This window comes from Vipera berus (genome assembly GCF_964194415.1).
Source record: "Vipera berus genome assembly, chromosome: 9".
Classification (NCBI taxonomy): domain Eukaryota; kingdom Metazoa; phylum Chordata; class Lepidosauria; order Squamata; family Viperidae; genus Vipera; species Vipera berus.
The window spans coordinates 8,086,388-8,148,718 of NC_138212.1; the positions used below are offsets into that span (position 1 = coordinate 8,086,388).

General features: G+C 45.0%; 2 protein-coding genes across 9 annotated transcripts; one reads left to right on the forward strand and one right to left on the reverse strand.

Moving 5' to 3' along the window:
* Positions 1-22,837: 22,837 nt before the first annotated feature.
* Positions 22,838-40,245, forward strand: FXYD3 (FXYD domain containing ion transport regulator 3). Of its 8 annotated transcripts, none has more exons than XM_081334471.1 (9): positions 22,991-23,121; positions 30,464-30,562; positions 35,284-35,344; positions 35,714-35,734; positions 36,965-36,988; positions 37,467-37,541; positions 39,506-39,542; positions 39,905-39,942; positions 40,071-40,245. In XM_081334471.1, exons 3-9 carry the CDS (start codon positions 35,302-35,304, stop codon positions 40,085-40,087), a joined length of 255 nt encoding a protein of 84 aa, XP_081190597.1. In that variant the 5' UTR covers positions 22,991-23,121; positions 30,464-30,562; positions 35,284-35,301; the 3' UTR covers positions 40,088-40,245. The 8 variants fall into 8 exon arrangements, with proteins under 8 accessions (XP_081190599.1, XP_081190595.1, XP_081190597.1 ...); XM_081334470.1 differs by having other exon boundaries at positions 30,464-30,558; positions 35,283-35,344; XM_081334469.1 differs by lacking the exon at positions 30,464-30,562 and having other exon boundaries at positions 22,875-23,121.
* Positions 40,245-57,324, reverse strand: LGI4 (leucine rich repeat LGI family member 4). Its single transcript, XM_081334462.1, has 10 exons — positions 57,023-57,324; positions 55,551-55,622; positions 50,721-50,792; positions 49,498-49,569; positions 48,920-48,991; positions 47,551-47,720; positions 46,320-46,484; positions 45,350-45,855; positions 41,437-43,461; positions 40,245-41,062 (listed from the first exon to the last, which is right to left on the reverse strand). Exons 1-9 carry the CDS (start codon positions 57,232-57,234, stop codon positions 43,156-43,158), a joined length of 1,647 nt encoding a protein of 548 aa, XP_081190588.1. The 5' UTR covers positions 57,235-57,324; the 3' UTR covers positions 40,245-41,062; positions 41,437-43,155.
* Between the last annotated feature and the right edge of the window lie 5,007 nt (positions 57,325-62,331).

Below are 62,331 nucleotides of genomic sequence, written 5' to 3' on the forward strand. Positions count from 1 at the left end.
ACCGTTTGCTAGGTGCTACTGGCATGTGGATCCCTCCCCATTTTATTTGGCCTGCCTGTATGATTTATGCCACTACGGGAGGAATCACAACATGCTGTGCATCAGCCTTGCAGCGTATGAGCAAATGTGCCTCCTTGAGGGGATTCAGACCCCAGACTGGAGGGCTTCCGTTCAGTGCCGTGAGTATCTATGTTTTTATTGTCCAACAAATTTTGGAGGATCTCTTTTTAATATATATATATATATTATTATTTTGGAGGATCTCTTATATATATATATATGTGTGTGTGTGTGTGTGTGTGTGTGTGTGTATGTATATATGTATATATACTTCTATTTCTTTTACTTCCTTGCTCTATAGTAGAGTTTGTGTGTGTGTGTACACACACACACACACATACATACACACACACACACACACACATACATACATACACACACATACACATATACACACATACATACATACTTACATACACATACATACATACATACATATGACAGCCATGACCTAGATGACTGGAAATCTCTACAGACAAGACATAGAAGAGAAAGCTAAAAGAAGGGGGGAAAGGGGGGGGAAACACTAAGCACAAAGAGAAACAAGATATGTTTAGGGCAGGCAATGATTCAGTGTCCACTCTGTAAATCCACTTCCAGTCCCCCCCAAGAGGCCACGTCTTTATTGGCTGCTGCTTTAGGCTGACAAATCTGATTCCTACTGAAACTTCTGCAGATCCGTAACGAATAACCTTGAGATTGCCGAGATGCTCTGAATCACGTCTTGCCCGTCCTTGCTTAATCAAAGAAAGGGCAGAGGAATATCACCAGGACCAAGCCGGTTGCTAGTAAACCTCTTGGGGTTGTGGGGTTTTTTTTGGTGTTGATTATTTTTTTTTGCAGCCGCCGCTGACCCCTGCCTTGACTTGGCTTGTGGAGAGGACGAGTGGTGTGGGGAACGGGGAGGAAAATGGGGCTGCTTCTGCCACAAATCTTATAGCCCCACCAAAAGGGCCGACTATGGTAAGCCAAAGCCTGTGTGCTGATTTCAGTCCCCCAACCCACCCACCCCCCTTGTACTGTTTGCCTTTGAATACAAAGTTGGTCCGTGTTCAGAATCGCTGCCGCAGAAGAGTCTGCAGGGGCCAATGTACAAAAGTCAAGATGGCCCTGATGGTGTTACCTAGTTTGGTAATGAGACGTCTGCAAGGAAACAAGCAAGCTCAGAGAGCAGCAAGGACCCCTCGTTTCAACCCTGAGCTACAAATATTCTCCTTTATTGGTAACTGTGACCAGGGGATGGAAGTCCCGCCCCGTTTTTTACAAGCTTCACGGGTGGAAAAGGGGAAGGGCTTTGATCCTCTGGTTGCAGCTGCATGAAGACTTTTTTTAAAAAAATAAAATAAAATAAAAAATAAAACCTTAATCCAGACTTCTGTTTTCGGCGTCCACATGACAACCCTCGAGTTGTTCTTCCTTGAAATTGGCATCCAGTGAGGAAAAATGTATTTATGCATGAACCGACTCGCAGCCTTTCATTGCCGGCCTCTCTGCTCTTTAATCTCACTCTATCTGGGTTCATAGGCTCCAGCTGGGCCTTTCATTCAAGGTCACAACTCTGTTCCACGGTTTCCTGAAAAGTCTCCTCCCTCCCTCCCTCCCTTCCAGCTTCTGCTTCTCTATCTCATTCTTAATTGTTGCACTATGGCCAAGATTTCCACTGCAATCGTGTTTCCGTAACACACAGTAACTATCTCCATCGCTTCAGAGTCTGCCTGCTCCTTCCTGCTTCCTGAAGAATTCCTTTGTGATGGCTTCACTTGGGGATCCAGGTGGTCCTCGACTTACGACTGTAATTGAGCCCAGAATTATGGTCATAAGCTGTGGTCATTAAGCAGGTGACAATATGCCGTGCCCAATTTTATGACTTTTTTTTGCCTTGGTCGTTAAGCAAACCTACTGGTCATTAAATGAATCCAAACTGGCCCAAACTGCCAAAAAATGTGGCCACTTGATTGTGGGATGTTAAAAACATTCATAAATGCAAGCTGGTTGCCAATGTGCAAAGTGCAATCATGTGACCGGGGAGGGGAAGGGCTGTGACCATTGGAACTCTGGAGCCTGGTTGTAAAGTACCTTGGGGGGGGGGAATTGTAATTTTGAACTGTCGCTAAGAGACTGATCATTAAACAAGGACTATCTATACTCAGAAACAAGAGAAGCCAGCTTGAAAGGATTATTGCAATATCGCATCTACCCTTTTGTTATCTCAGAACCAAACAGCAAGATCCCCACCTCCTATTCTTGGGCATTTTCTTTTGAAAATAAAAATTAAACAAAAGGACAATTCTTCTCCACCCCATGGGAGAAAACGGGTTTTAAAATGCAGAAGAATTGTCAACAGAATGTCAGATTTTATTTATTTTTTTTAGACCAAGAGATTTTCAAGGGGCATATAAATCATCCTGATCCATTTTCAAAAGTGTCCCGTTTCATTCCAAGCATCAAAACATTTCCCTCTGAAATGCAAAGTTAATTGTTCTATTTGGGCAAGTTCAGTTCAACCTATTGGTTCGATTTAGGAAAAGAAATCAACCTGATCCTGTTTGTCACCATTTAGTTCAACGAAGTGACTCATCATCGGTAAGCGGAATCTCTGACTGAAGAACGGTTGAAGGAATTGGGTATGTCTAGTATAGGGATAGGCAACCTTGGCTCTTTTATGACTCGTGGACTTCAACTCCCAGAATTCCTGAGCCAGTGTGGGGGAACTATGGCTCCTTCATGACTCGTGGACTTCAACTCCCAGAATTCCTGAGCCAGCGTGGGGGAACTATGGCTCCTTCATGACTTGTGGACTTCAACTCCCAGAATTCCTGAGCCAGCATAGCTCAGCTTGGAAACCTCTCCCTTTCCCCTCAGCATGGCTGGCTCAGGAATTCTGGGAGTTGAAGTCCACCAGTCATAAAAGAGCCAAGGTTGCCTACCCCTGGTCTAGTCTAATGAAGAGAAGAACTAGGGGGTGACATGATAGCAGTGTTCCAATATCTCAGGGGCTGCCACAAAGAAGAGGCAGTCAAGCTATCCTCCAAAGCACCTGAAGGCAGGACAAGAAAGTAAAGGATGGAAACTAACCAAAGAGAGAATCAACTTAGGAGAAATTTCCTGACAGTGAAAACAATCAGTGGAGCAACTTGCCTACAGAAGTTGTGAGTGCTCCAACACTGGAAGTTTTTTTAAGAAGAGACTGGACAACCACTTGTCTGAAATGGTATAGGGACTCTTGCTTGAGCTGGGGGTTAAGACTAGAAGACCTCCAAGGTCCCTTCCAACTCTGTCATTCCGTTAAGCCAAATATCACTTACGGGTGATCTTCCTTATTTTTCAGATTACCAGCTGCTCTGCACGAGCAGCAGAAGTACGGTCTCTCTCTCCCGTTGCCTCCTTTTCACCGATGGATTCTCTGCGGAAAGACTCCACCTGGCTGACCCCAGTTGCACAGGCTCCTTAGTTGGGGACAGACTCGTCTTCTACTTTGACACGACGCAGAAAACCTGTGGGACCCAAATGGAGGTAGGCAGAAGCAAGAAGCACCTGAGATGAGCCAACGTAGTCATTCCTTTAGTTGGAAGACCTGCTGTCAAAAGAATCAGGTGAAGGGCAGTTAAGGAGACTTCTAGACAAGCCTTTCCCAAAACTGAAACCAGATTAATAAGAAACAGGTAGTCCTCAGTTTAGGACCATTTGTTTAATGTTCAAAGTTACAATGGTGCTAAAGAAAGTGACTTATGACTTAACCTTGCATTCACAAGCACTATCACAAAGGATAATAATAATAATAATAATAATAATAATAATAATAATAATAATAATAATAATAATAATAATAATAATAATAATAATAATAATAATAATAAAGTTGGAAGGGACCTTGGAGGTCATCTAGTCCAACCCCCTGCTCAGGCAAGAAACCTGACAAATGGCTGTCCAGTCTCTTCTTAAAAACTTCCAGTGTTGGAGCATTCACCGCTTCTGGAGGCAGGCTGTTCCACTGGTTAATTGTTCTAACTGTCAGGAAGTTTCTTCTCAGTTCTAGATTGCTTCTCTCCTTGACTAGTTTCCATCCGTAGCTTCTTGTCCAGCCTTCAGGTGCTTTGGAGAATAGCTTGACTCCCTCTTCTTTGGGGCAGCCCCTTTTTCAAGAGGCAGCTGGACTTTCTTGTTTTTCTTTGAAGACGTTTCACTTCTTCATCCAAGAAGCTTCTACAGCTCTGACTGGATGGTGTGGAATGGAAGGATTTATATTTATTTATATTTATATTCCTTGCAGACAGCTGGTCATTTGCATTCTTTTAGTGGCTTCAACGACTCTCTAAAAGAAGCAAATGACCGGCTGTCTGCAAGGAATATAAATCCTTCCCTTCCCCACCAGCCAGTCAGAACTGAAGAAGCTTCTTGGATGAGAAGCAAAACATTTTCAAAGAAAAACAAAGTCCAGTTGCCTCCTGAAAAAGCACCTTTGGGACAACCATGACTGAGAATCTCCATGGACATTCACAAGCAATGCAGCCTCTCCACAGTCATGGAATTAGAATTTGGGTGCTCGGCAACTAGCATGAATTTTATGACAGTTGCACTGTCCGAGGGTCATGGGATCACCATTAATGATCTTCTAAAGCAGGGGTCTTCAAACTTGGCCCTTTTATGACTTTTATTCCTCAGCGTGCCTGGCTGAGGAATTCAATTCCATTCCTTTTATTCCTCAGCGTGCCTGGCTGAGGAATTCAAGGAGTTGAAGGCCACAAGTCATAAAAGGGCCAAGTTTGAAGACCCCTGTTCTAAGGGGACGTCTGACAAGCAAGACCAATGGGGGAAGCCAGATTTGCTTAACAGCCATGACAAAAAAGGGTAGTAAAATCAGGCACAACAACAAAATCACTTAGCAATAGAGGTTCCAGTCCTAATTGGTGGTCCGTTGAGGACTGCCTTTAAATCAGTTGTGTATTCTTTGATTAACCTATTCCTAGATAACAATGTTGCGAGAAGAAGAAATTGTCCTCTTCTTCCATATCTGCGCTTTTTTTCCCCTCCCACTTTTTCTAGGCAAATACAACCCATGCTATCTACACCAACGTAGTGCAGGGTCATCTGGAGAACACCTACGGTGGGATGATCAGCCGAGATCGGTTTCTTTTCCTGCGCTTCTCCTGTGCTTTCCCACTAAACATCAACCTCTCCGTAGCATCCGTCATCTACCCCATTCATGAGTGAGTTCAGTTGGGCAAATTTCCCAGGGCGGCCATTATGCTTGCATTCTTCCCCCTTATTCAAATCCCGCACGTTAGCACGCTGTTTACTTTTGTGTCCTTTTGTTCAATTTTCCTGCTCTCTTCCACATGTCAAGGCTTCGCTGCTTCCTTATTTGCTGTTTCCCCTCTCCTTTTCCCCTTTATACGCACCTCACTCTCTAAAACCCTGAGTGGTACGTGGACGGCATGTTCCTGTCTGGTTTTTATTCTGTAGCACCCTGCTTCAGATCGCTGAACTGGCGGGGGGGGGGCAAAAAAGGACAGCAGTGAGATCACTAGGGAACGAGCCAACATGTGAATCAGTGGTGGGATTCAAATAGGTAAACAACTGGTTCTCTGTGTGGATGCCTCTTCTGGCCTGGGCAACAAAAAATTAGCTACCAGTTTGGCCGAAGTGGTGCGAACTGGCTGAATCCCGCCACTGATGTGAATGTTGAGAAGATAACATCTTTGGATCAGTCCATAATATGGTTAGAATTTCCTTCTCTACCACTGGGTGGCATTGCTTCCTCAAAAATCCTAAATAGCCCAGTCCTTTCTTTTTGAAATCTGGGTTTCAAAAATAGACCACTCATTACTTAGAATTATTTACTATATTGATATACTGCCCCTGAGGCATTGCATCTCCAGGTGGTACATTGGATTAGAAACCGTTGCACTGTGATGCCGTGTCTTATAATGCATTACCATGATGTAAAAATACATTTCTGGAGTTCACGGATCCTGCTTTCTTGGTTACTACTTGGGGTTTACTCAACAGATTGAATCATAATCTAATCAAACCATCTGAGTTACACTGAACCACAAGAAGTTGAACCCAGAGCTTCTCAACCTTGACAACTTTAAGATGTGTGGGCTTGGACTGGTTGAGGAATTCTAGGAGCTGAGTCCACACATTTTAAAGTTGCCAAGTTGAGTAACACTGCTCTAACCCCAGTGAAGCCTTAGTGTGTTATGCAAATGCACCTACGATGTTTATAACTGACCTGGCTAAGATTGTTGTTTGGAGTGTCTGTTTCACTACGACCATAAAATGTTCAGTGTACTCTGGTATTTTCAGCATACTCCTGGTGTGTAACAAACACAGGCCATTCTTTCTTTTTAGAGGGAAGGATTTGTCCCTTACCAAAGTTGCTTAATTTAATCAAAGTTAGTGTTTTGAAACCCTGCCCAGACATTTAGCTTAGCCGTACTGTAAGCATATATTAAAGAAGACTCAGAATTTGATCCAGGATCTCCTTATTCCTATATAACAACTTAATTTATATGTGGAAAGATTTCTTTAGAATGCTTACATAGTTGTTAAACCAACCCTACAGGATCTTCTAAATAAAGGTGAGACAGAGTCTCACCAAGGCTTCCATTCTGCTGTTCCCTTAACTATTTTCTTCTTATCTCTCTCCCATCACCCCCATTCCTACAACACAATTATCTCTGAGAACTTGTGACGTTTCCTTCACACTTCCTCCATAATTTTGACAAAAAACATGATAACTCTCTTCTCTTGTATTCCTTTGATAGCATCATTAACATGACCATCTCCTCTGGCCAAGGGAACTACCAGGCTATCATGACCTTGTACCAAGATCCCCAGTACAGCAAACCGTTTGCCCAGAGCCCTATTTTTCTCACGGTCAACCACAAGGCCTACGTGGGCATCAAGATTTTGGGAGCTGACCCCAGCCGCTTTGTGGTCACCTTGTCTTCGTGCTGGGCCACGCCAGATAGAGATCCTTCCTCCAGCATTCGGTGGGATCTCATCACCAACCAGTAAGCTGTTTGTGGGAAAGGAAAGGAAACAAGAGTCTAGGTACTTTGGGGTGGAGAGGACTTCTTGTCCCCATTAGCAACTCCAGTAGTGAGGGATGTGAGGTCAGTTAGGAACCTCTGAAAGGTGTTGAAAATTACATTTAACACAGTGCAGTACCTGAGCAATATGACTCGGCTGAGATCGGCATATGTGAGACTGATTGGGGTAGATTGTAGGGGGGATAGTGAAAGATAATTTTATCATACTTATCTGTCTACATCTTAAATTGTTGTATTTGATTCTAATTTCATTTTAAAAAATGCATTTTATCCCAATTTCATTTTAAATTGTATTTTATTTCTATTTTATCCTGAATTATGTTTTAACTAATTCCATTCTAAATTGTTTTTACTGCATTTTAGTATAACATGTGTTTGGAATTCTGCATCTTGATATGGCCCACGGGCTAATCAATAAAGATTATTATAAAACTTTTATTCATTAAACATGAACCTCAGTCAACTGAATACTCAAACTGACTGGCACTAATGGTTGACACAGGTTGCTGCCAGCATCCTAGGTATCAACCAGGTATCTCCTTAAAATGTAAGATGTTCTGAGTAGCGCAGTTTTTGTAGCATTATTATTATTATTATCATCATCATCATCTTCATCATCATTATCATCATTATCATTGTTATTATTATTATCTGAAAGAGCAGGTGTTTCTCATCTGTCTTCTTAGTGGGATCTGCCATTCAAAGTCACCCCAAAGTCTTAGATCTTGGGGGAAGAGGAAATACAGAGAATTGGTCACCTTTGAGATAGTAATAATAAGATTCCTAATGGCTGCCATCAGAACCTAATTGGCAAGCAAAGTTGCAGTACTAAGAATAAGCTGCTTTTAGCCTGATTTGTCTGTGTGTATGTATGTATGTATGTAGGGACGCGGTGGCTCAGTGGGTTAGGACGCTGAGCTTGTCGATCAGAAGGTCGGCAGTTTGGCAGGTCAAATCCCAAGTGCCGCGTAACAGAGTGAGCGCCTGTTACTCGCCCCAGCTTCTGCCAACCTAGCAGTTCGAAAGCACATCAAAATGCAAGTAGAAAAATAGGGACCACTACGGTGGGAAGGTAACAGCGTTCCGTGCGCCTTTGGCATCTAGTCATGCCGGCCACATGACCACGGAGACGTCCTCGGACAAGCGCTGGCTCTTCGGCTTTGAAACGGAGATGAGCACCGGCCCCTAGAGTTGGAAACGACTAGCACACATGTGCGAGGGAACCTTTACCTTTACCTGTATGTATGTATGTATGTGTGTGTGTGTGTGTGTATATATATATATATATATATGGGACGCGGTGGCTCAGTGGGTTAGGATGCTGAGCTTGTCGATCAGAAGGTCGGCAGTTTGGCGGGTCGAATCCCGAGTGCCGCGTAGCAGAGTGAGCGCCTGTTACTCATCCCAGCTTCTGCCAACCTAGCAGTTCGAAAGCATGTAAAAATGCAAGTAGAAAAATAGGGAGCGTTCCGTGCGCCTTTGGCGTCTAGTCATGCTGGCCACATGACCACGGAGACGTCCTCGGACAAGCGCTGGCTCTTCGGCTTTGAAACGGAGATGAGCACCGGCCCCTAGAGTCGGAAACGACTAGCACGCACGTGCGGGGGAACCTTTACCTTTACCTTTTTATATATATATATATATATATATATATATATATATATATATATATATATATATATATTGCTCGACTTACGACACAGTTGAGCCCAAAATGTCTGTTGCTAAGCAAAACACTTGTTAAGTGAGTTTTGCCTCACTGCATGACTTTTCTTGAAAGAGTTGTTACTTGCTTAACATCTGCAGCGATTCACTTAATAATTGCGGCAAGCGAGGTCACAAAATGGGGCAAAACTCACTTAACCAATGTCTCACTTAACCACAGAAATTTGGAGCTCAACTAGGGTCATAAGCTGAGGGCTACCTGTATAAATGATAAGTGAGTGACAGGTACATATGAAGTGATCTTTGACCTCATCATCCCTTCTAACATCTGTCACTCCTCTCTCTGATCTTACCTTTCCCTCTGCAGGTGTCCCAGTCCTCAAGACAGCACAGTGCAAGTTGAGGAGGACGGAGTATCTCTGTTGGGGCGCTTCTCCTTCAGTGTTTTCACATTCATCGCAGATTCTGAAGAAGTGTATCTACACTGTCGCATCCGCCTCTGCAACTTCTGGGTGGCCAAATGCACAGTGGTGAGAGAGGGAGGAGAAACTGTAGATCAGGTCTTCTCTTTGACATTGCAGGAGAAAGTCTGTAACAGCAAAAATAAGAAGGAATCTAATACAGGATCTAATCTTGGTCGGTCACCAGGACCAGAGATTTTGTCTTCCGAGCTTTTGGACTTGTGCTGGAGACCATCCTCAGGGAACTTCTCTCTAGCAGAGTGTGTGCTTTTCTGTGTGTGGTATTTATGCATTGTAACAAATGCTTGGAGTTGGGAGATACTCCCAATGTAATCTACTGGATTCCCTGCATGGATTGCCCCTGTGACTACGTAGAACAGATAGGAAGGAAGCTAACCACCGGATTGCAAGAACACATGTGGTCAGATGAGGAGATCTGAACTCATTGGTAGCCTCACACTGCCACGAACAAGGACACAGATTCAGTTTTGCAACTACCAATATTGTTGGACGAGCAGATACAAAAACAGCTGGGAAAATGATTGAAGCCTGGGAAATGGGCCCTTTCTCAGTTAACAGGAGTGATTTATCAAGTAGTTAGAAGGCCAGGGCTGGGCAGCACCAGAAAAAGGCAGCTAATGACTTAAAAGCCAGCCATCAACACACCTCAATCAACATCTAAAAAGCCACTTACAACAGATACTATAAATACCACACACACAACAGCATACTAGAGATATGTTTCCTGAGGATGGGCTCCAGCATGAGTCTAAAAGCTCAGAAGACTAAACCTCTGGTCCCAGTGACCGACCCAGGTTGGATCCTGCAACATTACGCTGGGACATGTATATTCGCCTTCTTTCGTGAATCTAGTACAGATAGTCCTTGACATATGACTATTTCTTTGGTGATCATTCAGAGTTTTGACAGCACAGAAAAAGTGGCTTACAGCCAGTCCATTTATGACCACTGAAACATCCCCATGATTGCTTGGCAACTGGCAAGTATTTACGTTATTTGCAGTGTCCCAGCACCATGCACCATTTCCAAAACCTTCCCAGCCAGCTTCTGGCAAGCAAAGTCAATGCGGGAAGATGGGTTCACTTAACAACTGCTTGATTCATTTAACAGGTGCAGTGATTCACTTAACAACCATGATGAAGAGTTGTAAAATTGAGCGTAATATTGCCTTGTTAATATCACAGATCTCAGCTGCGGTAATACATTGAGGACTGCCTGTAATATATTTTATTAAAATACTTATTTTATTAAAAGGCGTCAGCTTTCATCAGAGGCCTAGATGATTAGGCCGAGGGAGGGGAGGATAAGTTTGGTTGTGCAGATTACATTAAAAAAAATCTATTGTGTTTATTGAGACCTTCTGAGATTGCCCTAGAGATTGTATTTGAGTTCAGCAATTTCTTCCTTGTTGCAACTGTTAAAAGTCTTGCTTCTTCAAAACAGTCAGTTTGAGGTCTGCCATAGAGTCACTTTGGGTTTTGGGGTGTCTTTGTCTTTCCAAACCAGAGATTTTGAGGTCTCCCAGGAAACCAATTTGAGAAAACAGCTTAGCCAAGCTCCTCCTTGGTTTACATGACCATAAAGTGCAAGATTCAGTTACAATAAAAAAATATGGTATTCCTGACCTACATAACACTGGTTTCTTAGTCTGGCCTGTTGGGCTGACAGTTGTCTTGAACCAGATAACGACATTTTATTTTCCCCGTTTCAGAACTGCCATTCACCAGGCTCTGTGATTATGGGAAGGAAACCTCCATCAGCCATCATCTCAGCTGGCCCTTTCTTGAAATACAGTAGCAGTTTGCTAGATCACGGTAGGTTGCTTTCTGCCTCAGTGCTCGTTCTCTTCAAAATGCCCCCAATCGCTGGCTCTATACATTCTCTTTTTTCTTCTTGAGATCTTTAAGAAGTCCCCGTCCAGCCCATCTCCCCCTCCCCCTCCCCCGTCTCCCAGGAAGCCCACTTGAAACCAGCTCCCTGCAACAACGGATCAGCCGTTTGCAAGTAAGGTTACAGGGAAAAGGGGCTTTTCATTCAACCTCACTGGGAGTGACTGGCATGAATGGGATTTGCCCACGTTTCTGTATGAGTGGTGGGAATAAATCCCAGCTACCCATTCCCAATCCAACCATCACTTTGCAACCTTCAAATAAAAAAAAAAGTTACCCAAGTCTGCATGAGATGAATTCCAAATACAATCTGTTTCCTGGTGAGGGCCATTTCAAACCATCCGCAGGCTTTCGTGGGGGAATCTGATGCTTCCATGTCTTTTTCTGCAGTGGGGACAGTAGAAATTCTACCTTTCATCTTCCTATTTCTGTTCCTCAGCACTTTAGTGTCCCGATGGACTCCCTGCTAACCTCTTTTCCTGGGAACATGGATGGATGGATGGATGGACGGACATGGCAGACAATGAGGCTTATCATTCACACAGAGATTTTCAGGCTGATACAGTCTTTGGTTGAATCAATGATGGACAGAGAACATTGTAACTCAGGATGTGAAGGAAAAAAACAAAACTCTGGGTCATGCCAGGAGTCACAGTTAGACACAGTCTTGATTATTCAACGGCTGAATGTGTGTACAATTAAAGTTGTGAAGTACACAAATTTTTATTCCCTCTGTCCTTCAATACCTTTCCATGCTTTTCACAAGTTTTAATGTGATAAAATTGCTGATGTGTTGGAGCAAAAATGCAGTAGCTTGAACTGCAGTCTACCAGCCACGAATAGTTGCTCACTTTAAGCTCAGGACCATGGTAGCTACAAGAATAAAACCCAATTTGCTTCTGCCAGCTAGTCTCAAGTAGGTTTTCCTAAAAAAGCCATTTGGAGAAAGAAAAGGATAATCCTTAAAACGAGGAAGAAAACTTTTGTTTGCTGGGTGATCATTTTGAGCTGTGAATTTGGGCCTTCAAATAGCCAGGATACAAATTTGGCTAAGCTGCTGGTAATAATAAAAAAAAGTAATCTGGCTGAATGTGGTTTGGGTAAAGCCTCTTTTGTGTCAAGTAGGTCTACTGGTGGCTTTATAGACAAGTCCATGGGTTCTAATAGCCATATAGAAGTGGTTTGCCAGTGTGTTTCTTCAAGATGTTTTTCTGGCTAGGGAATTCGGGGAGTTGAAGTCCACACCTGTTAAAATTACCAGGTTTGAGGGGCTTTTTCAAAAAAGATAGCTATGAATGAGTCCTGGCTGGGGAAATTCTGAGATTTGAAGCCCATACACCTTAAAATGGTCACTTTTGAAAACGTGAAGTTAAAGAAATCTCTACGGAGAGTCTCAATCATCCAAGTCATGGTTGTCCCAAAGGTGCTTTTCCAAAAGGTAACTGGGCTTTCTTTTTTCCTTGAAAAAAGTTTCGCTTCTCATCCAAGAAGCTTCTTCAGTTCTAAATAACAATAAACAAATCAACAGACCACATTAAGCAAATATTTTCCTTTATTGGTCACTATAAAAATAGTAGAAAAATAGGGACCACTACAGTGGGAAGGTAACAGCGTTCCGTGCACCTTTGGCGTCTGGTCATGCCGGCCACATGACCACGGAGACGTTCTCGGACAAGCGCTGGCTCTTCGGCTTTGAAACGGAGATGAGCACCGGCCCCTCGAGTTGGAAACGACTAGCACGCACGTGCGGGGGAACCTTTACCTTTACCTTTACCTTATAAAGCTGCCAAAACGCGGCGACCGCTAGATGGCAGCAAGGAGTCCGTTTTCTGTATCTCATCAGTCCGTAGCGAAGAGGGGTGCCGGCTGTGCAAGTCCCGAGCGTCACTTGGGGTCTCTCCGGGGGCGCAGCGCTGCCGCAATCAAGTGGCGCCGGGGAGTGTGTTTGTGTGTGTTAAATTTTAAGACCGAAGGCGGACAATCGAGCCTCCTGGGTCTATAGAGCCCGCGATGGAGCCGGAGTCTGCGGGTTTGTGTCGCGCTGCGCTGCGCTGCGCTCGGCATCCGCGAAAAGGTACCCGAAGGATTCTTCAGCCAGCTTTGCGCACCGAGCCACGCGGCCGCGATCCGCTAGAGGGCAGCGCGCCGCCGCCGATGCCTTCTTGGCTACCTGATCCGCGGCCAGCGGGGACTTCCGCGCACAATGGTTGGCGCTGGGTTTTCTCAGCCGGGCAGAAGCCGGGGCCAGCCCACGGGGGATTCCTCTCCCGCGAGAGAAGGCGTCGAGCGTCTTAATTCGTGGCGACGGGCCCGAGGCCCGGAGTGGGGTGCGGGGGAACGAGGAGGCGACGACCTCCTGCGCGTTCCCGGTGCCAAAAGCTTGGAAAGTCTTTTATTCCTCTTCCTAAGACGGGAGCGGGAGAGAAGCCAGATCGTGGTCTTGGGGGCACGTGTGAAGGGGGCTTGTTTAGTCTGCTCTGCTGGCCTTTCCTAATACAGGTAGTTCTCGACTTACAGCAGTTTGCTTAGTGACCATCCAAAGTTGCAACGGTGCCGGAAAAAGGGGACTCTTTTTCACGCTTACGACACTCGCAGCATCCCCGTGGCTGGGTGATTTGCATTGGGATGCTTGAGAACCGGTTCATATTTGTGACGGCTACAGTGCCCGCCCCCCCCCCCAGGGTCACGCAATCTCCTGACAAGCAGAGTCGGTGGGGGAGCCAGGCTGACTTAACAACCGGGCTCCTAACTTCACTTGCAGGGATTCGCTGAACCAAGGTGGCAAGAAAAGCTGTAAAATGGGTCAAAACTCATTGAACTTAGCAACATAAAGTTTGGGCTCAATCGTGGTCGTAAGTCAAGGACTGCCTTTACTGGCTGCTGCAAGGTGCTTCTCTCCTGGCGTGTTCTGGGGAGATCCTAAGGACACAAGCCTTGCCCGGCTGGATCAGACGCCCGGCCCATCTAGTCCAGCAGCCTGCGGCCGACTAACTGCACAAGGAGGCCCAGGAATGTCTCCACTGATGGCCTTCAGAGCTAAGAGCTCTTCTAGCCGTTAAGGCTAAGAGCTCTTGATCTCCAGGACTTCAAAGGAAGGGATCAAAGGAAGGGACTCCATCCGTCCATCAGCTTGTCCAGGCAGACGGTGGGTCCTCTCCTGGTTTCACGTGGCTTCTCAGATCCCCTGGATGATTTCAGGATTGACTGTATTTTTAGATCAGCTGTTGCTCACTGTTTGGGCAAAGAGAGGGTGTAGGCAACCTGCTAGTTGGTGCCCTCTGAAAGAGGGACTGAGCACGCTTCCCACTTTCATGCCTTGCAGGAGATCGTCTGGAGTGGCTTCCCCCCCAAAAGAGGAATCTGGTATGGTCTGACATTAATCCCTTCGTGGTGCAAGAGGGGGTGCAAGATGAAAGCAGTGAAAAAGAGAAGTCTGAGATGGGGGGAAAAACACACAACTGTTTCGTTTTATTTGTTATACTTCACATACGGCCAACTATTGACATATTTTAACCGTTGCAGCATAAGAGCCAAAATTAGAGGTAGGGATGTTACAGATTTCAGAGCAACAATGATTAGAAGCCTCTCAGCAGGGAAGCTCTGGAAAGAATGAACGGGCAGGGCTGGAGAAAGAGTTGGCCTCCAATCCCCACAAGTTAAACCGGGAGCAAACGTAGGTGAATCACCACGAATGAACTCGAGACGTTGGGGCAGGGATGCTCATGTGGAGAGAAAAGTTCTCTGTAATCATTTGTAAGTCATAGACAGCTGGCAGGATGATAAACAGCACTTGGTATTTCACTGGAAACAAATTGACAACCAGAGAAACATTAGATGACCTACATGGACGTGTCCATGGAGTTCTCTGGACCATAGTACAGAAGTATCAGCTGTTGGTTTAGGGCAGGGGTAGGCAACCTTGGCTCTTTTATGACTCGTGGACTTCAACTCCCAGAATTCCTGAGCCAGCATGGCTCAGCTTGGAAAGCTCTCCCTTTCCTCCCCCCCCAGCATGGTTGGCTCAGGAATTCTGGGATTTGAAGTCCATGAGTTATAAAGCAGCCTAGGCCTAATGTTTCTTAATCTTGGCAACTTTAAGATGTGTGGGCAATTCTCAGCCAACATTTTAAAGTTGCTAATGTTGAGAAATGCTTCCTTCCTTCCTTCCTTTCTCCCTCCCTCCCTTCTTTCCTTCCTTCCGCAGTCCACCTTACAGTTTAGGGTCTCCTGGTGATCTCCCACTCAAGAACCAACCAGCTCCCACCCGGCTGTTTTTAGCAGAAATGCAACATGACCTTTGAGTTCTTTCAAAGACCAAACAGATTGCTTTGTTCCTTCCTCACTCCGTTCATCCCACTGAGCCAGCGAAGGAGGCACTGGCAAATTCTTCTCTCTTTCTAGTTCCCCCCCCCCCACACTTTTCTGCCTTCTCCTTGTCTCTTTTCTCAGCTCTGAGCCTTAGGAAATAGAGTTTGCTTCCTGGAGCGTGTCACCCTGTTGACCTCTCCCTGACATCTCCGCAGAGGCGCCTCTTTTGGCTTGGCTGGTGGCCAGGGGTGCCCTCAGAGCCCCTTCTGCTTTTGCTCACCCGGCTACAGCTGCAGTCGCTTCAGAAAAGGCAGCGTGAATCATCCTATTCTCCAGGGCTGGCCTTCACAAAACCATAAAATGAAATGCTCTCTTACTCCCAATCCTGCAGGGCTGCCAAGCTACCATGGCTCCCGCTGTCTTGTCTCTTAAGTTAGGAGGAGCAGGCCTCACATCAGGGAAAAAAAAATAATCTTTCTCTCTCTGGGCCCCCATTGGGTCTATGGATCTCTCTCTGTCTCTCTGCCCCCCCGCCCCTTTTTTCTCTCTCACTTCGGTGCCACCTAGACAAAGTGGCTCTCGATGGCATCCCCAAGCCAAAACACACCCAAGCGAGGTGGGAAGAAGTACCCTAGGAAGACTTAGTGCCGCCCCCATGTTGTTTCTGGATTTTGTCATTGGCTCTTGGTGCCTCTTCGGGAGCTGGAACAAAAGGCCAAGCCTCTCGCCCGCCTTGCGATGCTGATGCCGCTGTTCTCACACCGCTCAAAGGATCCCTTGTTTGTCATCCAGCTCGCCAAACAATGTGCCCTCTGTCCTAGGACGGCCCTGCAAGAGCCCTGGGTGTTTTCAAAAGTGGAGAGGTCACGGGTGGATTTTAAGGCAGCGGAAATGACTGAGGAAATGGAAGCTTCTGGGGGTAATTAAGGAGACAACACACACACACACACACACACACACCAATATCCTAGGTTGATGCATTGCCCCGGGCCCACACAACCTGAAGCTTGTTGGAAAAGATTGGTGGAAATAGCTCTTCCTTCTTGGTGTATTCAAGCTCCTCCAAGCTATAATTCGAGCTGACTCTTCTCTGGGGTTGATACTATACCCAAGCACAGCCGGACAATCTGCCTGCTCTCTAGGGCCATGCTAGTTGCTGTCACGGAAGCCACATGTATAATCTATGTGCTCCTATTCGTATTCCTATTCGTGGTGGCTCAGTGGGTTAGGACGCTGAGCTTGTTGTCGATCAGAAGGTTGGCAGTTTGGTTGTGCGGTTGGCATGTGCGGGGGAACCTTTACCTTTACCTTAATCGGGCACCATCCCATCCCATCCCATGGCATAGTATGACTTGTGCACCACTCTAGCTTTTTTCACTCTTGAACGTCTGCAACGACCCCGACTGATTAATGGATAACTCTGGCTTCTAATATTGGGAGGACACTTCCTCCCCTTTCATCTTCCTCCTGCTTTCTCCAAGGTGGTGAAGAAGAAAAGCAAGAAAGAGGAGTTGTAATTGTCCATCAGCTTGGTCTTTTCCTTCTGGTTGGGTTAGACAGAGGTAAGGCTCCCCCCCCCCAAAAAAAACGGCTTGCAAAGGAATGTGGAGATAACCCTGCTGAAGGAATGAATGCAGGATAGGCAAAAGGGGGGGAAATGGTGGTCCTGGGAAAAGGGAAAGCAATAGGAAGAAACTCAAAGTAACCCCACCTAGGTTCTGTTTGGTATACAATAGAGTAGAAGAGTAGTGAGAAACTCTGGCCAGCTTTCGGGATTCTGTTATACCCTCTAAAAACAAAGGAGAATTTCTATCATCTCTGTCTGCTTCATGACTTGGCCTATCCTAGAGGCTAGGGCCTGGAAGGCACCTTAGCAGTTCCCTACAGTGACATAAGGGACGTGGTGGCTCAGTGGGTTAGGATGCTGAGCTTGTCGATCAGATGGTCAGCAGTTTGGCGGGTCGAATCCCGAGTGCCGCGTAGCAGAGTGAGTGCCTGTTACTTGTCCCAGCTCCTGCCAACCTAGCAGTTCCAAAGCACGTAAAAATGCAAGTAGAAAAATAGGGACCACTACGGTGGGAAGGTAACAGCGTTCCGTGCGCCTTTGGTGCCTAGTCATGCCGGCCACATGACCATGGAGACATCCTCGGACAAGCGCTGGCTCTTCGGCTTTGAAACGGAGATGAGCACCGACCCCTAGAGTCGGAAATGACTAGCACGCATGTGCGGGGGAACCTTTACTTTTACCTTTTTACAGTGACATATTGCATCTTCTTCAAAGGAGAAGTTAGATTCCATTTGTTTAGGCCGGAAAGATTATCAGCTTTCAGCTTTGAGGATGATGCAGCATTGGTAGCTACACTGTCTCCAGAGGGTTCTGAGTTGGGTGGGCTGTAGCAGGAAGACCAGTCCCTCTGCTACTACTAAGAGAAAGCAGCCTTTTAAGCCAGTGTACCTAGAGGGCATGCATTAGGTAACTGGGGCTCTCCCAGCCCTGGGACGTGTGGAAAGATCGGGCTTGTTTTTGGGCCATGCAACCAGCAAACACCACCGATCCTTTCCTGCAGATCCCCAGGGATCTGAGAGCTGCTGCTTCTAAGCATTTATTCTCTCCACCCACGCAGCCCTGGGGTTTCATTTGTATGCATATCAGTGCAGCATATTCTGGGCTTCCTCCATCGTTGCTCCTAAAATGCTGACTTATGAGCACAACAGAGAGTCATAAGAAGGTGCTGCAAAAAAAAAAAAAAGAAGCCATTCCTCAGAAAAGAAGACGGGGACCGAGACGTTACTGCAGCGTTTGCTTTGCAAAAAGGAGCCGTGCACCCACTCTGCAACTGAGGAATGTGGTTTGCATCCAGTTGATGCCTGCTTCTGGTCCATTTATTCATCTCCCGTGGTTCTGTATTGACGAGAGTTCTGGATGCTTACAGACAGAAACTCATGATGAAAAAAACAGGTGGCTGGCTATCTTTTTCGGGCAGACCTGGTGCCTTCAAGTTGGTGTTGACGCCTGGTGGCTGCCTGGGAAAGTCCACACAGTTTTATTGGCAAGGTTACTCAGAGGTGGTTCGGCCATTGCTTCTTCCTTCCTAGCGGGACTGACCGAAAGCGATCCTCGTATTCTGCTTTATGTTCTACATCACAAGGGGCCTCCAAGGTCCCTTCCAACTCTATAATTAAGTATTCTTTTTTTAAAAAAATAAATAAATAATAATCAGGTATTATTTTATCATAAAAAAATAAAACTACAAAACAGCAAAACAAACAAACAGAATGAAACAAAACAAAAGCATCCACTGAACCTTAACAACAAAAAGAAAAACAATAATGTGCAAAAAGAGAGGGAAAAGTGATCCATTAAATCCAACATTTAACATGTAGGATCCACCCTGGCTGGGTGCTGAAAGAAAAGAAAAAGTAGTAAATTCTCCTACATACACATATACATATATATATATATATACACACACACATACACATATACATATATACACATGCATACACACACAGACACACACAAACATAATATGCACACATACACACACACACAAATATATATAAAAGAAGAAAAAGGCAGTTGAGCTAAACGTTACCCTAATCTTCAAATCCCTCTGTTAACCATCTGTAGAAAGTCCACAAATGTTTCCCAGTCTTTTATAAAGCTGTCTAGTAGTTCATTATGTCCAATCAAAGCAGTTAATTTCGTCGTCTCTGCTAATTCAGTCAATTTCAAAATCCATTCCTCAACCGTTGGCATCCTTTTTTCTTTCCAGTGTTTGGCAAGTACAATCCGCGCAGCTGTCACCCTCTGAAGGAATAACGCCCCAAACTGTTTTTCCGATTGGCTTGTCAGTCACACCTAAAAGAAAAACTTCAGGTTTCATTACTATTTGCATCTTAAATATTTTTGCATTGTCGTTCGTTATGTTTATCCAGCATCTCTTCACATATTTGGAAGACCACCACCTATGATAAAATGAACCTGGATTTTTGACCACATTTCCAGCATGTATTAAAAATCCCTTTATACATTTTCACTAGTCTATCTGGGGTCAAGTACCAATGATACATCGTTTTATAAAAAAACTCTTACTGTTTTCAGCACTGAAGATATATTCTGAGAATTCTCTTTCTCTGAACCAAACTAAGTTTCCCTGTCTCTTTGCCCTCTCGGAATGCACCCCCTCCCTCCTGGGAATTCAGGCTACATTCCATCACAGTTACTGTGTTATCTATTAGTTGGGTTGTAAACGGTCATTGCTTTTCTAATGGATGCAATTAAGCTTTATTCTGAACTTTCCCCAGAGTGGTCCTTTCCTAACTATATGCCTACATCTTTAATTGCAGCATTCATGCTGTTATTTTCAGTGGGAATAACAATGGCAAAACTAGCATATATTTTCCATCAAGGCTGAACTCAAATTAATTTGCACTTAGTTATTTTTTTACTGAAATTATCAAATATATATATGTATATATTAATGCTATTGTCATTTGACTCGGCTTTTACACTTTTGAAAATTAAAGATAATCTATGCATATATAACTATATGCATGACATGAAAAGGTTGTTATATCCCCCCAAAAAAACTCTACGCTCTTTAAGGTACCATGACTCTCTGGCTGAATTTACACGATAGGCTCCCTAGATGAAAATTGGTCCAGGAGGTTAGTAGTTCAATGTGTTGTGAGAATCCAACCATTATCTGGGGGCAGGGGTGTTGTGTGAACTAGTCATCTGTTAAGCTGTGGTTTCTCTTTTGGGGCACAGCATGTGATGGAAACACAAACATTGCATTTTCTTGACCTGCATAAAATGTTCCACCTATTGCAAGAATCCATTGTACACTTAATTTTGTTGGAAAAGATTTGAGTCCTCCACCCTTCTAACAAGTTTGGAATATCTTTGGATATTCTCTTCCTTTCCTCTGTTTTCTGGCAGGTGAAACTCACCTGTGCAAAACTAGGGCTCCAAGATCACGTTGGCATATGAACCGGTGTTCTGCACTGGCCATTCCTGAAGCTTTGCAAAGTGGCTTCAACCACATCCAATCATTGCTAAGATCAGGAGTGGTTTGTTAAATAAATCACAGTTGGCTCTGGTTTGCACAAGATACCAATCTTGGCAGCAGTCAAGAAAAATATGGCTTAGTGGGATGTATGATTGCAGCCCAGTTGCTACTTCTTGCACCGATGGATGCCAGAGCTGAGAACTGTCATGACAGCCTTGTTGCCTTTTCTCGGTTCTTCCAAGATAATTGCATTTGGAAATATCCATTATATGCAGTGAACTGTACTCTCGCTGGAAGCTACGTTTCAACCCTGCATAGCCACATGCAAACTGCCTTGTGCTGGCAGAGATTGCACCACCCTAGTTCCTTTCTTTTAACAATTTCAGGCATCCCTCAAACAAGTCCTCTCCAGCCTGGTCTGGATTTTTGAAAGGACAGAACAGTCCTCAATTACCTCTTTGGTAATCACTGAGAACAGCCTGTAACAGAATCTGGTTTCCACTTGGGAATGTTTTATGACTTGAAGCAGCCAAAATGCCCGACTCTCCATAGACAGGCCATATTCTAATTACAGAAGGCAGAACTTTCATCTGTTTTTTTGCAGAGGTTATCAGCTGCTAGGTATTCAAATCCTATGATCTGCCTATACCAGGGGTAGGCAACCTCGGCTCTTTTATGACTCATGGACTTCAACTCCCAGAATTCCTGAGTCAGCTGACTCAGGAATTCTGGGAGTTGAAGTCCATGAGTCATAAAAGAGCCGAGGTTGCCTACCCCTGGCCTATACCTACAAAGATCAGAGGAATGCAAGCAATGGTATTCCCTGTGATCTTTATAGAAGCAAAAGTTGGACGGTGAAGGAACAGGAGGAAAAAAATATTGATGCTTTTGAAAATTTGGTCTTGGGAGAAGATTCCTGAGAATATCATGGATAGCCAAAGAAACAAACCAATGGATCATTGTTATTATCTTAGCTGCTACACCTTGGGAAGTAAAAGCCATTTTTTCCCTTGTAGTATGCATTTGAATCATACCATCTTAGCAACCATAACCCCCCCCTTCTTTGCACATTCATCTTATCCTAAGCAAACATCTGAATCATCTAATACAAGTCCATTTTCCCCCCTCTTTAATTAGGCAAAGAGCCAAGGTGTGCAACTTTCATCAAGTTCCCACCCCTTTGCTTACATCACAAGGCCACTCTCGGTCAGAAGACTTTATCCTAGATGGGTGGACAAAATACTACATGCTTTTGACTATTGATCAGCAAATCAGGGTCCTTCAAATTTTATCCATCCCTTCCCCTCCCTCTCCCTTCTTGGGGGGTGGGGGTGGAAATTTATCATCCCTTTGGAGTTTGATAAACTTCACTGGGGGTATATATCTGGACTGCAAAACCCCAGAAGACTATAATATGGCAGTGTCCATAAAATAACTCTGCTCCCCATCTCTGTTAGTGGTCCTGAATTTTTGCAGTTCAGAAATGAGAATCCTATTGGGATTAAAAATCCCTTTATGGCACTCCAGCAAGAGCCATGCGACTCTAAAGACCACTAGAGAGCAAAGACGGTACGAGGGGAAAAAATAATAATAATCTGGATTAGTACATCACAATAATCCATAAAGTAATTGTTTACAGTAAGTCACTGTGTTGTTCGTAAAGGAGTTATTTGTGAAAGGGGCTTGAAATGTTGCACCAGAGCCCAGCCACGATCATCTGCAAAGAACGGGTCCTGCTTTTTTGGGGGGGGCGGGCTGCCGGAGAAGCTGCACCATTGCTCCTTAACCCATGAGGTCAACATTCTCAACAGCGAAAACAAAACTAGAGAGTTTTGTAAAACAACCCATTCAGCTCATCCCATCTTGGGGGTGGGGGGTGGGAAACCATAGGGCCCACCCTGCCATCCTTTAACAACTGGGACATCTGCCTCTCCCATAGTCCCCAACCTCCACGGCCACTCTACCTGTGAATGATGGGGGAACTGTCCTCTACGGCCATTCTGAGACTGCCCGATGGGGGAAGGGGGCAATTTTTTTTGAAGGTGGGGACCTCTGTGCAACGTCCTCCCTTCTTTCTCCCAGGGCTAAAGAAGCAGGCGCCCCCTTATTTTATTTTTTATTTATTTTAATTCCATTTATATCCCGCCCTTCTCCGAAGACTCAGGGCGGCTTACAAGCTTAGCAGTAGCCTTCATTCTATGTCTATGCCTGCTTATTAGGGCTTTCACACACACCCCCAAGCGGCATTATTACAAAGTCAGCTTAATTGCCCCCAACAATCTGGGTCCTCATTTTACCGACCTCGGAAGGATGGAAGGCTGAGTCACAACCTTGAGCCTGGTGGGATGCGAACCTGCACTAATTGCAGGCAGCTGGTGTTACTTAAGGAGGCATCAGCCCACTGCTCCACCAAGGCTCTTCCTCACCCCTTCCCTAAAGCAAGGAGGCCCGGCCGCCTTGGCGCCCCCACCCCCACCCGGGCAGCGAAACCTGTTCCTCCGTACCTGCCCGCGCAGGTTTGGGTGTGGTCTGCCCTACTAGGTTCTACTTAGCCAGGCCGACAGGAGGGGCGCCCCCGCCCGCCGCTGGGTTTCCGGGTCGTTTGGACTTATTGCCTTGCTCGTCCCGAGTTCTCCCGGCTGGGGTAAGTGGCAGGGGTCGACAGGGGGCTGGATCGGGGCGTTTTTCCTGGAGAGGGGGGGGCCCTCGGGTCTTTTCTGGGCCAGCGAACGTGGGGTGTGTGTGTGTGGGTTGGGGGGAAAGAGCTCGTTTCCCTGCGGGCTGGCCTGGTTCTCGGCTGGGAGAGACGCCGAAAGCCCTCCGGACTTGGCTTTGCCCTCCTTAGTTGCGCTTTGCTTTCGAAGCAGGCTCGAAAGGAGCAGCGCCTCTGGCCGGCGATGCCTTTCTTTGGCTGCCGGGGAGGGCCGGGCGAAGCGGGGCTGCCCAGTGGGCTGATCTGGGCCTCTCTCCCACCCGAGGGGAAAACAAAAAACAAAAAAACACGCACTTTCTTCGCAACTCCTGTAATTTCCCGAGGGCAGCGGACGCGGCTTGAATCGTGATTCCCACTTTCCCGCCCCCCCCCCCACAAACACGGCCAGCTTGCAACACAAAACAAGCAAACACAAACTAGACGCACCCGGGTGGCACTTCGATAATCATGGCGGGCACTTAAAAACCAGCAAAACACGCACACGCATCCTTGCTGGCGGTCGTGTGGGCTCTCCCAACTTGCGCATATGCGGCTTTGTTGAATCGGGAAACCCGCCCCCCCCCCCAGTTCTGGGTGTTTGCCCTTTCTTCAGAAAGGATCGTGCAGAAAATGGGTTTGACTTATTTAGAGGCCGGGCGTAGAAGTGCGAGCTTTCCCCGGTTCAGATTTTAGAGGGGTGCATAGTTTTGCGTTTTTATGGGTGAAGGGGTGGACTTGCGGGGAGGAGGTGGGGGGACTTCCTGGGGAACTTCCCATCCCGGTTTCAGTCCCATGAGGTCATATTGTGGCTTGTTTATGCTTAGTGTATAGGGCATGGGATGAGCCCATAGTGATGTGTTCAATTAAAAATGCCTTTAACAAGCCACGTCTTTGTGGGATGTTTCTAGGTCAATTGCCAATGCCAACTTCGAGGGACCAAACTATGCGACAGTTAGGGCTGTTTGATTTGTTTTCACAGAATAATCGATGCCTTTCAGATATATTTTTCTTGTTGTTGTTAGTTGCGAAGTCGTGTCCGACCCATTGCGAGCCCATGGACAACGTTCCTCCAGGCCTTACTGTCCTCTACCATCTTCTGGAGTCCCTTTAGGCTCACACCTCCTGCTTCAGTGACTCCATCCAGCCAGCTCATTCTCTGTCGTCCCCTTCTTCTCTTGCCCTCAACCTTTCCCAGCATTAGGCTCTTCTCCAGTGAGTCCTTCCTTCTCATTAGGTGGCCAAAGGATTTGACTTTCATCAGATACATTACATTTGTCAATTCCCGTTGTGTGTGCTGTGAACTGTAGACCAACTTATTTAGAGGTCACCAAGGAAACCACTAATGTCCAAAAAAATGAAATGTGGAAGTGCAGGATGGATGGTCTGAAGTAAGCTTGATATTAATGGTTAACTTTTAGATTTCGATCCCCCTTTTCCAGCAGCAGTTCAAAGCAACATTCTCAACACTTCCTCTAGCCATGGATTATTTGTGGAGGGGTACCAAACCTTTTTGCAGGAAGAAATATTTTGGGCCTGAAGGATAACCTGGATGATGTGAGGGTGTTGCTTTGGAGAGATAGGCGAGATCCGTATTCATATGACATTTGAAGGGACAACATCAAATTCAACTGAGGGGTGTGTGTGTGTCAAGCTATCCTCCAAAGCATCTGAGAGCAGGACAAGAAGTCATAGATGGAAATTTATCAAGGAAAGAAGCAAAACTAGAACTAAGGAGAAATTTCCTGACAGTGAGAATCAGTGGAACGGCTTGCCTTCAGAAGTTGTGGGTGCTCCATCGCTGGAGGGTGTAAGAAAAGATTGGACAGCCATTTGTCTGGAATGGTCAAGGCCAGGGGTAGGCAACCTCGGCTCTTTTATGATTCATGGACTTCAACTCCCGGACTTCAACTCCCAGAATTCCTGAGTCAGGAATTCTTGGAGTTGAAGTCCATGAGTCATAAAAGAGCCGAGGTTGCCTACCCCTGGTCTAGGCGGTCTCCTGCTTGAGCAGGGGGCTGGACTAGAAGATCTCCAAGGTCCCTTCCAACCCTAGTATTCTGTTTTGGTGACTTGGAAAACAAGGCGGAGTCTCCTGTTTCGCATGCATATCAGAAAACCCGGAACCTTTTGTCAAACAATTGCATCACCTCTAGCTATTGTTGGTGGAGTTGGAGGAAATTTTTCAGTCTCACCTGAGCAGGGAAAAAAAAAAATCCGAGTAACTCTCGGGCAGGATTAAATACAAAGGTGTTCTCTGCCAGCAGATTTAATAGCTTTCAGGTAATAAAAAGGATTGTTCTTCCCTTGCTGGTATTCAGAGATTAAGTCTGCCATTCTGCAGAAGGGAAGCTGGACTTTTGTCCTGGACAAAGTTTTATCTAATGATAGGATTGTGTGCCTTCCTCCATCTTTGTCTTGCTGGGAGACATTGTTTCCTTTGTGCGGGGGGGGGGGGGCAGGGGAAAAGAAAATCAGCAAAGGAACCAGATCAGAAGACCAGTTTCTTGACAGAGGTTTACACGGGGGGGGGGGGGGAAAGAAAAGGGCTTTTAAGAACATGGTTAAAGAGAATCAGATCTCTAGGTGTTCATTGTTTTTCAATTCTTATAGTGCCGTGTTACTTAAGAAGATAAGCCTTGGCAAGACTTTTAAGATATGTGGACTTCAACTCCCAGAATTCCCTAGCCTGCATACTTTGCCACCATATGTATGCAAATTATGTACCTTCTGATCTTTTGTTCTGTAAAATTTGAAAGAAATTTCCTTTGGGCAACATTTCTTTCTCAGGAGTGGAAAAAGCTGTTTCAATGGCTGTTGCGCAAAAGCTACAGGAAGATAATATCTTGATTAGGTTCTGCCCAAAGCGGTGGTACAAAAGTGATCAATTTGTTTTCACATTTTCCAGCATTTTGAACGGTTAAATCAAGCTGGAAGGAAGAGAGCAGGCAAGAAGTAGAGACATTTATTTCAAAAAAAGAAAACCAAAAGGAACCAAAAGCCTTTTCTCTCTCTCTCTCTCTCTCTCTCTCTCTCTCTGCTTTCCTTTTTCTCTTCCTTTCTACTTCGGTATTCTAATCCTTGTTAAAAATTTGCTTTGTCCTTTTTTTAAAAAAAAATAACATGCACAAACCATATTAAGTCACAGCAGAAGGGAGACCTTAATATTAAGTAAAATATTAAAACTGAAACTTTTAGGTAAAGGTAAAGGTTCCCCCGCACATGCGTGCTAGTCGTTTCCGACTCTAGGGGCCGGTGCTCATCTCCGTTTCAAAGCCGAAGAGCCAGCGCTTGTCTGAAGACATCTCCGTGGTCATGTGGCCGGCATGACTAGACGCCAAAGGCGCACGGAACGCTGTTACCTTCCCACCGTAGTGGTCCCTATTTTTCTACTTGCATTTTTACGTGCTTTCGAACTGCTAGGTTGGCAGAAGCTGGGATGAGTAACAGGCGCTCACTCTGCTACACGGCACTCGGGATTCGACCCGCCAAACTGCCGTCCTTCTGATCGACAAGCTCAGCATTCTAACCCACTGAGCCACTGCGTCCCTACAACTTTTATTGGACTGCAATTACTTTGACGCAACCTGGAGTGGCTTTTAATGATATATTTAATTCTGGGTGAAAGAGCTGAATAAACTTACACTCTTTAATATTTTACAGCTTAAGTGATAATTGAGATCAAGAAATCCATCACCAAGCAATAAAGTTATAAACAATGTAGAGCATGATTTCACCTGACCATGACACTTAGCGATAGCAATTTCAGCCATCCCTTTTGCATCAGTTGCTGTGGTTAAACAAGGACCTCACATGAATGTGACTTTTGATTTCCTGTCAGCTTCCCCAGTGACTTTGCTTGTGGGAAGCCAGCAGGAAATCTCAAAAACTGTGATCATGTGAGTGCAAGGATCTGTGAGAGCCATAACCACAGGGACCCACTGTGAATACTTTTTGTTCAATGAGATTGCAGCTTTGAACATCGCTGACCAAACAGTTGTAACCTGAGGACTCCCTATAAATCATATTAGTACTGATATAATATTTTGTTTCCTCTTTTTCTCTTCAATGAATTTCAGCGTTCATTAATAACCTTAGTTAATACCGTACAAAGACCACTGTATTAAGGAAATGCAATATGTAAGTTTTGCAAAAAACATAATGAAAATTATTACTATTTTAAAAACCCTTCTAAATTGCTTTGTTGTTGCCAATGGTGCTGCTTGACACATTTTAATCAGCGGAAAACTTTTGAAAAGATTTTGAAGGGACGTTTTTAAAAGAAGGGGCATACACAAAGTTCCCTGGGATGTAAAGTAGCTGGGTGTTACAGGTAGTCCTCGAAGCACAACCACAACTGAGCCCAAAATTTATGTTGCTAAGTGAGACATTTGATAAGTGAGTTTTGCCCCCTTCTACTTTTCTTATCGCATTTGTTAACTGAATCCCTGCAGTTGTTAAATTAGTAACACGGCTGTTAAATGAATCTGGTTTCCCCCTTGACTTTGCTTGTCAGAAGGTTGCAAAAGGGGATCACGTGACCCTGGGACACTTGCAACCGTCATAAACCTGATTTGTCAAGCATACAAATAGAAATTACGTGACCCTGGGGATGCTGCAATGGTGTAAAAAATGGTCAAAAGTCACTTTTTTCAGGGCTGTTGTAACTTTGAACAGTCACTGCATGAGTTGTTATAATTCGAGGACGACCTGTCCTGATTTTAGAAATAATCACCATTGTTCTGAGATAGGAGGCTTCTAGCTACGGAGCAATGTGAAACTTCTAGGAAACAATCCCTTAGAATAAAAACAGTTGCTTTCTCACAGTGATCCAGCCTCATGTTGATACAATGCCTAAGGATGTGGATAAATAATATAATAACTTCCCTATTCTGTTGACACTTTTCAAGAATTCTCATTAGAGGAGGCCATTCAAAGCTATTTTTATTCCCTATGAGTGTATACATTTATCGAAGTGGAAACCTGCTTTTACATTATTTTATTTCCTGGTGTGAACTTTGCTACAGGGCGGGTAATAGACACAGCTGAGAAGCTGATCATGCATTTTGCCTGCAGCAACTTGAAAATATCGTCCGCAACTCTCCCGGCTAGATTGGAGGGGAGGCTGTAAATTAGAGTTCTACGCAACAGGGATAATCAGCCTGTGCTTTCTGTACAGATAGTCCTCGACTTACGACCAGAAATGAGACTATAAAATGGTCGTTAAGTGGTGGGGTTAAGTGAGGCATCCCACAACCACACCCAATTTTATCACCTTTTTGCATCAGTCATGAAGGGAGACATTACATGAGTGCGACTTGTCATCTTTCCCACAGGCTTCCCCAATAACTCTGCTTATCAGAAGCTGAGAAAGCCACTAATGGGGATTGTGTGACTGCAGGATGCGGCAACTGTCATAAGCGCGAGCCAGTTGCCCACCCTCTAGATTGTGATCATCTGTTGGGATGCTGTGACGGTTGTAAGTGCGAGGACTGGTCGTAAGTTGCTTTTTTCAGCACTCTTGCAACTTCGAACAGTCGCTAAACCAATGGTTGTAAACCGAGGACTACCTGGATGTTTGGACTACAAGTCTCATAGCTGTTGACAGTTGTATTAGTTATGACTCGTGGACCTTTGGAACACGTCAGGTTATCTACTTACTGCTCTAGAAAATACTGATCCACATCTGGCCAGTGGTTTCACTTTCTGGAAGGAACTTTCCTCAATTCCTTCATTACAAATCAAGACTATATGGTGGAAGGATGAGCTTCAGATGCTGCGGGCAATTGTGTGGCTAAATCATAGTTTGTAGTAACTATTTTGCTTGACAAGTCATTATAAAGTCATTTCACTGTGCGATAATATGTGTTGGGTTTTTTTTAATTTGGTATGTAATGGATATCTACTGATTGTAGATCACAGTTTTTGACTTGGAGTGTTTTTCAAATGTAGCCAATCCTGCTTTTGTCAACAAACCATGCTTTAAACAAACCATACTTAGATATAATCCTCAGACCAGTTAGAATATGCAAGGGATTACTGGCAGAGAATTGAACCTGTGTTTCTTAGAAGCGATTTATGAAAGAAAAGCTAATTACTTTCCTACTTGTACAGACATGCATGCACACACACACACACACACTGCATTCACTGTTGTAAATCCTTCCACTTTATTCTAAAATCCATGGTTGACTTGTCCTGGTTTTGTCTTTTTTTTTTAAAAAAACAAACCTGTCTGAAATGATAATTATTGTCATAAGTTATAATACAGTTTCATAACGCAACTTTTTGGCACTTCCAGAATCTCTTTTTAAACTTGGCACTTGTGAATACCGGGCCCCCTCTTCATTTGCAGAAAAAAATTAAAAATGCTTTACATTTTGGGATTAAAGCTGCTATAATCAGAGCTGGCTTAGAACCAAAGAAGCTTCCTGGGCTTGTAGTAACTTGTTTCTCTTTCACAATAACGCTGTCATAATGAGCTAGAAACTGGAGTTTTCCAAAGAGATCATTGTTCTCTGTTTTGCCAATCAGATTATTGCCTTGGCACCCGGTGCCTTTGGACACAAAACCCGTAACACTTTCCAACATTCTTTGCAGCACTGCTCTCTATCCCAAATCTTGCATGCAGGCACTATCCAGTTTTCCGTGCTGATTATAATACCGGTAGTCTTCAATTTACGGCTACAATGGAGCCCAAAATTTATGTTGCTAAGTGAGACACGTTTAAGTGAGTTTTGCCCCATTTTACGACCTTTCTGGCCACAGTTGTTAAGTTTAATCACCGCAGTTGTTAAGTTGGTAACCTGGTTGTTAAATGAATCTGGCTTCCCCACTGACTTTGCTTGTCAGAAGGTTGCAAAAGGGGATCACATGACCCCGGGAGGCTGCAACCGTCATAAAAACGAGTCAGTTGCCAAGCGTCTGAAATTGGATCACATGACCATGGAGTGCTCCTACGGTTGTGTGAAAAATGGTCACAAGTCCCTATTTTCACTGCTGTTGTAACTTTGAGCAGTCAGTCAATGAACTGTTGTAAGTTGAGGACTACCTGTAATGTTTCCCCCCACCCATCAACCCTACTACTTCACAGGCCACTATCTAGCCCCGAGATCCCCAATGTTTTGGGTACCAGGGACTGGTTACGTGGAGAGAGCTTTTTCCACGGATCGGAGAGTGAGTGGTTTTGCATGGGGCTTTGCTTGTTTGCCTGGCCCGGTTGCTGGCATGCCACGGACTGGGGGGGGGGGTTGGAGACCCCTGATCTAGCTTACTTGGTTCTTCTCTCTTCCTTCAGGAAGGGGTCCTCTCCCACCTGGGAGTTAAGTTCTCTTCTACTTCCTGAAGTGGATCCTGATCTCCAAAAGCAGGGCTTTTCAAGCTGGGCAACTTGAAGGTGTGTATGTCAAGTTTCCGACGTTTGGGCTTTTCAAGTGACTTAGAGGCATTGTTTACCTTAAAAGTCCTTTATTAGCCTAATACACCGGCCAATGCTTGCTCGAAGGAAGTTGGAATCTGAAATCTCCGCCCCTTGCACAATGTATTAAAACACAATTCTCCACCTTTCTAATTTTGACAGTGTAGGCTTCAACACAGGTAGTCGACTTACGACGTTTCGTTTAGTGACCATTCAAAGTTACAGCAGCCCTGAAAAATGTGACTTACGGCTGTTTTTCACAGTTACGACCTTTGCGGCACACCCCCCCCCTCGGTCATGTGATCAAAATCCAGATGTTGGGCGACTGGTTCATATTTATGACCGTTGCTGTGTACCTGTGAGATCCCCTTTTGAGACCTTCTGACAGGTAAAGTAAAATGGGGAAGCCAGGTCCACTTAACAACTGGGTTACTAACTTAACAGCTGCAATGGTTCAAGGACTACTTGTATCCAGAATTACGGTTGGGGAATTGAGGGAGTTGAAGGCCGCTCCGCCAGCTTTCTTCCCCCAGCGTGAGACTTCCATCTGAGAATTACGTTCTGATTTCTGATGTGGAAGCAGGGTGTTTCCATCTGGGGCTGGCTGGAGAACCTCTGGCTTGCTGGGGAATTCAGGGATTTGAAATCCACTCGTCTTCAAGTTTCCCAGGTTGAGAAATACGGCTCTAGAAAATGATCCGAGGGCGTAAAGAGGAAGGGCCTGTGTCACTGACGTTTGCCTGGGCAGGTTTTCCTCTTTCTATGGATTTTCCTTCTTGTGTTTAAGCAGCCTGAAGCCCATCTTAGCCTTTGTATTTGGAGAAGAATCTACAAAGGGCTGCCGATCTGGGCTGTAGAAAAGCAGATGATCACTAGGTATGTAAGCAGAGAGGTGCAGAAATTTCTTAGTTTTATCGGCATCTAGCGGGCATCTGGATTTTTGCAGCAGATGTGGTAGCTTGTCTCAGGGACCACCAAAAGGAGTTGCCTTCTGTTGTCTTCTGCACCTCCAGCTTTTGACCCAGTATTGCTCTGAGATTTTAAGGGCCAAGAAATTTTCTCTGGAACCGACTTGTAGCCTTGCTTTCTACACTGGTAAACTATATTACCTTTCAACATGTTGTGACTGCTCCTTTAACTGCAGGGAGTAGATTACACGCTTGGGTCTTATGCAACCTACTGTGCTTAATATTAGCAAAAAAAAGAATCCACTACACACAAGCTGGTTCTTACCGATTGCATTTGGCGTTTTGTCACACGTTTGCCTTTATGGATTCTCAACAATTCCTGCCTGCTCTTCTTCTTTTTTCTATGATTTAGCTTTGATCGATCCTTTGGAGCTAGTAATTTCAAATATAAAAGTTCCTCAGGATTAGCCCTGGTCAGATCAAATATTTTCTCTTTCTGTTACTTTCATGGTTCCTTTTTTCTTAAGTGACAGACTTCAAAAGACCCAGCCGATGCATCAAATGAGTTCCCAGAATTCCCCAGCTGGCATGGCCATTCTGGGGGATTCTGGGAATAGAAGACCACACATTTGGAGTAGTCAAAATGGAGTTGAGCTGTTCCAAAGCAATTCATCATTCAAAAATGCTTTCTGTTCACCGGACCGTTAACAGGTGGTTCCTATGGGCATCCTAAAGGATTAGAACACAGATAAGGCAGTCGTTCTGTTTGGAATATTCTGTCATCGTGCCACCTTTGTTAGGCACTCGTGGATTCTACTTGGTTACAGGCATACATAGCCATATCTTGTGACTCGTTCTCTTTTACTCCTTCCATATTTGCCCATATTTATCTTCTAAAATGTTCTGATCATCACACAAGGCTCTACGTTTGACTCCTTCTGAGATTGTCACAAAGGTGGCATCTACTTTGTCAAAATGCATTTTCAAGGCTATTTCTCAATAAGGATTTTTGTGTGTGTGAAAAAATTCTGCTTGCTATGTGATTTTAGAGGTGGTTCCAGAAATATTGTATTCTCTTGGCAACACTCTGGTGATTCTTACCTGTGACACCATCACAATACATTTATTTAAGGGCAGAAGAAAAGTGAATTTGTAGCATAATTTTGAGATTATTAAGGAAAGGACAGTCTGAAAGGATCTCAGGTGACTTTCACAGCATGAGCTTAAGCCAGTATGTGGCGTTGTATGAATTCAGTCATTGTAATTTGTAAACAGTGTTTCATGGTTTAATGTATTAATGGTGGCTTAATGGTTTAATATTAAATCAAGATACGACTGAATGCAGTGTCAGAACTTATCCTGTTATTCTGTATTAACTTGTGTATTCAAAGAAGGCTTTCAGCTAAGCAACAGTCATTTTATTGGTGAGATGGGCAGCAAATAAATGTAATAAAATTTAACAAAAATAAAACTTTACTTCCCCCCCCCTGCCAAGTATGTAAAAAAAAATCTTTTCAGAAATGCTATGAAATGCTGCGTGGGCTACTTGGTGGAATTTTTTAGTTGCTGTACTTATTTTTTTAATATTTTATTTTAGTTCTAGTTTTGCATTGGGGAACTAATTATTGTCAGCTTCTTCAATTTTCATTTTCTAAGCTTTAAAACAGAATTTTAAACTAGTGGCTGAGGCTTCCTGAGGAAGCTTCCTGTGACCCCAGACAGTTAAAAAAAAGACTATTTTGCAATGTCTGGCTGAGGCTTCCCCTCCCCCAATCCCCCAATTCTTCAGATATGCTGGACTACAATTCCCATTCTTCTTAATTACCATGGCAGTTTGCCAAACCAGCTTGGCAACAAGGAAGATATAATCTTAGGGAGGCATCAGGTTAGATAAGATGGTCTGTGCAAGAATAATGAAAAAGTCACCTTCCGGTTGTAGCTGATGACACCCAACCATCAGCATTCTCTTACTATGAGGGATGTGGGCAGTTATAGTCCGGTTTTAGATGCAAGATCAGGAAACCCCCACCCCACACCGGCCCCACCGCTGAGTAAGAGTCTTGTTTCTGGTGTTGGGTGCCTTGAGTGCAAGCATGACATCTACCCATTTGTCCTGTCGCAATTCTGCATAAATGCACAGCCCTAAAGTCTTGAAAGGAATTCTGCATGAGAATGAAATGGATAAGGAGAAGCTGTTTCCCTCTTCCCCAAATGCTACTAGCATCAGGAGATCTCCCTATGAAATCTTGGAGGGATCAAGACAGGCATAAAGAAATAATTCAGTTTGGGAATTTGCTACTATGAAATGTGCTGGAAATAAGGTTGTGTTATGGCCAGTCTTGAGTGTCATTTATTGCCCAGACTTGGGTCTAAGATGAATCAAAAGGGAACTTTCTTTAGTCAGAAACAAGAAAGAACCCCAGGAGACATAACTCTGGCAAATATTTATGCTCTTGGTTACAATTTTCCATTTGTGTCAATATAATACTAATACTAATAATACTACTAATACTATTACTACTAATAATAATAGCAGCAGCAGCAGCAGTAGTAGTATTTTTATAATGCATGACATCAAATATTGGGATGATGTACCTAAATGGGAAAATTTGGACAGCTAGATAACTAACATATGAAGAAATTATGATAAGAATTGGATTGAACATAAGGGAAATTAAGCGTTAACAAAAATTATGAAAATAGGATGCATGCTGAACTAATGAGGTGATGGTTATAAGAATAATATAAGCTAAAAAAATGTTATACATAGAGATTATTATTTGTATAAATATAAAAATGCCTATACCTAATCATTTACATAATGAAAATATTAAGAATTACATTTTGGTTAAGGTTGAAGAAGGAGAATACAAATGTGAGAAGGGAAGATCAAAGAACTATATCATTAATTAATATTTTAGTTATGGAATTATCAAATTTAATCATTATTGATTGTTAATTAATTATTATTGTCCTTTTTTCTTGTTAAAATATAAACCAAGACAACACGTTGTACACCAGGCACTGGAGATTATTATAGTTAAAAACCCATAAAATATTTATAAAAAAAGAAGAAAGAATCCCAGGAGATATAACTCTGGCAAATATTTATACTCTTGGTTACAATTTTCCATTTATGTCACTATAATAATAATTATATATATATATATATATATATATATATATATATATATATATATATATATATATATATATATATATATATATATATATATATATATATATATATATATATATATATATATATATATATATATATATATATATATATATATATATATATATATATATATATGTAGATCTAGAGTCTCGGGTTTCTTCCCGCGTTCCTTTCATCTTCAGAAAGTTGTGGCGACGTTTCGACGAAATCCCATCCGTCATCATCAGGCCGGAGTGTTTCTCCTGCTGCTACCAGGAGCAGGAGAAACACTCCGGCCTGATGATGACGGATGGGATTTCGTCGAAACGTCGCCACACCTTTCTGAAGATGAAAGGAACGCGGGAAGAAACCCGAGACTCTAGATCTACACATACAGACACCCGCGAGAATCTACGAATATATATATATATATATATATATATATATATATATATATATATATATATATATATATATATATATATATATATATATATATATATATATATATAGAGAGAGAGAGAGAGAGAGAGAGAGAGAGAGAATATAATCTTATTTAATTACATGAGTTAAGAACATAGAGTTGGCTAATAGAAAATCTGAATTGGCCATTTTTTCTTTTTCCCTCCTAGATCTCATTCTGTATCAAGATGAAATCCACCGCCATGAATATCTTCCTTTGTCTATTGGCTGGTAAATGTTCATGCCACTTTTCTTCATCTTTGGTCTTCTCCTTTAGAGTAGATTTAGAATATCCTTGGGAATCTGTCAGGCGGAAAAGATCAGGTCCACCAGTGAAAGTCCAATTAAACTGATTTATTGCCTATGCAATCTTCCCAACTAATTAGCACTTGCTTGGAATTCGATAAGGTTCAGTGGAATTTATGGCAGGACTTAGTTTGCTTCTGGCTATGTAAGGATTCTAGGCAGATCCCTTTTTAATTCTGCCTCCAGGTTCTGCCAGTCCTTCTGATCTTTATAGTACCTTTAGAATTGGGAGGCAGAAATGGAGGGCTGTATTTTTGTCATCACTCGATAATATTTTTCATCTCAATTTTGCAGGGTTTCCTGTTCTGAAGGCAGGTGAGTAACTTCATAGGCTGATGTCTTCCTGTAAAGAAGGGCAGAAGACCTCTTTGAAATTCTACTGAAGATCAGGCTGATCATGAAAAACTAGACCAGGGGTCACCAAGCTCTTCATCTCATTGATGCCTTCATCAATCCCGAAGATTTATTATATGAAAATAACTTAATAAATACTACTTTAGTTCATAGCACTGTGAATAATGATAACAACCCCTTGGATATCCCATCAACATTTGGGGGTTAATAATGACCACTTTGGAGAATTCTGAAGGAGATCATAGATGCCCCTCCTCGGCTTTAGTAGTTTCTATCTAGAGAAATGTTAGAGGTGGTGGATTTGGAGAGATTTCTTTCAAGGCAGATGAAATTCCTCAGGGCTTCATTGAGATCAGACAACAGGGATTAAGATCTGCTGATCACCAGTTTAATGAAGAGAAGAGAGAGGGGTGACATGATAGCAGTGTTCCAATATCTCATGGGCTGCCACAAAGAAGAGGGAGTCAAGCTATTCTCCAAAGCACCTGAAAGCAGGACAAGAAGCAACGGATGGAAACTAGTCAAGGAGAGAAGCAACCTAGAACTAAGGAGAAACTTCCTGACAGTTAGAACAATTAACCGGTGGAACAACCTGCCTCCAGAGATGGTGAATGCTCCAACACTGGAGGTTTTTAAGAAGAGACTGGACAGCCATTTGCCTGAAATGGTATAAGGTTTCCTGCCTGAGCAGGGGGTTGGACTAGATGACCTCCAAGGTCCCTTCCAACTTTATTATTATTATTATTATAAAGAGTAGGTTATTCCTGAGGATTCTTTGAGTGACATGTTTGGGGAAGTGAGACATAAGAGTGGACAGGATACAAAACAGAAGTAGGACAGAAAGATCTACAATCTCAATAAGGTATGGGTAAGGTATGGGTAAAGTATAATAAGGTATGGGTAAAGTCCTCCAGATGTTCCCAAACATCACCTTCAGTGCCATTGTCTATGCTGGCTTGTATAGTTTGTGTTGTAGCTCTGCAACATTTGGGGAGCTACTAGTTCTCCACTCAAGAATAAGGCAGGGTTCATTCCACACAAGTCAATGTTTTTTGCTGCAAAATTACCGAACCTATTTGGAACTGTTGGTTTCTTGCAAAGATGTAGCCTGGAATCCTTTGCTACTTAACTAACTAGAGTTGTAGATCCCAGGCAACAGAATGTTAACTATCTTTCTTTTCCTTTATCCAGATAACGATGACCCTTTTAATTACGGTAAGTAATTAACAAGATGGTGGGTTTGTTGTCACTGTGAGTTGTGGTGGTGGGGGGCACGAAGGGAGGCTCAGCCAATCTCAATGTATACATGGTTGTGCTTTTGACAATAAAGGTTCATTCATATATCTCATTCTCAGCAATGTTTTAATAGCGCGTATGTGGATGTAGGGTTTATAAAAAGCAGGAAAAAATAGGGGGAAAGATTGTACCCCGTAACAGCCTTTTCCCCCACATCCATACACTCATGTAGCCTATTTTGTATGCGTCTCTGTCAAGAATGTTATTTTTTTTTCATTTGCACAAACTGGTCCCTTAACACAAACTGTCTCTTTCTTAGCCAACCGGAATTCTTCAGCCCAGGGGGAAGCTGTCCTCACCCCACTTTTTTCTTGTGAAGTGGGTAGTATTGAAGTGAGCAAGACAGATTTTGCTGCTAATCTAAAAACAACACTCAGTGGTCTCCTTTCTCTTCTAGATTGGAAGATGCTCCGTACTGGTGGTATGGTCTTTGCAGGCATTCTCTGTGTTATGGGAATTGTTATCCTCCTGAGTAAGTGGAAACAACAATTAAGCGAAGAGAACAATTCTGGGAGACTGGGAAAATGCTGTCTGTGTAGAGTCCTTTTGCTCTGGCTGTTAATAAAGAAGGCGGCTTTTTTTTTAGGCTGTATTGTTTTATAATGTATGTTTAGGATCAGATTCTTCCCCGGGCCAAGTAAATATCCTTTCCCAGTTGAAGTGTCAAACTATTTTGTCATGATCCTTCTGAGGAAGCGTTCATATTACTCTCTTCCTTCCTCTCTTTCAGTCCTTCCTAATGAGATGGTTTTTGTACATATTTGGTTTATCTGTTTTTCCTTTGCCCTCCCCATCTGTTTTTCCTTTTGCACACTCTTTCTCGCTTTCTCTCTCTCTCTCTCTTTACAGTCGTCACCCGAAAGAGAGGTCTGCTATTTTTAAAAGTAATTTGATCTGTAAGCCTTTTGGGCTGCAGGCTAATGTGTATATACTTTAAATAGATATACACTCACCCCAAGCACCAAGAATGGACCACAGACACCCCAAGACATTTGGCTGTGTGAGGTCAAGGATTAACTCTTGTCTACACACATTGCCCCATCACTGTGCAGTAGAAAATTACACAAGGGTAAAACAAGTTGCATTCTCCTTCAAAAGAGGAGTCACTGGGAGCCAAGAACTACTACAAGTAGTCCTTGACATGCAATGGTTCATTTAGTGACCATTCAAAGTTACAACGGTGCTGAAAGATGTGATTTATGACCGTTTTTCACCCCTAGGGCCGCTGCAGCATCCCCATGGTCACGCGATCGAAATTCAGACACTTGAGCGCTGACTCACATTTATTTTTTAATTTTTTTTAATTTTAATTCCATTTATATCCCGCCCTTCTCCGAAGACTCAGGGCGGCTTACAAGCTTTATGATGGTCGCAGGGTCCCGGCCTCATGTGATCACTTTTTTTTGTGAGCTTCTGCTAAGCAAAGTCAGTGGGGGGAAAGCCAGATTCACTTAACAACCGTGTTGCTTAACTTAACCAACTGCGACGATTCGCTTAACAAATGTGGCAAGCAAGTTTGTGAAATGGGGCGAAATTTCCTTAACAAATGTCTTCCTTAGCCACAGGAAACGTTGGGCTCAGTTGTCGTCTTAAGTTGAAGACTACCTGTAGTTGGTACAATTACTTACTCCTATCTTCTACCCTCTGTAATCCAAGTTGGTTTCTCCCTCTGCCTATTCATAGGAAAACGCCCCCCCACCCCACCTTCCAGTGAAGTCATTGGCAATGGAACAAAAATGCGTTAATCAATCCCAGGAGGGTTTAGGCTTTGAAGAAATGTTAGTGATCACTTTCCAATTAACCCTGATTTTTCATAGCAGAGGTGGGGAGTCCATGATGTGCAATTCCCAGGATTCGTCTTCATGAGGCCTACCTAGTTTGGGCCATTGGATGTTCAACACTCTCTTGCAGACTCCCTGCATCTGGATTCACATTCTCCACCATGCCATGATATAGATCTCTTGGCTTTGGCTCAACCATGGTGAAATACAATTATGGCTTAATGTAGGCTATGAATCTGGTCGATATCGTCCATATGCAAAGTGTGCTTTAGGAGTTGCAGCAGAACTTCATTGTCTTCTGTAATAAGAGCCCAGGTCTATCTAGAATTCAGTGTTTCTCAACCTCAAGCCATTTTAAGAGATGTGGACTTCAACTCCCAGAATTCCCCAGTCAGCATGGCTGGCTGGGGAACTCTGGGAGTTGAAGCCCACATCCCTTAAAGTTGCCAAGGCTGGGAAACACTGAATTCTAACCTGCAGAGTATTGCAACACACTGGCTTCTCCTGCTTCCTACTAGATGTTCTCCAGCCGCTCTAGGAACTGAAGTTGACTGTTTTGCCCGCTAAGCTGCCTTAGATGTATCAGCTGACCTTGGCAATTTTGCCCTATCCTTTTCTTGCTTTAATCATTGTATTTCTCATTCCTCCCCACCAGGTGGAAAATGCAAATGCAAGCCCAAAAGGAAAAGCAGGTAGGAGAGCTTCTCTAAAACAGCTACGGGGCATGTTAAGCTGGATTGGAAGGGGTGGACTCTAGTTGAGAGAGTGTTTCTCAACCTTGCCACTTTTAAGAGGAGTGGATTCTTAATTTCCCAGAATTCCCCAGCCAGCCATGTTGGCTGGGGAATTCTGGGAGTTGAAGTCCACACCTCTTAAAAGTTGCAAGGTTTGAGAAACACAGGGTTGAGATCACTTGAGTAAGCACAGTTGGGCTTCATGCTTCTTGTTTGGGACAAGAGCAATCCTGAATCTCCTTTCCCAAAACGAGAAGGTGGAGTGAGGATGCAAATCTGGGCTACAGCTTCCTTAACCTCAACTTTTGCCCCCCATCTAGCACGCACGTCACCATGGCACCGAAACAACCCCTTGCAGGTAAGTGAACAAATTGCCTTCCGTCTCTCCCGAGTCAATCGTTTATGTAGGATGAGGGGAAAAACCACACCATTTCTCTTGCCTAAAATGTGCCTTGTTATTTGGTTTTTTTCACCCACGTCTTCTAGGAGCCAGCGAGTGCTGAATGGAGCCCCTTCCCATGACCACCACCGGCCCCGACTCTTGGTGAAATGGCTCTCCTCCTGACCAACAAGCCACGGGCTTGTTTTGTTGCCTTTTCTTGCATTTCTTTTGTGAAATAAAATCTGACTGCCTTGTTAAGAGTAAAGGCTCTCTGATGCATCCAAGGGAAAAAAAAATGCCCCCAATCTAGTAACGACGTTACGCTGCAACAGAATTGCTTGGCCACCAGAATGAGTAGAGATCTACTTTGTGGGAATTGATTAACTAAACAAGGTCTGTGTTGTATTATGCAGAAAATCAGGAACAAGCAACTTATGCTGGCTTGCTCCCCTACAGGTAGTCCTTGACGTACGGCCACAACTGAGCCCATAGCTAAGCAAGGCAGCGGTTAAGTGAGTTTTGTCCCATTTGATGACCTTTTTGCCACAGCTGTTAAGGGAATTGTGTGGTCCTTAAGTGACTCTGGCTACCCCCATCGACTTTGCTTGTCGGAACCCAGCCAGGGAATTGACAAACGGTGGATCACCTGATCCCAGGACACTGCATCCATCATAAATACGTGCCGGTTGCCAAGTGCCCAGATTGTGATCACATGACCCTGGGGATGCTGCAACAGTCGTGTGAAAACCGGTCGTCACTTTTTTCCAGCATCATTATAACCAAACGGTCACTTAACCCAATGGTTGCAAGTCGAGGATTAGCTGTGCTTCATTCTGTACCACTGAGAATATGGCTTGCTCAGTTTCTGGATTACCCTTCTGGGCAAACCCTGTCAATGGCGGCTTATTCAACAAATCCTAGCTAAAGAAACTGCTCGTAACATAATACGTCCAATAGCCGTGTTACCTTTTTCAGCTCAATGTTCGACTGAAGTGTTTCAGTGCTTTGACCACTGCAAAGAACTTGTATCAAAAATGGCTGTGGGTGCAGTCCAGTTGTTGTTTCAAGGCCAGGGGGTTGATCTTCCTCCCTTTGGCTCTGAGTAGCATCCCCACAAGGGGACGCGGTGGCTCAGTGGGTTAGGACGCTGAGCTTGTCGATCGGAAGGTCGGCAGTTTGGCGGGTCGAATCCCGAGTGCCGCGTAACAGAGTGAGCGCCTGTTACTCGTCCCAGCTTCTGCCAACCTAGCAGTTCGAAAGCACGTAAAAATGCAAGTAGAAAAATAGGGACCACTATGGTGGGAAGGTAACAGTGTTCCGTGCGCCTTTGGCGTCTAGTCATGCCAGCCACATGACCACGGAGATGTCCTCGGACAAGCGCTGGCTCTTCGGCCTTGAAACGGAGATGAGCACCGGCCCCTAGAGTCGGAAACGACTAGCACGCATGTGCGGGGGAACCTTTACCTTTACCTTTACTTTAGCATCCCCACATGCTTCCTTCAGCATTTGGAAAACAGAGACAAGTCCGAACACTCACGAGCCCCTCAAACAATATATTGACTTTTATTTACAATGTATTGTATGTGGGATGCCGCATCGCAAAGGGGAGCCCATAGAGGAAAATCAGCCTGTCGTTCTGAAGACACCCCCCCCAACACACACACATGGTGAATTTTCTGCCTGAGCTGTGTCTCTCCCAGTCCAGCGAGAGCAAGATACACAATAGAGTATCTCCTCTCCTAGGAGATTTGATGGCTCTGAATAATGGTTATTTATGGTCGGAAAATAAAATGCTGGACTGTACTCCTTGCAAGTCCACCTCTATTTCAGCTAACAGTTCTGTCCAGAAGGGTTCCCATCTGCCCATCTTATCAATGAGTCCATGCGCCTCTTATGTTACTTTGTTCTCTTCTCCCCCTCCAAAGTCCTCCGATTGATCAAGATTCCTTGGGACCCCTTGTGTGCTTAACACTAAGCTTGTGCTTCAGTCACGTCTCTCCCCGACATAGTTTGATGCCTAGCATTGTGTGTGTTTATGCATCCTTAAACTGGGAAATAGAAAACAGCCATTAAAACATACTGAATGTAACCAGCAAATGACTGTAACATTGCTTGATGTAGATCTGCTTTGGAAAAACCTCTGCTGAAGGCAGGAAAATGTTCCTCAGAAAAAAAACGTGGCCTATTCAAGCAAAGGTTGAGGCAAGCTTCCAGTAGGACTGAGTGGGAGGCAGACCAATATCTATGGGTTGGGCTGTTAATCCCAGTTAAGATCAACGGGACTTATTCCTAGGGAAGTATAACATACAAAGCTCATACCAGGAGACATCTGAAGGTATTCCAAGATTCCTTGGCTGTGTTCACACAACCTTTTGGGCCCTCGACTTGGGATAGCCAAAAAAACCCCTTAGGATAACTTAATATCGTGGCCTGGTTTCCACAAGAGATTACGATTCCCCCCCAAACTGAATCCCAAGCTATTGACTCCATTTTAATCGGCTCTGTCGCATGGTGTGAACTCAGCCATAGCGGTGTTTGCTTTTTGAACAGGCACGCATAGGACTGGTTACAGTTATTTGATGCATGATTGCACAACTATTTTTTTAAAAAAAAATGTTTTCAAAAGAAAATAGAGCCATACAAGCAAGCAGGCAAACTAAGCAAAAAAAAAAAAGGTTTCAAGGAATCCATTAAAAGGGAAGAAGAAAATTCAACTGAATCAGCCTCATCCTTGTTAGGAAATGATAGAATGGGGAAGAAGAATGGAAACTCTGAGCCATTCTGGAGAGGGTTGACCTCCACCTTGTTGGTGAGGGTTTCTGAGTTAACCCCACTGCAAAACTGCAAGCTATCTGCCCTTTCCTGCAATGGCAGCATCAGTTTTATCATCATTTGGCAGGTCAAAAGAAAAGAAAAATCTACTGACTTCTGCTGCCACTCAAGTTGCATTTTGCTAGTGATTGATTACGGCTCATCAGTTGCCTAGCTCCCAACTGGTGGCCAGCTGGTGTCTTGTGCCATTGGAGAAGTGCACCCTCAACACAGCATCTACTTCCAATGCTGTCCCCCTAGTGGTTGCCTCTGGTACTGCACTTTCCAGGAGCCAGCGGTCTTCTCCTGGACTGCTTCTCCCTGCGGTAGCTGCCTCCTACTCTTGATCAAAGCCTCCCAGCCCCACTGTCGCTAGGCTCAGGCACTCAGATCTATGATGACATGGCGGTAAATATGTGTCTTGCCCTTGAAGCTGGAGGCAATCAGGAAGTCTTGCTTGTCAACGTTGAGGTGGGCAAAGGAACGCGGGGCCTGGGTGTTGAGCTCCTGGAAGTGCTGGAAGAGGCCAGTGATGGGGTCATAGCGGTAGACTTTGCTGAAGGAGTAGTCATTGCCAAGAAAGGCATAGCGATAGCCGGCGATGCTCAGCGGTTGGAAGACCATGGAGCCGCGAGAAGGCATCTGTTGGACATCTCGAAACATGGAACCATCCCAGTGCATCACCTGTGGAGAGCAGAAGTAGACTCAATTGCAACTTCTTTAAGATAGTTTCAGTAAAAGGGTGTGTAGGTATGCAAGCCCAGGGCAATGTCTGCTGCAACTATGAGCATGGCAAGTCTTAGAGAGATGTGAGTGTTATTATGGGAGAAAAGAAGCCAATGTTAAGTCCAGATGCAAGGCTTCTCCAGAGAGTGGAAAACAATGGGAGTCAACCAAGGAGAGGGATTTCGTTTATTTCTCAATGAGCAATCTACCTGATTCATAACATATTGGAAAAGAAAAACTTGGCTCAGATTTATCTTGGCTCAATAAATTAGATTTGATTGAGCCAAGATTGAACCATACGCCTTGGCATATTCTCTTCTGCTAAGATCAGACCTAGCAAGAACCATTAAGGCATAGACTTAATGTACTTAATGTAAGAACTCATTAAGATCCCAGAATTTTTAATTGGAGGCCTTATAGTCTGAGGCTAGCAAAGAGAGCACAGGTGAAATTGGATTAAATAACCTAATTCTTCCCTCCCTCCAACCTGACAATGGGAAGGAGGTATCTGGCTCAACTTCATCTCTAAATGGGTCCAGAACCAGGATAGTTGCTTTGAGCTTGAAGAAAAAGGACCAAGCTTAAATCCTGCACCTATTTTCTTGCTGGGATAAAACTAAAGTGGTGCACAATAGTAGTCACACCAACCTCAGATAGCTTATTCTTTGGACCATCATGTACATAAAAAGGTAAAGGTAAAGGTTCCCCCGCACATGTGTGCTAGTCATTTCCAACTGTAGGGGCCGGTGCTCATCTCCGTTTCAAAGCCAAAGAGCCAGCGCTTGTCCGAGGACGTCTCCGTGGTCATGTGGCCGGCATGACTAGACGCCAAAGGCGCACGGAACGCTGTTACCTTCCCACCGTAGTGGTCCCTATTTTTCTACTTGCATTTTTACATTCTTTCGAACTGCTAGGTTGGCAGAAGCTGGGACGAGTAACAGGCGCTCACTCTGTTACGTGGCACTCGGGATTTGACCCGCCAAACTGCCAACCTTCTGATCGACAAGCTCAGTGTCCTAAACCACTGAGCCACCGCGTCCCTATCATGTACATATGTACATATGTACATGATACGTGCATGATATACATATCATGTACATATGTATGTGCTATTTATTGTTTGCTCAGTTTATCATTACTTCACCTGCTTATGTGCTTCCAATACAAATGGCAATGTGACATAATGGCTCTCATCAGAAGCTCAGATAAGGTTCTGCTTTGCCATACCAAACCCTGCAGAAATATGCATTTGAGTAAAAGTCTGCGTAAGCCATCAAAGGTCAGCTCTTGCTTAGTGCAGGAACCCGGATTTATGTCTTAATTGATGGCAGCCCAGCCTTTTACTCAAAATCTTCCATCAAGGAGATGGGATGGCAACACTGGTATTTTGAGCAGCTGGTACCGTTAAGACGTTTCAACTCTCATAGGCTTTCCTAACGATGGGTAGGAATTAAGAGAGTTGACATCCAACATATCTGGAGGTCATCCTAGATCTGTCTAGCCTTCAGGCCATCAATTGTAACAACTTGTGCTTCTCACTGAGACATGTTTTTGATTGGCAGCAGACAAAAGTAATAGTTTTCACCAAGCACAAATATATTCTCCTACAGGCTATGCTCAAAACTGCATCAGGTTTACTTGAAAATGCCAGAGTGTCTTAAGGCTCACACAGGCTCAGTTATAAGCTCTGATCTGCAAGCCCCAGTGGTTGGATTCACCCAACACACTAGGCCAAATAGCCACATTTCTGGAGGTTGTGGACAAGCCACATTAGGGCTCGGTGAAACGCGTGACCCCAGGGAAGCAAGTACAAGGAGTGACCAAACTCCCCAATCTCCAATCTCACCTTGGAATCTCCAAGAAACCGTGTCAGACAAATGTACACGTCATCCTTGACCTTGAAATGCTTGACAGCATAGACATCATCCATATCAGGAATGTCCGTACGGCGCACAAATTGCTGCTTGTTCCACTGATAGACAACAGGGCGCTGAGAGCTGCTGGCCAAGATGAGGTGAGGCTTGCCAGCAATCTCCAGAAATTCAGCATCTGTGTCACGATACCAAGAATGCAAGGACTGGTGGGAATAGAAGCCGTGACCGTTCCAGCGGTACAACGTGGTCGAGCCGGCCTTGGAACTGTCCGCCATGATGAAATACCAGTCTCCCTCCATTCGGAAGACCTCAATGTCATTGGGCTTGCGGATACGGGAGCTCTCGATGACCTGGGTGTGCAGGAACTGTCCTGTAGCTTCCTGTCGCTTGTAGATGTGGGATCCTCTAAAGAGCTGAGCTACCACCACAAAAAGTTCACCTTCAATCACCAAAGGTTTGCAGACCACAGTGGAAGAACCTGAAAAGGAGAAAGATGGAGTGATGCTTACTTACCTTAGTTATCTATTTAATTATCATCAACTAAATTGGTCCCAGATAAAGGTCAATGGAATTCAGCATGGGTTGGGTTTGGAGTGCTTGTGGGAATGCAAGGATTCTAATCTGAAGACACACTTAACTCCTCCACCACCCACAACTTTGCCTGCTGTTCTCCTACAATATTGCAGCAAACCTCTGGGTGTGTATCTGTGTCAAGGAGAGGATCGGAGCTAAATACAGACCACAGCTTAGAGACCTACAAACTACAGAGAAATTTAATAGGCATAAAAGGGTAGAGAAGATAGCTCCTTATTCATTATGGGGTATAGCTTGGTGTTGCTGAATGTCACCCACTGTATGTTTCCGAACAATGAAGGCAATGTCTCCACCTAGTAATGCTAGTAGGAGAAAAGTGATTGTGTTGTGTGCTTGTAGGTTTCTTACCATTGATGGTGGCATAGCTGCGAAACTTCCCAGTCACGTGGTCCCACTCCAAGAAGTTGCACCGTCCAGTAAAGGGCTGTGCAATCACCAAATTCTCTTCATCATGGTAGACGAATGTTTCTATTGAAAGAGACTGCTCTGGCAAAGTGTCAAAGAGAACAAGTTCTGTAGGGAGGAAGGTGGAAATTAGCATTCGAGCAGGGATGGAATCTCGTAATCCTCGGTGGCCTTCAACTAGTTGGCAACCTGGAATGCAATTAATTAATAAATGCATTTCTGCAAGGGCTGATGCTGTGTTGAAATGTTCCATGCAGAACATCTTTATTTGCTCACTCTGATATATTTTGCTAGGCCTTCTGGCTGATCCACAATGATGAATCCTGCTGGGTCAACCCAGAGCAAGTGAGAAGAGACTCCCTTCTGAGTTCCAGGCATTGCCTTGCAAAATTTAATCACGCCTTCAAGCCCACCCTGAAGCTGAACTGCAATTTTTAATGCAACAAGGAGCCAAATTTATGATTCGGCCCGGCCCTGCCCATTTCTTGGAACTGCATCCCCCAGAATGCCCTCCGAAAGCCAAATTCAGCTTTCAGGCTATCAAAAGTTGTGTCCACTGCAGATCCAAGAGTCCATCAATTCCAGAATATTGCTTCCAACCTGGACAGCCATAAAACATATAAGAAACGGTTGCTGGAATTGGGTGTGTCTAGTTTAATGAAGAGAAGGACGAGGGGAGACATGATAGCAGTGTTCCAATATCTCAGGGGCTGCCACAAAGAAGAGGGAGTCAAGCTATTCTCCAAAGCGCCCGAAGGCAGGAGTAGAAACAATGAGATGGAAATTAACAACATAGACCTAAGGAGAAATTTCCTGACCGTCAGAACACTTAACCAGTGGAACAACCTGCCTCCAGAAGCTGTGAATGCTCCAACACTGGAAGTTTCTAAGAGATTGGACAGCCATTTGTCTGAAATGGTATAGGGTTTCCTGCCTGAGCAGGGGTTTGGACTAGATGACCTCCAAGGTCCATTGCAACATCATCATCATCATCATCATCATTAAATAGCCAACAAAGACCATTCTTCTCCCCATTAGGGAGAACCAAAACAAAGAGCTAACCCATTTGGCTGACCCTTCCGGGACAGTCATACTTGCTGGCGGCCTCTGACTCCTGGTAGGACCGTCAGTCCTTCCTCACCGGAGGGAACCCCTGGGACAAAGGATGACCTACCAGTGGTGATGCAGCTGAACCCTCCAGGCCGTAGCTCACTGAGACTGGTGCGGTTCAGCTCAGCCGGCGAGTGGCACTCAATGGGTTCCACCAAGGCGCTGGTGTGGCTCAACCATTCCACCAGCCACTTCAGCTTACAGTCACAGTGGAAAGCATTTCCCCGCAAGTCCCTGTCGAGAGAGAAGTCGGTGGGTGATCGCCAGGAGGGCAGCAAAACGGATCACCCAGGGCCAGTTTCATGTCTTGGGGGTGGGGTGGGGATGCCTTTCCAAGCTTCGGGTTACTTGGGGCAGAAGGTGGTTCATTCTCTGGCCAGCCCATCTCTCTTACTTGCCATAGTTCACATCCTTCTCTTCCTCCCCCAAGCCAAAATCAGAAAACGTCCAGCCCTCAATCCCTGTGTAATCCTGGGGAAATCTTCAGGCTGGTCCATCAAAATCTGATGATACAATTTTGGGTGGATGTCTATTGTCTTTGCAAAACCCACTGTTAAGTCCATCTCGTATGAAAACTCACCAAAACTATACTAGGGGGCAACACTTCCCATCTTTTTTGCTGTCAGATCACCTCTTCCATGGCAAGCCTGAAAACTAACCTAAGATGTTAAAAGCTATCCTTGGTTTTAAACAACAGACACGTCTTTGTATCAAGCAGCACAACAAGCAAATCCCTGATGTTTCATCCCTTTCCAATGAGACTCATTGACTTAGGTGCCAACTTTTATATACAAGAACACCTTCCAGGTATAATGGACTACGTATAGTCCTTGCCCATTACGGTTGCAATTTGTGACACCTGTAAAGCGGATCATCATGTGGCTGACCTGATTTTACCTTTATTGTGGTGGTTGTTAAGTGAAGCCATTGTCATTAAGCGAACCCACTGTTCACTGTGTCTTAATCATGAAGGAAAGGACCATTTTCAGCAAACACTTCATAAATCATGGTCAACTGACATTGGAAGTGCTGCAAATTCACACCAGTTGTTGAGCCCCTGAAATGCAGCGATGTGACTGTGGGGGGAGGGGGCTGCCATTAGAAATTTGGAATTGGGTCTTATGTAACTTTGGAGTGGGGATGTCTGTTGTAACTTTGAACAGTCGCTTAGTGACCGTTCATAGGTCGAGCATGGTCTGTGCAATTCTTATGTTCCTTTGGGTAATGGGGAGCTGAGGGTCTGACTCTAAGCCATCAATTAAGCCAGTGGACAGCTGACTATCTTTGGTGTGACATATTCATCTGTTTGGATTGCATATGTGAAGGACCTGTGTCCCTTGGTTGCCTTCCTAAGCAGAACTGGAAATGAGGCTGAGTAACATTTTCTATCCAAAATCATACTCTTGTTTCTTTTTGCTGGACCCACAACTTACACTGAAGTCAGCGAATCCAGGCCTCGGAAGAGGTGCCTTGGTAAGGTCTGCAAGTTGTTGTTGGCTAAATTCCTGTGAGCATGGAAAGGAAAAAGAATATCCTTAGAGGAAGTTGGCAGGTCTGGGAACATGCTGTGTGTTCAAATGAAACAGTCCCAACAGAAGAGAATATTGGTAGCTCAGGGTTGAACTGTGGAGTCCTTGATCTCTCCGAGCTTCGTGGTTTGCTTGCAGACGTTTCACGACCCAACTAGGGAATATCATCAGTGCTGATAAGGTTCCCTAATTGGGAAATGAAATGTCTGCAAGCAAACAACAGACAGCACCAAGCACCAAAATGAAGGAGCGTTCAGGATAATAAAGGCATCCGAACCATACAACATCATTGCTGTCTGAGGCTCAGTTGCTGTGGAGGGGGCGGGGGGACCTTTACAAATGCATGCCACTTTTGAGTTTAGCCAAAATAAAGGCTGGATATAAAATCTAATAAATAAATAGTCAGCAAAGTTGTGTGATAAACTTTGCCAGAACTCCAGAAGTCCAAAGAGGAACTAGGAAGACATCCACAAAATACTCACAGATGGAGAAGACTCTTCAGTCCTCTGAAGGCGTTCTTGGAGATGGCTTCTAGTCTGTTTTGTTCAATGAATCTAGCAAGTAGGAGAGAAGGCCTTGTAAGTAAGTCTCAGGAAAGGAGCAAGATGGTTAAGATGTTGGGCAAAAGATGGAATTAAGTCCATCCTCCGATCATGATTTTGGCAAGGGATGCTTTCTCAACTCAGCCTACCTCACAGGGCTGTTCCTGTGAGGAGAAAATCAGAAATGGGTGGAGAACCACCACTACATAACATTGCCTTTTGCTTCTGGAAGAAAGGCAGCACTATAATTTGACAAATAAAGAAACGTGCAAAACCAAAACCAAATGGGCTCTAAATCTGGGATCAGCCACATATACAGTAACCTTCTAGATGTTGGAATGAAAGTTTCACACATAAAGGAAAATAAAGCTGACTGTACATCTTATGGTAGATATATTCCCAGGCTGGGTTCTTTCAGACTTCTACAGTTCATAGAACATAGAATCATAGGGTTGGATGGGACACTGGAGGTCTTCTAGTCCAACCCCTACTCAAGGCAGGAGAGCTTATACCAGGCATGTCAAACCTGTGACATCACGTGATGTCGCACGACATATTGCGACTTTTTCCCCATTGCCGGCAATGGGGTGGGCGCGGTCTCAGCATGACATATCCGGCCCGCAGGCCAGGTCTTTGACATGCCTGGGTTATACCATCCCAATCAAATGTCTGTCCAGTCTATCTTTGAAAACCAGTGATAGAACACCCACAACTTCAGGAGGCAAGCTGATCCGTTAATTAATTGTTCTCAATGTCAGAAAAATTCTCCTTATTTCTAAGTTGGATCTCTCTTGAACAAGCTTCCACCCTTTACTTCTTGTCCTGCCCTTAGATGCTTTGGAGAATAAATCAATCCCCTCTTCTCTGTGACAGCTCCTTCCAGCATTTTCTCCATATAGTTCCATAGCTACAACTCAATCTCTTAAATCCTGCAAGCCCATCTCTTTATGAGCTGTAGGGTCTGTCTCTTATCTGCTATATCCAACAGTCCAGATATTGATAGACTGTGACTCCATCAACCTTCACCAAAGTCCCATCACACTGTCCTGTCCTGTTCTTGACTGAGACACCGAGGCTCGACAAGTTCCTGGTGTCAACCCATCTTGGTCCTCATTCATGTGTTCGCTCCTCTTTTCCCAAACCCACCGCTGTTGCGTACTTACAGATATTCTAGGTGCACAAGTCCCACAAAAGCGTCGTCCCCAATCAGTTCCAGGGAGTTGTAAGTGATCAAGCTAAGGAGGAGAAGGTTGGGGGGGAAAGCAGGCAGGCTGGTCAGTTTGAAAGAACTACAAAGGAGAAATAGACACTTATTGGGGTTCCTAAAGGAAACGCTACCTCTATGATGAACGAAAGCGCTCTGAACAACCAGGACTGTTGCAAGAGGAGAAGATAAGGGTGCTAAGAGTCAGGGAAGTGACAGCCTAGGGCAGGGGTCCCCAACCGGTACCATGGACTGGTACCAGGCCGCGGCATGCCAGCAACCGGTCCGCATAAACAAAGCCCCATCCGTGGGATGTAGGCAGCACACAAAACTATGCACTCTCCGGTCCATGGAAAAACCTTTCTCCACGGAATTGGTCCCTAGTGCCCAAAAGGTTGGGGACCTCTGGCGGATGTCAGGGGCCAGACAGACATGGGAGCCCAGAGCTATGGAAAGCAGCACCCTAGGCCAGGTAGTATGAAAGCCTTGGACAAGATGATCTGCGTCACAGTTTTCTAGTGAAGGTGATACTGCTTGCCAGGTTTCCTTCCATCATAATCATCAACACCGTCTACCATCCCATTCCCCCTTGATAACCAACCACCAACTGGTTGGGCGAAAAATATTTACACAGGTACATTTGAGCATTTTCAAATTTTTAAAGCACACCATTAAACTCAGATTGTAGAAATGATCTACTGTAATTGTTTCCTGCCTGAAATTTCCCTTGCCCTAGTAATGAGTCAGAGGTCATGTGTTGTTGTTGTTAGTTGCGAAGTCGTGTCCAACCCATCGCGACCCCACGGACGACGTTCCTCCAGGCCTTCCTGTCCTCTACCATCTTCTGGAGTCCATTTAAGCTCCCGCCTACTGCTCCAGCCACCTCATTCTCTGTCGTCCCCTCCTTCTGTTGCCCTCAACCTTTCCCAGCATTAGGCTCTTCTCCAGTGAGTCATGTAGGGTTTTTTTAAAATCCATTTTTCAACCTCAGAGATGAGTTTTGGAGCACATGACAGAGAAACATAGAATGCCTTGAATGAATGTCTTTCTCGGAAGGGTATTTTTAAATCTGAACATGCACGTAGGATTAGGAGGCTTCCAGACCCAAAATATCCAAGATTAGTAGGCAGCTCATTGGTTAAAAAAAAAAAAAGAAACTAATCGCTATTGCTTTGCCAATGTCTGTTTCCTAGGTTGCAAATAGGAAAGGCGGCATATTTTTTTTAAAAAAGCATTCCATTCCATTACAATGGGCAACTATAATGGTTCACTGGTTCAAAAACAGACACATGTTGTACGCAGATATGCTAACACCCTCCTTTACAGGATGAACACACACAGGTAGCGCTCGACTTTATGATCATAATGGAGCCCAAAGTTTCTGTAGTTAAGTGAGACACTTTTTAAGTGAATTTTGCCCCATTTTACGACCTTGCCTTCCACTGCAGTTGTTAAGTTAGTAACACGGTGGTTACGTGAATCTGGCTTCCCCATGGACTCTGCTTGTCAGAAGGTGGCAAAAGGTGATCAGATGACCCTGGGACACTGCGACCGTCATAAGTGTGAACCAGTTGCTAAACCTCTGAATTTTGATCATGTCACCGTGGGAATGCCGTCATGTGGAAAATGGTCATAAGCAGTGGTGGGATTCAAATATGTGAACAACCGTTTCTCTGTGTGGATGCCGCTTCTGGAAGTCCATTCTGGGCCTGGACAAGAAAAAATTAGCTACTGGTTCTGCCGAAGTGGTGCGAACCGGCTGAATCCCACCACAGGGAGGGAGGGAGGGAGGGAGGAAGGAAGGAAGGAAGGAAGGAAGGAAGGAGGGAAGGAAGGAAGGGAGTGAGTGGTGGGATTCAAATAGGTGAACAACCAGTTCTCTGTGTGGATGCCGCTTCTGGAAGTCCATTCTGGGCCTGGACAAGAAAAAATTAGCTACTGGTTCTGCCGAAGTGGTGCGAACCGGCTGAATCCCACCACAGGGAGGGAGGGAGGGAGGGAGGGAGGGAGGGAGGGAGGAAGGAAGGAAGGAAGGAAGGAAGGAAGGAAGGAAGGGAGTGAGTGGTGGGATTCAAATAGGTGAACAACCAGTTCTCTGTGTGGATGCCGCTTCTGGAAGTCCATTCTGGGCCTGGACAAGAAAAAATTAGCTACTGGTTCTGCCGAAGTGGTGCGAACCGGCTGAATCCCACCACAGGGAGGGAGGGAGGGAGGGAGGAAGGAAGGAAGGAAGGAAGGAAGGAAGGAGGGAAGGAAGGAAGGGAGTGAGTGGTGGGATTCAAATAGGTGAACAACCAGTTCTCTGTGTGGATGCCGCTTCTGGAAGTCCATTCTGGGCCTGGACAAGAAAAAATTAGCTACTGGTTCTGCCGAAGTGGTGCGAACCGGCTGAATCCCACCACAGGGAGGGAGGGAGGGAGGGAGGGAGGGAGGGAGGGAGGAAGGAAGGAAGGAAGGAAGGAAGGAAGGAAGGAAGGGAGTGAGTGGTGGGATTCAAATAGGTGAACAACCAGTTCTCTGTGTGGATGCCGCTTCTGGAAGTCCATTCTGGGCCTGGACAAGAAAAAATTAGCTACTGGTTCTGCCGAAGTGGTGCGAACCGGCTGAATCCCACCACAGAGAGGGAGGGAGGGAGGGAGGAAGGAAGGAAGGAAGGAAGGAAGGAGTGAGTGGTGGGATTCAAATATGTGAACAACCGTTTCTCTGTGTGGATGCCGCTTCTGGAAGTCCGTTCTGGGCCTGGGCAACAAAAAATTAGCTACTGGTTCTGCCGAAGTGGTGCGAACCGGCTGAATCCCACCACTGGTCATAAGTCATTGTTTCAGTGATGTTGTGTTTGAATGGTTACTAAATGTACTGTTGTAAGTCGAGGACTGCCTGTATTACCTACGCCACATAAGGAGCCTGTAGAGATTAGCGCTCCCAGGGATGTTAATTCATAAGTGAGAACTGGTAAAATAGTACTGTCTATTGCCCAAATCCATAAACATGGGAACTTACATGGTTCCTGAATTAACCCACTTTGCAGTTTTGCAAAATAGACTGTCCAAAGAAGAAAGTCTGTAGCACATGCAGAGGCATTAAAAAGACCTGCTCAAGATTAGAACTAATCAAGCTTAGCCTCTGGGCCAAGGAAGCCATTATGCTTTGCAGCTGACTGAGAAAAAAAAATACGCGGTTTAAACACAACTCAACAGGTAGAGGTGCGTGTTACCCTGTTAAAGGTGCCAACAGATGAAAGCTCAGGCATTAATCAATTAACAGGACAATTCTAAGTCTATTAAGTTTGAAGGGAATCCTAGTGAAATCAGGAAATGGCAACTTCATCAAACCTTGAATTGATTAAGTATGCCGAGTATTCACTCTAGGCTGAGCAAGGCTTCCCAACTTTGGCAACTTTAAGACGTGTGGACTTCAATTCCCAGAATTCCCCAGCCAGCCATGCTGGCTGGGGAATTCTGGGAGTTGAGGTCTACAGGTCTTAAAGTTGCCACGGTTGGGAAATCCTATCGTAAAGAGTCTTTGCTTTTTTAATAGTGTACTTGTTCTGCAATGTGCAGCACATACTGCCTTTGAAAAAGTCCACACTCTGTTTTTGCTCCTTTAAGAGTAATTGTCCTAACATGCCATTGGTGCAGTTATAATTATACATAGAATATTTCCGTGTTTTGTTTTGCACAGACTGATCCGCAAATGCAGAGATACACGCAGATTTGCTGACTGTTTAATTGGGTGCTGCTAATTGGCAATTAAAATTACTTTTGCCGACTAATCCGAATCTTTGTTTACTTCGGAGAGAATACCTCATCCTTTCTCAATATCCAGACGTGATGAAACTGCCGCTGGGAGGGGACGCTGGTTAAAAATCTGAAGAGCTGCAGACCAACACACGTACACCTCGACTTAGGACCACTACTGAGCCCAAAATTTCTGTTGCTAAGCGAGACAATTGTCAAAAGTGAGTTTTGCCCCGTTTTATGACTTCACTTGCCACAGTTGTTAAATGCATCACTGCAGTTCTTAAGTGAGTAACGCGGTTGTTAAGTGAACCTGGCTTCCCCATTGAGGTTGCTTTTCAGAAGGAGGATCACATGACTCCAGGGGCACCAAAACTGTCATAAATACGAGCCAGTTGCCAAGCATTCGAATGCTGATCACATGACTGTGGAGGGACGTTGCAATGGTTATAAATGTGAACAATGGTCACAAGTCACTGTTTTCAGTGCTGTTGCAACTTTGAGCGGTCACTCAATGAATTGAGGACTACCTGTATATCTAAAGTGCCTGGCTGAGGAATTCTGGGAGTTGAAGTCCACAAGTCATAAAAGGGCCAAGTTTGAAGACCCCTGATCTAAAGGGAAGGGTGTCATATTGGGAATTCTGAGACTAAGCCTAGCAGACCCCAGATATATAAGTAAACAGAATCACGTGCCACGAACACTTTACACAATGAGTACGGCTCCCCTTTCCTCATTCAGATCCTCAGGGGGACTCTCCAAGGTGGACTGATGGATCCACAAAGAACAGCGTACTGTAGGTCAAAAGGACCAAAGAAGGGCACAATCCTTGCCATTCTCCTTATCAGGAATCAGGTGAAATACTAGGCATTTACACAATTAGACAAAAGGTGTCACGTTTAGAGAGAGGGCTTCTTGGCAAGATCCTGTGACTGGGAGATTTGAGTAGCCAGAGACCGGGTCTCATGTACCATACACACCGACTGAGGAACACTTAAAAGTACACACGTTTTGATGCACGCCACAACACTCACAACCGAGAGGATCCTTACAGCAGCTGGAGAGATGGCACCTGTTGAAAACTGCCTTCCAAGACCTCAGTGAACCCAGATCGAATAAGACACCTGGAGAGACAGAGAGGGAGAAAGAGAAAGAGAAAGAGAGAGAGATGTTTTCAGCAACAAAGCAGCAGCACCATCATCTGGCCCAAAGGCAAGGACCAATCATCAAGAATAATCTTGCTCAAAGTAAATTAGCAATGGATAGTAATCCAAAATTCTGGATGTTGCCACTCTCCTATGGGTGACAAGAGCGGTTTCCTGGAGCCAGCTTTACCTGGAGGAATTTACCTGCAGCAGCTTGAGGCGCATATGTCTGCATGGAGGTGTATCTCTGGCAATATTCCGAGTTTCAAGTGTGTGTGGTGGGTGTTTTTTTGTCAAGCTGCATCTAATTTCCTCGGGAGATCTGCAATAATTTGGGCAGGCTGCTGGTGGTGGGAGGGAATGTTTGCAGCTGCCAGCTTCAGCAATTTCCCCATCCTTTCAAGGAGGGACATCTCTTCCTGATTTTTGGATGCCGGCACGGTGTATCGATTAAGGTCCGGATGAGGGGAAATCTAAATTTGTGTTTCTCCTGACTCAGGGTGAACCCGGGCCAGCTGCTTTCCGTCAGCCTATCTTCTTTCACAGGGTTGTTGTTTTGGGGATCCAATGATGCAAGATTTGCTGCAAATTGCCCCATTAGATAAGATATCTCATAAATAGACTGGGGGGGGGAATAGAAGAAGCAACTAGCCGTTAGGGTAGCTTGCTTTTAGGAGGCGAGTTTCTAAGGAAGAAGAGAGAGGGAGGGGGCATGGTCAGTTTCAGCCTGCTTCAAGCAGAATGTGTGGTGTGTTTGTGCTTTCTCCTGATTAAAATCCATTTCTTGCCAGCCATGTCTCTGCTAACCTGGTTGCCATCATTGCACCAGAGATGGGTGCTCTCACCAAGGAAAAGCAATGCACTTCATGGCCCCTGGCTAGTTCAATTTCCCTGCTCCCTCCCAGCCACTTCCACCCCCTCCCAGCCACCCAAAGACCCCACAAAAGTTGCCCTCAACTCTGCAGGCAAGGCCAGCCCATCAGGTATGGGGTCGGGCCAGGCCAGGGGTTGCAGATCTTTGGCCTGTCCCCAGGACCCCTTTTACGACAGTTTTCAGAAGAGCCCAAGCTGGTCTTCCTTTGGAGAAAAGGGATGTCTGTTTCTCCTTGGGAAGGTCCCCCCCTCCCCGCGCAAGCTTTAGTCTTGGGAGAGGGGTCCACCGTAGATTTAAGCTCATATCTTGAGATCAAAGGGGTCCACGTCGATTTAACGTATATAAACCGGGAGATCAACTACCGTAGCAATTTTGGCTGCCCTTAAGCAAGGAGGGGATTAAAAAAAAATAAACAAAACGAAAGTAGATGGGCAGGAAGGAAAGGGGGGGGAAGGTTAAGAAAAGGCCCCCTCCCCTCCCTTCCCCTCGCCGAGAGAAAGCTTACAGGGAGATGAGGTTGGGGGGCAGATCGCGGGGGATCTCCTTGACCCCCTCGCACAGCGCCGTGTCCTTGGTGCAGGTGCAGCCCGAAGCGCATCTTCTCTTCGGAGGTTTCCGGCCGGCGCTCGGCTGCTGCCCGGCCAGGAGCACCAGGAGCATCAGAAGCAGGGGCAGGAGCCGAGCTCCGGGTCCGCCGAGCTCCCGGCTCCAGCCCATTTTGCCAGCCAGGCGAGCAGGCGCAGCGAGAGGGCTTCCTCGCTCGCTCCTTCGCGGCCTCCCTTCCCCGGGCCAAACGCAAAGCGGAGCGGGGGCGCGCGCCCGGGCCGCCCAGCTGCCTTCTTCTCCTTCTCCTTCTTCTCCTCCTCCTCCTGCTCGGCGGGTCTAAGCCAAGAGCGTTGCCGGCGCCTCCGTCCTGGCGCCGGGCTCCGAGGCAGCTTTGGCACCGCCGCCACCTCCCGGCCGGGACGAGCCGCTGCCTGGCCCCATCCAGCCAGCCTCCCGGGGTGGAGACGGGAGGCCCGCCGCCGCCGCCTGCGCGCCCTGCCCTGCCCTCTGGCGAGGAGGCTGCGGGGCTTTCCTTCGCTCGCCGGGCAGAGAGAGAGAGGGAGAGGGAGAGAGAGGGAGAGAGAGAGAGAGAGGGAGGGAGGGAGGGAGAGGGAGGGAGGGAGGCAGAGTCAGAGAGAGAGAGAGAGAGAGAGAGAGAGAGAGAGGGAGAGAGAGAGAGAGAGAGAGAGAGAGAGACCGGGGTGGGGGGGTTGGGGGGGCGCGCGGGTGCCTTCCCACGCGGGGGCGCGCCTGGATTTTTTTTCCCTTTTTTTCTCCCCCCCCCCCAGCGCTTCCGCCGGTTTCAAAACTCTCTCGGATCGATCGGCTTCTTCGCCGGCTAAACCAAAATAGAGCCCATCGATCGAGATCGAGCGAGCGAAAATAGAGAAGCCCCCTTGGCTTAAATCGAGCGCTTCCCGTTCGAACCGGCCCCCCGCGCCGCCCCCCACACACACACGCACTCCTCGCCTCTCCTCCCTCCCTCCCTCCCTCCCTCGGCTCTCGACGCAGCCCTGCCGCGTATACACGTGCACCGAGACACGCAACCCACGGGGCAGAAGGTGGGGGCGGGGAAGCCGGCACGCCGAGCTGCCGACCAGCCAATAGAAATGCAGGTTCCTGAGTGGCAAGGGCCGCCGCGCGACAGTGGGGGACGCGGGGAGGGGGGGGAGAAAGCGCGTAGAGAAAGAATCGTGATGGTTGTTCTCGTGCCGCGGGAGAAGTGGGCGTTCGAGGAGAGCTAATTCACACGTTTGCGGGCTCCCAGCGGAAAAGAGCAGGAGGGGCGGTGGACGGATCGCGTCCGCTGCCATCTTTCCAGCTGCACCTTGTGGAGACCTGGCCTTTTTTTTTTTGTATCCCCATGTATTAAGGGGTGTCCTTCATCTTGACTTTTTTGACCACCGCTGCAGAGCTCGTCGTTATACGCAAAACACAGACTAAATTTGCTGCTACACTGGCCACCAGTGCTGTGATGTTCTCTATGCGTGCAGGTGTCTTTCTTTCTCTCTTTCTTTCTTTCTTTCTTTCTTTCTTTCTTTCTTTCTTTCTTTCTCTTTCTTCTTTCTCTTTCTTTCTTCCTTCCTTCCTTCCTTCCTTCCTTCCTTCCTTCCTTCCTTCTTTCTTTCTTTCTTTCTTTCTTTCTTTCTTTCTTTCTTTCTTTCTTTCTTTCTTTCTTTCTTTCTTTCTTTCTTTCTTTTCAGTATTGCCTGCCTTTGAAGCATTCCTCTGTTGCGGGAACCTGACCTTACCATGTCTGAAATGACAACTCGCAAAGAGGAAGAGGAACCCGTGTTTCTCTTTCATTTAGTGTGCATCTGTGCCAGCCTTTGAACATCAGGCATAGTTGTCTGTAACCATGTCAAAATGGAAACATGCTTGCCAGAACGTCAGTGTGCAAATGATGCCCTTATGATCTGCAGCTTAATGTTTTTTTGGGGGGGGAGGGGGAGTATATAACTTGCAGGGGACGCGGTGGCTCAGTGGGTTAGGACGCTGAGCTAGTTGATCAGAAGGTCGGCAGTTTGGCGGGTCAAATCCCGAGTGCCACATAACAGAGTGAGTGCCTGTTACTCGTCCCAGCTTCTGCCAACCTAGCAGTTCGAAAGCACGTAAAAATGCAAGTAGAAAAATAGGGACCACTACGGTGGGAAGGTAACAGCGTTCCGTGCGCCTTTGGCGTCTAGTCATGCCGGCCACATGACCACGGAGACATCCTCGGACAAGCGCTGGCTCTTCGGCTTTGAAACGGAGATGAGCACCGGCCCCTAGAGTCGGAAACGACTAGCACGCATGTGCGGGGTAACCTTTACCTTTACCTTTATATAACTTGCATGCAACGTTGTAATTAGCTTTTCCTTGCTGCTTCTGACCTTGGATATCTGGAGGGGGGGAACAAGGAGAGAAGTGGCAACTGTGTCATTGTGTCATTATGCAAATTAAGTCAGTGTGGCTTCTTAGGGATGCGTAATAATGGCCCTGGACTGTTTTTCCAAGGATTGTCTTCTAGAATAATACTAAAATGAATGATTAAATAAGTCACAATTGACCACATCCATGCAACAGTCTAAGCCTCAAATCATGGCATATAAACCACTGCCGTGCAACAGACCAAGTTGCAGAGAAGCTCCATTTTGTGACATCAAGCTGTTTTGGATTCCTAGTAGCCACACAGATAGTTGCAGTATTCTCCATGAAGCTCTATTTTAGTTTTTCATAATACAGACAGTTCTTGACTTACAGCCATTCACTTAGTGACGGTTCAAAGTTACAATGGCACTGAAAAAGTTTACTTAGGAATGCTTTCACATTTACAACGATTGCAGCATCCCCATGGTTACATGGTTAAAATTCGGGCACTTGCAAACTACCACATATTTTGTCTCAGGATATTCACTTGTAACTTTCCCAGCTGGCTTCCAACCATCAGTCAATGAGAGGGCCAGATCCACTTAACAGCCGTAAGAACTGCAGTGATTCACTTAATAACAGTGGCAAAAAGGTCGTAAAATAGGATGCAACTCATTTAACAACTGCCTTGCTTAAGAATGGAAATTTTGAGCTCAATTGTGGTTGTAAGTCGAGGACTACCTATATCTATGTAATGTGTGTTTTGTTGCTGAAGAAAGCTTGGTTACAGTGCTGATGGGATCTGTCATGGTTCCGACAGACGAAACTCTTCAAAGAACCTTGAGGCATTGTTTACCTTGAAGAATCTTTATTTGAGTAGCATAACATCAGCGCTAACATAATCAAAGCCAAAATTTGAGTTCCCCCTCCCCTGAGCACATAATATCAAAGCACAATTCCCTCCTCCCATTGACAGTCATAAATCACATTCCCCAATTAGTTTAAAGCCCGGCTTCCCCTCCAGCTCTCCAGACCGCCAATTCCTTATCATCTCTTATTTCAACAACCTTGGTTCTCACACTAGGTCCACTATGTCTATCTAGACTCTCGTGCACATTCCCCCGCTCCCAGCATCATCTAACTCTAAAAGCAAAAAGAAGAAAATGGCTGCATCTCCATCTGTTGTCAATGCAAAAACATCCGATGTTAGCAGCGTTGACAGGATCATTGTTGGAAAACCCAAAGGGCTAAGTTAGGGACAGATTGCCTTGCAGGAAATCTCTCTTTGTGCTTCCGAAGAATCGTCACTGACTTGCTGGCACATAATCATATGTGTTCACCTATCCCCATAGCAGAGTGAGTTCCTGTTACTCGTCCCAGCTTCTGCCGACCTAGCAGTTTGAATGCACATAAAAATGCAAGTAGAAAAATAGGGACCACTACGGTGGGAAGGTAACAGCGTTCCGTGCGCCTTTGGTGTCTGGTCATGTGGCCGTCCTAGGCTCTTCGGCTTTGAAACGGAAATGAGCACCGGCCCCTAGAGTTGGAAATGACTAGCATACATGTGTGGGGAACCTTTACCTTTACCTTTATCCCTGGTTAGTCATACCCCGGGAAGAATCACCTTGCGTTTATTTGCAATTAAAAATAGAAACAATGAGTTTTTAGGCTTGGGGATAATTAAATACTTATATGACGGCAACCTGTTGTAGGACTTCAAAAGCTGAGGCATTCGGGAGATCTCCAGTCTCCAAAGATAATGATATCAAACGGAAACTTTCATTCTTGGTATTAATTTTCCCTTTCATTGTCGCTCACGTTTCCATGGAGAGTTTTGGAGAAACGTTTGCTCGGGTTTTTTTGTTTTTTGTTTGTTTTAACTGAATCATCTGTCATTCTAGCAAATCAGTTCCAGCAGGATTTGGCCTGCACCCTGCAGGCATACAAAGCTGTCCATCTTACTGATCCTCCAGTAAATGAATACACAGGAGGTGCTGAGGACTATGGCAGGGTGGAAAACATTCTGGAACGTAAGTAAATAATATAAATACCCCTCATAAAAATAAACAAACAAAATACAAAAAGATGTACAAATAGTCCTCAATTTGCGACTTTATGGAGTCTGCCCATTACGGCAATAAGTTTTGATGGTAGCAAAGATAGCAGGCAGTATGTGAGGGACCCGATTTTGCTTTTGGCAGTGGTTCTTAAGTGAGCACTGTGATCGTTAAGTAAACCAGTTGTTCACTGTGGCCTGGTTTTGCCAAAAACGAAGCAAATGTCAGTTTTCAGCAAAAAAAACATTGTTAAAACACAGTCACATGACCACGGGACACTGCAAACTGCTATAAATGCAGGCCGGTTGCTGAGCAACTGAAAAGTGGTCATGTGACCAGAGGGAGGGGCAGCCATCAGAACTTCAGAACTGGGTTGAAAGTATTCATGGGGAGGTACACTGTAATTTAGAATGGTCGCTAAGTGGCTAAGGGGTTGTAAGTTGAGGACTACCTGTAAACCCAACCGTGTTCCTGAAGGAGAGTCAAAAGTAAGATCCAACATGTTGTTTTCTTAATCGGTTTAATGAACTAATCCACATTTCTGTGTTTGCACAAGTTATGGAATCATAAACCAACCAAATAGTTACATTCCGTCGACATGTTAAGTCCTCCCTGAACTAATCAAGATTTAAACTAACCAAACTTAATACAGTGTGCAAATAGAGGTATTAGGAACTTTATGTGACCTTGTTGCATGATCACAGCTAATAATTTTGCTTTCTTTGGTGCAACCTAAAGTCATACAATAATGCTGGTTTGGGATCTATCATTGTCTTCTCATAAGTTATGTTGAGTTCTTTGCAGAAAAATAAGGACTGGTGATCCAAGCCATCCTGTTAAACCATGATATGGTGGTGTTCTT

Coding starts and splice junctions, on each gene's coding strand:
- FXYD3 (XM_081334468.1), top strand. CDS start 33,792: ATGAAATGTGCTGGAAATAAG. Junction 35,345..35,713: donor CTTCCTTTGTCTATTGGCTG/GTAAATGTTCAT, acceptor TCAATTTTGCAG/GGTTTCCTGTTCTGAAGGCA. Junction 37,542..39,505: donor GGGAATTGTTATCCTCCTGA/GTAAGTGGAAAC, acceptor CCTCCCCACCAG/GTGGAAAATGCAAATGCAAG.
- LGI4 (XM_081334462.1), bottom strand. CDS start 57,234: ATGGGCTGGAGCCGGGAGCTCGGCGGACCCGGAGCTCGGCTCCTGCCC. Junction 55,623..57,022: donor CCCCCCAACCTCATCTCCCT/GTAAGCTTTCTC, acceptor CTGTCTCTCCAG/GTGTCTTATTCGATCTGGGT. Junction 48,992..49,497: donor CTGAAGAGTCTTCTCCATCT/GTGAGTATTTTG, acceptor CCATGCTCACAG/GAATTTAGCCAACAACAACT.